Genomic DNA, 71,901 nt, shown 5'->3' with positions numbered 1-71,901 from the left:
CATGAGACTAAATGAGATGAGATGAGAGAAAATGAAACATAATGACACAGCAAACAGGTGACTCTTGACCATCAAGGTGCAGCTCTGGTCTTCCAGAAGTCCTCTGATGTTTCATGAATGAGAAGATTCTTAAAAAAAAAAAAGATTCAAGTCGACTGAAAATGAGACGAGATGAGAGGAGACAACTCAAGATAAATCACAATGAGATGAAATGAGGAATATGCAGTCTCTCTAACTAAATGAGACAAGACCAATTAATGGGACAAAATGAGACATGACAAAAATGACACAAGAAGAGCTGAGGTGAGATTAAAAAAAAAAAGATGACACAGTCTCACTGTGTTGAGACAGCGTCTTTTCAGTTACTTAATAACAGAACTGAGCCACCAAGAAGCCGGCAGATCCTTATCCACAAACTATGTCCTGTCCCCCTAATCACTGCAGATGTGATAACTGAATTATCCGTCTCCTCTGATCTTTCCGACTGATAGAAAAACTACACTTCCTCCTCTCCAGGGCACAATTCAACTCAAGTGAACTGCCACCATTTCCCAGCCTCGCATCTGCACCCCAGCTCTGATCATATCTCTACATATCTCTACAGTTCAGCAGCAGGAACAGGAGAGATCACACAGAGTCAATTGCCTGTCATGATACATTGGTTAAGAGCCAGCCGTGAAGAGCAATGGTTGTAATGTATGTCATGGCTCATAAGCAGCACGCCTTTGAATCTGAGCAAAACAGTGGTAGATGGTCAGTGGAGATCTAAGCTGTGAGCAAACATAAACATAGATAGCATAATGATAGCGTAAATAAAACAAACAGGTATTTAAAGTATTTTAATAAAGACCAATATAAATCCGGTCTTAGCTGTAAAGCTACAGAATCTAAATATATCTGTACTTCATATAGAGGACATTTTCTTTTGTGATGATTAATCTGTACTGAAGACAGTGCATGAAATGAAATGAAATGAATGAAATGATCCTCATAACACCTTGACTTTAGAGTTGATTCTGATTGTTAGTTATCCAACAGTCATGCTGGCTGTGGCTGCAGGTACAATAGGCAGATTTTTTGTTATCCCTGACAGGTCAGTGAAACAATGCTTTTTTTATAGCATGATGTTGAAAAGGAAGTGTGCTGATTTTACACATCAAAGTCTACTTACAGATCTTGGGTAGCACTGGTGCATGAGTGAAAAAAGTTGTATATAGCCTTGTTTGAGTCCAGAGCTGTGCAAAGTCTCATAAATTCACTCAGGTGAAGTAACATCAATTGAGTCTGAAGACAAGTTTGAAATTGAAAAAAATCTATGTACAATACCAGATCTGGTCTTTACTTGATTGATGGTTACTTTTAAGTTTTCAAGAAATGCAATAAGTTACTCTTTGCAAACAAGACAAAAATATATCCTGTGAAATAACTGTCCTGTCCTGGCACCACACTAAAGCATTTTGTGGATATAGACCTGGAAATGTGAGACGTGGATGTGGTTAGCATTTTAATTGGTTCCTCTCAGCACCATAAACATTTCACAGAAAATCACCTGGGCAAAGAACAACAGAGAACCTCTAAAATGTTTCTTTACAGCACTATAAAGAGTTGTGAACTATTTTCTATCATTGTTTTGTGATGAAGAGGTTACATCTGTGCCTGACAGGCACCCTTTTAAAGTACTGGGACCCACTTTGAGATCCAAAAGTTTGCTTTATCGAATCATATTCTGCTCAGCTTGATAAATGCCACCGTCGTGTTACAGGAAAAATTGATTATTGCCACATAGCCCTCCACCTTTCTCATCCCCTTCCCAAGAGAGATGCAAAATGATAAAAGATAGCCAGTTAATGAAGCATGAATGATTAAAGAGTCCCGCAGGGAGAGGTTGTCAAACACTGCAGACAATAAACCTTTTTTTATTTGTGTCATCCTCTGTTCAAGCACTTTCAGCTGGGGGCAGGATATACACAAAGACAGAAAAGAGAGGGAGGGGATGCTGTGCCACAGGGTGAACTTGAAAGAGATCAGACAAATTAGCAAAAAATAAGATAAACAAAGAGAATGAGAGACAGGATGAAGGACAGGTTTATCTCACCATGAAAGAGTTCCAAAGTACCAGATTTGGAGCAGCACTGGGACCTTTTTAACTGCACAGCCATATTAAAAAGTGACCTGCTCTAATATGAATTGCATGAAAAACCGACACATTATAATCTTCTTAGCCTAATGCAAGCTATTAGACCCCCACATTAAACACCATTAACCCTGCAGCACACCTTAAACACACACACCTACAGTGACTCAGCTTTGCAACTCTATAGTTTCCTCTTTATTTTCACATCTCCTGCCTTCAACTCTCCATCTCTCCCTCCTTCCTTTGATCAGGAACCCTCAGTAAACAGAGGCAGGATTTACATCAATGGAGGCAAGCTGCTCTCATCACTTTGCTGTGCCAGAGCTTTTTCTATCAGCAGAGCATTTTGAGGCACCCAACATGGAGGAGAATTACATCAGCTCTGAGGGTGCAGCTTTTCTGTCAGCCAGACTATGACTGTGTCTCAGAGCCTGTAAATAATCCTTAAGTGCTCCTTATTTGACCTCAGATTGATTCGCTGGAAGTAAATCTCATTGCAGTGTGCATGAAAAGTGAAATGCATTAATGAAAGTGTGAAAACAGTCTGTAGCAGCTTCAGCTGAGTAATTTAGTTTATGTCAACAAATCAAATATTCAGAAAACAATACATTACTCAAAACCTGCTTTGTAAATGGTGTTTATAGAAATGAATCGTGATTTTCAAATAACAGTGGCATTTCTCTCATGCAGTAGATCAAACTGTAGTTCTCTTTATACAGCATGATATGTGGTTGTAATTGAAAGCCTCTTTAATTTTCTCATCAGGATTTTATTCACTTTGAAAATTCATCACATATCCAGATTTCAGATATTCCTCACAAGCCAAACTTGTGGTCTAGCTTTGTAAACAAGAGAGTTTCTCTTCAGTTTCTATACTTTTTCTTTTTGCTGTAAGTGTTTCATCTTTTTGGTTTAGTCAGTTTTATCTTTTATAATTGATCATTAACATCCATTGAAGCTCTAATATTCCACAAATTCTCTCTCTCTCTCTCCTCTTTATTCTGTCAAAACACAAACAAATGCAGAGTTTGTGTTTGAACTAACATGTACACCACAAATGCGTCGTTGTTTCTTTTTTGGTATGGTTAAAGGTGATATGTGTAATATTTTTTTAATTTGCACATCATTAATACATACATCTATATGCTGTAGTATTGAAAAACACACAAACCTGCATATGTGTGGATGTATGCTCACCATACTCGACAAATGCGGACTAGCTCTTTAAGGTGCACCTGGCCTGGGGCCTCATTTATGAAACGGTGTGCCATACAGGTGTGCAAATTCTCTTGTAAAGTTTGTTTGTGCTTATGCAACGGTTATAAATGAGGCCCCTGGTCCTTTCATTAGCAGGTGCTTCTTTAGAGGTTTTTGAGATCATCAATTCTGCTGCCTTTGCTATATATTAATCATTGCACTTACCTCTCATTGCTGGAAAGGGTGGCAATTTGCAGATACTGCAGTTTAAGATTTCAGCTTAAAAATATTTTTTACATTGTGCGTGTGAAAGTGACACCGTTGACTGTGCACTAACAGGACTTTTTAGGACTTTTAAATCCACTTAATTAGAAAAGCTTCATGACAGCAGAGGGATGAAGAAAATAAGCAAATAAAAAAAGATGTGAAAAATAATATGAAAAAAAATCCACAACTGGTAAGCAGCATCACATCAACCATCACCTTTATCCCAATTGTATGGATTATATCCTTTAAAGAGGACTTTTGGCTATTCATCTGTATTGCTGATCCAAGCGCCTTTATGTGCCCCATTACTGTACAGTGTTTAAACAGACGCTCACCTAATGGGAACCTCCATTATAAATAGCTACTGTACGTGAACTACTGCTATATAAAGAAAGATCAGCATGTCTCTTTTGCGAGCAGATGGTTGCAATTCTGCCAGCGCTACTGTAACTAGCACCGAGCGATTATGTGTGATGATAAGTTGCTTTTTCAGTTGAAAGCCTATCATTAGGGCTTTAATTAAAGCAGTAGCAAGGCGGGTGACACTGTCTGCCATAGATTCCTTGTACCCACGGGGGGAGGGGAGTGTCTCTCACTCGTTCTCTTTCTGTCAGAGCCACGTGGTCCACATGTGTGCCACATGAATCTCTTTTTCCTTTCGTGTAAGTGGATTGGTATACACAGACTCAGCGGCACACACACACACAGTTATAGACACACACAGATGGCAGTATCTACTGGGGGCAACCAGTGTCGCCTTGTGTGGTCGAATGTCTAGACTAAGTGGATGCCCAATGGCATTTACAAAGGGGATAGCTTGGGAGAGGGCAAGGAAGAATCTTATGAATTAAAGCAGTCTTTCACTGTTGTTTGGACACAAGGGCCTGTCAGACTCATACAAAACTCCTTTGCTCATTACTGTGTCCAAAACTGCTAGTGCATACAGTGTGACTCGATAGAATGTGTATTCGCTCTGCAGACACATTGTGTATCTGTAGCCCATTCTTTGCTGCTCTTTGTCCCCCAGATAGACAGTGCTCATTACAAAATGAGTATTGTTCTGTTCACCCAAGTATAAAAAAAGAAAAACAGTAATACCATCTGTACGAAGGACAAGTGGATAGCCGGGGCTCTGTGTGACTGGCCTAGTTTTTGGGGATGCAGATGGATTAATAAAACATGGTCGGGAATAAATGTAGCGCCCCAGACCTGATTGGAGAGCCAAAGGAGGACAAAGTCGACTTTAGACACTTTTGGTGTTTTGGCTCAAGACTTTTAAGTACCCCCATTCCAAGTGTTAGAGCAGCCTGGATGGAGAGGCAAAGTCATTATCATCATTTAAATTACTTCTTCAAATGAGTCCTTTTGAGAGATATATGGTATCTTTAATTATGTTTACTATAATGAATATACTGTAATTAAACCTCTGTTTTCAATTGTGATGTAATAATCTTTGTCATTGTTTTGACTCTACTCAACTACATTAGATTTAAAATGAAACTATGCAAAGTTTAAGGCAGTTTGAGGTGCTCTTGTCCATATTGGGTAACCAGTGTAGGGGTGCTCCTGACAGGCCAAATCCATCACATGACCTCAATCTCACTGCATTTTTAATTTACCTGCTGAAGACCACCTGAAGGCAAAAAGTCGCAGAAACAAACAAAAAGATACCTTGTGTCTGCTGATATTTGTAGATTTCTGACTTCATTGACTGCAACGGTACAACTAAACTTTAACTATGAATTTTGTATTCATTTAAATATGAGTAAATATGATGTTTATTTAAGTTTATGCTCTGTTGTCCAATAATCATTTTGATCTGATGAGGGTGAGAGCACCTTTAAAGCTAACAGTCAGCACTTTAAAGTCAGTGCTTCATTACAAATCTAATGCACTAGAGCCAAATAATACAAATGCGTCACCGTTCTAACACTGTGGTTTCCTGGCTTATAATGGAAAAAAGCCAGTACCTTAAAATAATTGCTTTTGAGAAAGCACATCACTTAATTCTGACCTTTCCTGTTCCTCTCTTCCTTTCTGTGTGTCTCACTGTCTCTTAAACAGCACTTTGAAAGCACCAGGCATCTGGCAGTAGCCTTATTAAAAGAATATACAGTTAAATTGAATGCCATCAATACCACTAAACTGCAGGCGCTGTATAAAATGTCAATCAGCGTCCTTGAGAGGCTGGTCATTGAGTGCTGCTGGAATGAGCTGATTTGAACGATGCTTCACTTTGTTAGTGTCTCTAGATTTATAGAGGCGGGAAGGACAGTCGACTTTATATCAGACAAATTGAAAGAAAAAACACAGAGTTTCTCTGTTCTGCCAACAAGGATTCATTTACTGTAAGGGAGAATGGGTATGTCGAGCCAGTGGGTAAAATGAGCTACCCCTTGTATCTAGATAACCATAAACAAAAGTAATCATCTGACCACAAATTAAGGAAGTATAGTTCTAATTACTCAATCTTGGTAGAATGGTAAGTAAAACAGAGCAAAAAAAAAAGATAGTTTGTCATGCCAAGTGAATTCATCATGTTACTAAAGTTATCAGTCTTGTATCTTAGTTAAAATAGATATGTTTTGGACATTATTGGTTGTTAATTTAAGTCAATGTAAGCTATAAACCAAGGTCATAAATTTCGCATAATTGTGGATCTGAGCCACTGTATTAAACAGTTTTGTCAAAATGGATGTTGTGGGGTAAAACGTGCCAGTGATGTTAGGGCAAGTTGAGTCAATGGCGCAATTTACCACCCAAAGTTTAAATAGGCTACATATGTACAGAGTAACCTGTGTATTTAAGTATTATTTTCTGATATTCTAGACAAATTAAAGGACAAACCAACATAAAGTGTCTTAGTAAGGTGTTGGGCCACCACATGCCACCAGAACAGCTTAAATACACCTTGGCATTGATTCTACAGTCTCTGAACTCTACTGGAGGGATGAACACTGTTCTTCAAAAAGATATTCCCTCGTTTGGTGTTTTGATGATGGTGGTGGAGAGCGCTGTCTAACACATCAGTCCAAAATCTCCCATAGGTGTTGAGATCTGGTGACTACGAAGGACATAGCATATAATTCATATTTTTCATACTCATCAAACCATTTTGTGACCCCTCGTGCCCTATGAATTGGGGCATTGTCATCCTGTTAGAGACCATTCCCATCAGGATAGAAATCTTTCATCATAGGATAAAGGTGATCACTCAGAATAACTTTGTATTGATTTGCAGTGACCCTTCCCTCTAAGGGGATAAGTGGACTCAAACCATGCCAGCAAAACGCCCCCCACAGCATTACAGAGCCACCAGATCCCCTCAGTGTAGGGGTCAAGCATTCAGACCTGTACTGGTTTTACACAAAAGCACACTCACACATGCATTCTTTCTGTAGATCACAGTTTAATCTTTACTGAAAATGTTTAGGTAACATGTTGAACAACAGGGCACAAACATGGTTTTACTTAAAAGTATGAGTTTTTGCCTTTGTTAAATTAATGGCATTAATTCAGTTCAAAATTATCTCAAAATTGTTTGATTTTGAGTCATTTTTATATTAGTATTTAACAGTGGCACTGTTTACCCCTAGAGTGCTCAATTTACCCCATCCCCAAGCTCATTTTACCCCTACTTTGGGGCAAGTTGTGCCATAGATAAGCTGTTTTAATTTCCATTGGTACACAACAGCCTGAGGTATATATAGTAACTATTATTTGAAACAAATACACTTAAATTTTGTAGTAAAATCATCAAATGTAAACAGTGGCTCATGTTACCCTGTTATCCTCTATAGTGTCATTTCAGAACCTCCAGTGCAGGTCAGAGACTCTTTTGCATAATAACTGTCATCAAAACATAATGAAAATGATTGATTTGTCCATCGTGTTAGTTAGTTTCATGAGTGCGTGCTTTCAGAGTGCTTTACAATTCAATGCAAATGTTACTGACAAAAGAACCAAGTCCTAAATACCATACTAGCAAAATAGATGCTGGGAAATGCATTTCTAGACAGAATAATAAAAATGTAGAACTAAATTTACTTTTTTTGCAGTATTCTATATACCTGAAATGGCTTTTGGAAAGAATATGGAGGCCCTTGGAGTTTTCTGTGGTTTCCCCAGATTCCTGAAGCCATTCCTGAAAAGCCTGTCTCCACCTTCTACATAGCTGAATAATGTGACCCCTGGACGTCCAATTACAGTAAGTGATAACATGAAGTTAACCTGATCCCTTAATGAAACAAAGTTTGACTGATGGATGTCATTTCAGACAACTTGGGTGTGTTTAGTTCGATGGAGTGAGCTATCCAAACACCTCGAGCTGTTTGAATTAATGCTGTACAGCACAGTAACCACCGGGAGAAAATGAAGATGGATGACCCGGCTATGAAAAACATTCCTCGGTCAAAGGTCACACATCACCGTTGCAGCCCTCTCTCAACCCAGACTAGACTGAATGCAAACACAATCCCATGAGTGAATGCTGGAAAGTGTTTAAGCTGAGAAGAGTATTAACTAGTAATACAGCACTGCATAGGACCATAAGTCAGCGTCAAACATGACTGCACATATTCAGTGTGCAATTCAAGCTTTGTGTTTGCCCCTGAAGCAAGAGGAAAGCTTTATTTATGGACATCTCATGGGAAGTAAACAAAATATCTCAAATGTTTTAAATCCAATTGTATGTAATGCAGTCATAATCATCATCCCTGCCATTACCGCTGCTGTTCCTGAAATGAAATCTTAGAGTCATCTTGTCCCCTATTACATTACAGCCTAGGGAAGGTCAAGGCAACATGTGTAGACTTGTTCTGCTTTCCTCCTTGACACGCAGAATTAATTCATGGCAATAGCTGCAAAGTTGCAATTTCCTGTAATTTGCCAGGAAGGGACATGCTACAGGGGAGAATTCAGCTGTCAGTTGTTCTTTCTCCGCCTCTGCTCTTTTTTTTTCGTCTCTTTTTTCCCCTGTCGCTTTCTCTATGACCCTCACTAAATACAGTACAGACAATTACCATCTCAAACCTAATGACATGAAGCCCAGAGATGTTACACTGGGTATGAGTCTGTTTTCCAAATGGCCATGATATTGTTGTGATTTTTTTAGCTTTTGGTAAAGTGCCTCATATTTACAGTGCACTTTCTGGTGGAGATATATAAGCATTGTTTTTTTATATCTTGCTTTACAATACAATACAGTAAACACAGTCAGAGCATTGTTTTTTTATAGCTTGCTTTACAATACAGCAAGTGTAGACAGAGCATAGTTCAAAGGCGTATTTGTCCCTGTTTTGAAGGGTATTGGCCACGTGCTTCTATACTTGTTCTTCTATACAGGCTTTTCTTAAAGCTTTTTCATGGATATTATCTTCAAGAAGAGACTTACCAGTATTCTTTATAGCCAAAGCCTCACATTTTCTCTTGTATCTCCACACACAAAGACTCAACTAAATAATTCATACGCTACACACTTGTATTGAAGGTATTTTATCCTATAAAACAGTCTGTTGTTCTCCAAAGCACCTAAAATTGTGTTGTCAGCACAGCCAGGTTGGACCATAACTGCTTATGTGTGCTTCTACGGCTCCACCCAACTAAGATTCCCTCTATTGCACAAAACAAACGCTCCCCCATGCGTGTGTGTTCATCATCACAAATACCTCTCCATCACAGGAATGGGAAGTACATCATAGGCTGCTTGAGTTATGACCTACCATGTGAATACAGAGAAGAAAATTTGTGTCCTGCAATGTGATACTCAGTGGAAAGAAATAATAATAAAATAAAAACAATTTTGCTGACACGTCTGCATTGGGTTACCATGCTGCCAGCTGGCAGCTATGACGATGATGACATATTGACAGAGGCTCCACAGGGACACCCCCAGCTCCATCGCTTTGCTGGGCCTTGGGAGAGAGATTTCTGCCTTGGGGTTTCATTGGGGGAAATCTAGATGTGGTTGATGACGCCTGCAGGCCTCTTGGATGAGGATGGATGAGGACATTTGGCTGTCAGCAGTGAGGATGCCTATCTGGCTCTGTCAGAAGTCCACAAGGGAGAGAGAAGACACTAGGGGCCTAGTCTCAAAAGGCAAATGTATCCTTCCTCCCTTGCATTCCTCATCATCCTCATCTGTCACAGGCTGGAATTTAAGGTATTTTTGTCTCTGCAGTTGCTTTATCTGCCAGGATGCCTTTATTTCTGACAGAAATTAATCTTTATTCAGTCATAGATTGCTGCTTTAGTGCAGAAGGTGCTTGTTATTCCTCCTTGAACTTTAGTGTCTTTAACAAATCATGCTATTTTTTTCAGTGGCGCTAGGTGCAAGTAGAGGTGCCAAGGGAGCCACTTTAGATGATTGGGAAGAACCAATAAGAGCCTGTGTGAGACAGTCATTGATTTCACTGTCTTCACTGTCTTTCTCACTGTCTGTTTTCAGGGCCTTCAGGGCAGCAGTCTGGTATCCCACAACAAACACACAATAGGGGGTGAGCAATCCACAGCCCAATCCACAGGGTGCTTATCAAACAATATGACCTTCTGCTAGAGCACTGATTCTTCCCTTCATCTTTGCCTTCACCCTCCAGCATCTCCATCCCTACAGCCGTAGGCACTTGAGCAATGGAGCAGTGGGAGCAAATGCATCCCATTTATTCAATTAGGAGGAGTAAAGTTATGGTTTTGCTACCCCATTTTTTGTATTTTTAAAAGTAAACTTATCATCATACAGTCTCCGCAATCAGGTGATTATATTTAAGCAGCCTATATCAGTGATCATTTTACTATTTTCAGCCACTGACAAAAACAAGTAATAAATATATCACACATTTTTGGACTACCCTTCGAGTTTGTTCACTGATCGCTGATCACTGATCGTTTACCACAGCATACTTTGGTTGTCAATCACAGTCTATCAATCCACACAGCAGTCTGACTGCTTACAAAGGTGAGAAAGATGCCATTTAGCTTAACTGGGAACACTGACTTAAAATAGAACATAGGAAAAGATAGGCTAGTGAATGCTGAATGAACCTGCTTGGCCCCCTGATTCCAGCCAAACTTTAAATTAGCTAAAAGTAGTGTTGTACTGTTGCCAAACCAATTTGCAAGTCAACATAAGGTAACTTTGCCAGCCCGCCCACCTAACATTAGCTCGCTGATCAGACAGGATTGTGGAGATGGGACAGTTGCGAAGGAGCTGAATCAGAGTCGGCTCTTTTAAGTGTAATATGACTATTAACAGGATTGCCTCTCACACATTGTCCGTGAGACTCAAGCAATTTATTTCTTTTACACACTCTCATGCTACACGTCCATTTTCTCATGCAGTGAAAAACAAATTCACAACTGATAACGTTGCAGTGCAAAAAGAGGACATTGACAGCGCATGGACAGATAAGACAGAGCAGCACAGCGCAACAGCAGCAAGTTATTCAGACCATCGGGGGGAAAACCAGAAATTTGCACAAATCTATTATATTGTCATTTATTCCCATGCATGCTGCATTCTTGGTGTTCATGGCACCCTCAATCTAACTAATCTAGACTAGTGCAGGTGGCTGTTTCTTGACTTAATCCAAGAGGTTAGGTGGTGTAGAAATGCAGAAATGCCTACAGCCTATACTGCCCACTGGGTTAAGAAGGCTTTTAGCACCCATAGAACTGAGGCAATTTGTGCTCTTTATGTTGGTGTCCTTTAAAAAGGTAGCAGTGGGTACATAATGATGTGAGGTACCCTGACATGTCTGCAGGATTTAGCACAGCCAGGAGTGCAGTATATTTGCAACCCACTGGCATGGCATTGAGTTGTAGAGTCACTCCTTGATGAACCATTAAAATCAATCCAAGAAAATCTCAGGAAGGGGGTGAAACAAGAAATGGATTTAATAAACCTATACAGCTGTCTTGGGAATTCGAGTCCGGAATGTTTTCATTTTCTGCGACTGAGGACCGCTTCGCTAATTGGGTTACGTGGGCTCAGCGAGGAAGTTGTCAAGCTTCAGGGGTTTTTATTTGTGCCTGGCCGTCAAATCACAGCCCAGGGCAGTGACCCTTGGGGTGATGCCCCCATGAGGCCCTTTAAGGTACAGCTGTCTGATGAATCAGTCCAGAAGCCCCGGTTTCCCAGAAAATCCCAGATTCTGAGGTGATAGAGTGACAGAAGGCAAGAGGCCACACAGGTTGGTATTATTGGAGGATTTTAGGGCTCCCTAGGTAGGCTTAGAAAGTGAGTGTAAGTGGCTGCTGGGGAGGAGTAGCAACCACAAACTAAAAGCTAATGATAGCACTGTGGATGATAATTAGACTCTGTGGACATTCATTTCATTATAAACACACACACACCTGCAAGCAGTCACACATTTTGAAACAGTATGCAACTGTAATGTGTTATCCTGGATCAAGTGCTTGTGATCCTATTTTTTAAAAAATAAATTGAATGCTTCATTTATTACATTTGATCTCTCATCAGTATTACCACTGAGCTGCTGGGCTTTAGCTGATAATGCTGCATTTGCTCAGAGGAAAGTGTTATGTGTGTATGAACTTGGAAATGTATTGAGTCAAAGGTAATAATATGGTTTGACATTGATTTTTCCTAGCAATTTTGAACAAAGTCTTCAGCACTGCTATAATTATGAGGCCACCCTGCCTGCCCAGATGTTGGAATTTCACCAGATGTGGTCCACCTGCTGGGATGAGGACACTGACTTATGACTAGCGGGTCATAACAGCTTTCTTCTTGTCCTCTGTCTCATGGGGAGAGACCAGCCAAGGCAGAAAGCAGACACAGCTCACCGCTGCTAATGACATACAAATGGTCAGCCACTGAGGATACAGAGATACTGAGGAAACATACCCAGCATGTGTGCATCTGTAGATACAGATGCAGAAGACTACATGAAACTAAGCATACATACTGTATGTACATAATGACTCACAGACATAGTGCAAAATGCTTCAACAAATTTTGAAGTTTGGTAAATATCAGTCTTGCCTTATAGTGTACAGCTAGTGATATAAATCAATAATTTACCAATAATCTAGCTTTAGAAATTGAAAAATACATATCCCATTAAAAAAATGTCGAGGTTATGATATGGAGTATATATTTAGAGCTCAAACCCCCAAATGTACTTATACTATTGTTATTTTGAGCCATAACTGCAGCACTATGTGGATGTTCCAAATAAGTGGAACATGCTGAGACAAAGAAATCAATTTTAAAATGTTGAATATTTCAAACCATACAAAAAATGTAAGGTTGTGTCCGTACAAATATGCATTTATTCCTGTCTATGCATGTATGTGCTGAGTACCTGGTTGTTTATAAGTGTGTGTGTGTGTGTGTGTGTGTGTCTAAAGGCAGCTACGGTGGTGGTAGCTTCCTGGGGAATTGAAATTAATGATTGTAATCAGAAGCAAACAGCGAGCCAGGCAAGGGCAATTAATACAAGCAAGGCGAGCTGAGCTGCTGGTTTGCTCGACCAGGCATGGCTAGAGCTGAAGAGAAGGAGGATTAAGATGCAACTGCAGACAAACTCCACAGCTTTTCCACACACAGCAGATGTCCACGGAGGAAAGGCGCTGGGAGCCTGGCATGGACGAGCATCCGCCAACCGGCCACTCGGTCAGCCCGGCCCAATACGAGCTGACAACCTCCTGGCAGCATTCAGATAACACCATCTCCTCTGTTTAGCTCTATAGCCAAGGGAAGGCCCTCACCGGGGCCTCATACGAATGGGACTCAGTGCAAAGCTGCACAGTGGAGCTACTATGTGTGTGAGAGAGAGACAGAGGAACATAAAAGGATAAAGAGAGAGAACGGGGGGAGGGCATTGTGTGCAAGCTCAACTCAAGTACATCTCAATGTGAGGGACATTTTGTTACTCCTGTGTTCCCTCCATGTTATTTTGTGATTGAAACATCCTTAGATGCATACATTCCTTCAAGCATACATATTTGCTTCAGTATAAATAAACAAATTGGGCCCAGCTGCCTTCAGAAACAGCTCTGCTTGTTGTTTTCTTTAATTGACGCTAAACGAGAGTGTCACCGCCCAGGATCTTTTCACTCAGCCCTCGCTGGTTGCCTTGAATGGCGTTAGTTCCCCCGGCGGTCTCGCATTTCCACTGTTTACGTGAGATAATGATGCATGTGTAAGGATACACCGCCAGGCCAAGAGAGGGGCTGATATGAACTGTGACGGCTGCCTCGTCGGTCCAAACCAATTTGTGTCGAAACGGAACAATGATGTCAGCTCAGACATCAGGGAATGTAATGAAGAGAGATGCTGTGGGGGTAATCTATGATGCGCACAGAAAAATAAAGCCCACTCCCAACAAGGACTTAAAGGTCATATAAGGTCAAACAAACATGAGGTCAAACCTGATTCTACAGATGCCGCAATGTTGTTGAACTCATTCCCTTCTTTGTGTAATGTCCTTAAAATGTAAATGTTATTATGTGTCTTTTCTTGCATCTTGAGTCTAAGTGGACTGTTCCAGGAAATTACCATTACTTTGTGACAAGAAGTGACTGTAGAAGTGAAGTGATGTAATGTCTTTCTCTTTTGGCTATTTACAAAATGAATAAGAGGACACTCAAACCATCAATATTGTTAAAATAACCTTAAAAAAGGAATAATTAATTTAGTGCAGGTGTAGAACAATTCAAATCTTAATGAATGATCTTGCAAAAGGACACAGCATGTCTGTCAGCTCCATGACCCAAACAGAAAGTAATATAAGTCCCTCCTCAGCCAAAGGTAAAGTATAAGGTTAGAAGACTGTGGTTTTAACACCAATGCCAAAAACTGTTGACCGCATTCCCTCTTCTGCAAGTTATGTGGTTGTTTCTGCAGTTTTAGTGCGTACTGTTTTATGAAACACTGCTAGGTTGGAGGGCAAGTCCAACAAAATAACAAAACAACTCCGTCAAACTTTGATTGAATTCTCCACCAACCTGTTTTGTCACCAGGAGAAATATCATTGTCTATTGATTGATTCTCTTCCCATTCATAAATCCTGCTCTTTATTGTCCAGAGAGCGCAGACTACAGAGAGTATTGTGTTAAAGCTGTCTCTGACACCTTCACGGCTAACAATAAATTACTGACTCTTCAATAACTTCTGAAATATGTGCTCTTGCGTCTATGAAAGGCAACGGTTTAACGTGTCTCTCTTTTAGAAGCCCATTACTTTAATGGAGGACAATTCAAACTTGAAAAATTTACAGTTTCCCTCACGGCTGTGGCCAACTAGAAATTGCCTGGTAACATCAGCTCACTCAGATTGCTCTTATGAATTGATGAGTTTCCTCACATAATAGCGTTAAAAGGATTTTTTTTTTACCCCCTCTCTTCTCTTGGCTAGAGATCAAAGTTTTTCTCCTCTCTGATGTAGCTTGTCTGCCCTCTTCTGGCCTCATGTTGTCATGAAGTCATGTCATAATGACTTATCACTGAACAAAAAAGAAAAAAAATGTTTATTATTATAGTATTTTATTTGGGCAAAAATATAATTCCATAACAGAGTGTAAAATAGTATGAAAAGATGTCACCAACCTCAAATAAACACACGTATTATAGATCATATAGATCAGTTAGTTCTCATGTTTTAATGCAGACCTCAGGCACTCATACACTTCAAACCCTCTTTTTTAATTATAGGGACCCAGATGAGACAATTGATGAATTTAATTACTGAGTGAATGTCTGCTCTATAAGATGAAAGTTAACAGTGAAAGTTGTGAGACTAACATGTCTTCGTCTATCCATCCTTACAGTCGAGTTGAGATCATTTCTATTGATTAAAAAAAAATATTAAGATGAGACTATTCCTCATTTTGCAAAAATGCCTGGAACCACTTCAAGGACCCATTGAACTCTCTGAGAAAACCCCTTGCTGTCTTTAGGACCCGTTTTAAGAAATACTGCTGTAGACGTTTAAAAACAAATAGACTTCGTCATCAATGGATCTGTAAAGCCATCAGATTGTCAGAGAGTGAAAAATGGCTTTAGCATGAAGCGGTTAATAAAGTAATCTTTGATAACTAATGAGGCTGTTTCTATGAGCAAAAACTAACATCCAATCAGTCTAAATCAAAGTAAGAGATGGAAAAAATGGATTGACAATTAAAGCAGCAGCCTCCACGGTTCACCACCCATAAGCTATTTCAAAGACCCTGTGGATCTAAGTTTTAGCATGTTTCTTTATGAGAAACACACTTCACTATTAGAAAAGAGGAAAGAGAAAAGAAAAAAAAAAAATCTCTCCAGAGTCAAAACCATCACCAGACGCCACTGCAGCGGTATTTTTGAACCCGTGCGTCAGAGCGGCGGCCGTGGCCAAACCGCTTATTAAAACGCAGAAAAGCCAAGTGCCATAAAGACAGAAGGCGAGCAGCTTGTTATTATTCTTTCTGAGAGGTGAACAGGCTGAGATCAATGGCTGCTGTGGTTTTCCCTCACCACAACTATGACCCAGTAAAGCACAAAGGGCCACGCGGCTCCGACCCATACGGTCACAGATATTAACTATTCCAGGGACCTTTGTAAAGGGATGCCAAGAATAATTTCCCACATGTAACATTTCCCACCAAACCCACAGAGTCATACTCGCATATTCTGTGCCCCACCAGGCCCGATGTGCCCTGACTAGGATGACAGAGTAGAATCGATGGGAAAACTAGATCAACCTCATTAATGGAGTCAATTTTCCATTTTTTTTTTCCAATTTTGCCAAATTAATGGAACATATTAGTGAAAATGCAGTATTGTACAACCAAAAAGGTATTTAAAAATACCAATTAAAGACAAATGAAAAGCTGGTATGGGGATAAATCCTGTATTTCCAAAGCTGAAGGAGTCATTGGATTTACAGCTATTTATTGTAAGCCGATGTCCTGTGTTAACGCTGAGGAGGCTGGATCCTCCCCTGCCTCTGGACTCTTCCTGATATTTGTGCAGGAGTATAAGGCTGGACCAATACCTCTGGTTGTCAATATGCCATTTTGGCCAATAAAAAAAACAAAATATTAGAGTGTCATGTCTGATATGATGGAAGTTTCCTTCCTGACCACAGCTATAGTGAATGTTTATTTTTGTATCAGATGTCTGACCACCCAAAGAAACTCTTCCAGCTTGGTGTGGGAGACTGTCAGTCCAGGGATTAAACATGCATAAAAGGCATGGAAATTGTCAAATTTATGGATACTGATTATCAGTTATGGCTTTGAAAAGCCCATACCAGAGATAATCTATTCATACATGCTCCAGAGCCACTGACAGAGCTGCCAGGCTACAGTTAGATCAACAAACTCAGCCGGCTGATGGAGACGTTCTCTCTCAGCGTACACACGCTTTCCCTCCGCTAGCGTATGAGGAATGGAAGTCACAAAAATTAAACAAGAAACACAGATGTCATAAAAATTCTTGTGAAATGAAAAAAAATATTCATTTTGATTATGAAAATCCCTTTGCAGTGAAAGAACATCAGTCTGCGGAAAGGCTTGAGCTCATTTTGATGTGGAAATTGGCGAGAGAGAAAGAAAATGAACTACTTGACAATACTGTGGTGAATGATGTGATTATATAGATTATTTTTCAAGGGCCTTCAACTACAGCATCAGTTGATGTTGAACATCTCTGACCCTTGGGACTGCACAGCATCTGCACTCTGTATGAAGGAGTAATTCAAAGTAATCCTCATTCTGTTTTGGTTTAGGCTGAATTAGTCTGAGATCCGTCATGCAAATTTTGTGCCAAATCACACTGTGCCCCTGGATAAATAGGACACACAGAAAACAAACAAGGAATACTCTTAACAACTACAGTATGTTGTCATTTTCCCCACAGCAGCAATATTCTATCAAATTGTAAAAAGTTATTAAAATGATACTGAGAGGTATTCTACACAACTAAACAAGATAACTCACAATATTTTGCTTATGTGTCGCTATACAAGTGTGTAAGCAATATGCGATAGTCTTCAATGAAACATCACAATATTATCTGTGTAACTAAAGACACAAATACAATTGCAAATTTAAGAAGCACAAATTAATCCGATTATTTATGAGCTGTCATTTTCAAACAGCCAAATATACACAAGTCCCAGGATTGAAATGCATAATAACCGTAAACTGACATAAAGCTGCAATTCCAGAGATTTCAAATGTCTATATTGTATAAAGGAAAAAGCAGTATCAGTACTACAATACATGCTGCATTAGAATTACAACAGAGCCTATCCGGTGGGTGTTAGTTACATTGTAGTGAAGGCTTAAAATATTGAATATATAAATATCACCTTTTAGATATTTAACCATCTCCAAATGGTTGCAAATCTTTAGAGATTTACACACACAGATGCCTGCATGATAACACTCGCTTTCTCAGCTTGTTGAACATAATACAAATCAGATAAATCTGTAAACATGCTGGGCTGACCTTTACTCATCCAACAAAAACACAGTGGTATTAACTTGTGTTCAAAATCAATTTTAATTGACTTTTCATTGTCATACGAACACACACGACATTTCTTCTGTATCCCAGAAGTGACCCAATTGTCATTATACTGCACACGTGTGCACGAGTGTTATATATAATCTTTCATATGTTACATATTTACAGAAGCATATGTATGTCTGCATTTATATTTGTTTTTACATAAGGCACAGGCTACCAAAACACAACAGGCTTTGCATCAAGGTACAGACAGTATATTTGAAGAAAAAAGTTTCCAGAACAGGAAGCAGCAGAAATCTGAAAAACCCTTATCCTTTTACATTACATCAATGATGTCCCAATACATTCAGATGCAGGAGTGTCCACCTACCTGTAGTAAATAAGAAGGGTTTCTGCCAGTAAAGTTGCAAGTTCCGATCTCTGAAGACAAATGTGTTTGGGCAGGTTAAATGAGTAATGAGTAAACACAGAGCATACCCAGTCAAGCCTTTCCTGGGTGAATAATGTTTTTTAAAAAAAAAGTATCTTGAATGTCATCAACTGCAGAGAAGCTGCAGTTCACTAGAGTTGTAACTCAAGGCGGGTGCTTCCATCTGTGACCCGCCCAGAGCATCCTGCCCTCTGATCTTCAGGTTGACAAACTTGATTTTCCAGCTGTTTTTCTCCAGTGGGGAGCGGATGAGGCCAAATATTTGCTCAAAGATACCCAGACAAGCTGTATCTCTGTGGATGGTCCCAGCCACGGCCACCAGCACCAGGCCGTGGGGGGAGGCCAGCGCCTTGAGGCCCCGAGGCTCCAGGTTGGGGCTGAGAAGGAGGCGCTCTTCCTTGGTCAAGGCCAGGAGACGAAGGCTAACCAGTTCAGCACCCAGGAACTCCTCTGACTGTTCGCTGCCGGCTCTGAGGAAAAAATGTACAGCTCTGTCATGAGAGTTTGGTTTGGGGTTGTAGTTGTAACTAGTGAAAAACACAGGTCAAGTTCAAGCAGCCAAGTGTAGAAGTTTATGAGATGATTGCATCTTTTGTATTATTCTGATGGCTTATGTTTTTATTTGCCACAGTGTTTTACTTCAGAAACTGAAAATCTAAAATAGAAATGCTTAAATTTAAAACTTAGAATTTAAAGTTGCAGTTAATGTGAAACAGAGCTGCTAGACTAGCTCTGCACTGACTGTTCATATCACACAAACATTGACAAACTGCATCCCAAAATTATCCTGGCTGCCTGTCAAAACCAGACTTCATCTAAATATCCTGTTGTTTATTAGGAAATTCATCTTCTCAGGCTTTGTTCCAGCTTAAATACACTAGTCAAAAACATGAGCACTCTACTAAGAGTCAGTTGTATCTTCCAAGACCTACAATAAATTCCTCAGATTGAAACCTTGTACAAAACTACATCAAATAAACGTCTAATACAAAAAGTATCAAACTGCGAGTGAAATATATATCAGTTAAAAGGATGAAAAACTGTGAACATGTACAGTGCATCTTGTCCTGTGTATACTTGTTTGTACTAACGGATCCCAGGAGGATGAGCGACTGTGTCAGTGGAAACTAATGGGCATCCTCCTGGCAATAACAATAATAAACCTCAACACACTTTAATGAATTCAGGAGAGACCAACACATATCAAACATGTTGCTCCCTTCCATGCAGTCTTTCTTCAAACCAATTTGCAATAAATAAAAACCTGCCCAAAATACATAACTGCTGTGACCACCAAGAGGTAAACAAACCACACATTACCAGCAGCAGTTCCATGTTGATAACAAAATTATATATTTAAAATGTTTCCATCTAATTGTTAATGATGTTATTACCTTGAGAGGAGGTGCAACTTCACATCTGGCCAGAAGTGCTTTGGTCCCCAGTCCTGAGGTTGCTGGCCCAGTGAGGGATTCTGACTATTCAAGAGCTGGAAGAACCACTGGCAGAACTGTTGTCCAAGGACCAGCGGGTCAAAGCTAGCCTCAGTCTTCATGTCTGTGGAGACAGATGCTGTTTCTGTGGACTTTCTCTTTCTGTTGTCATCTGTCTCTCCTGGAAGGCTTTTATCAACCACCACCTTAAAGGAATGAGAAGTTACTGGTATATTCAAATAGACTGCCAAGTTGTACCTGAAGTACTATTTAGTCGACATGTTTCAATAACACATCTTCAAATGCTAATACTTGATGTTTTCTCTTGTAGGGAGACAACCTCTGAAACACTATTGTGGAGAGAGCAGTATGTTGCAACAATTACTCTAGGGGGAAAAAAGAAAAAGCATACTTTCTGACTGCAACAAGAACATTTTAGTGAACAGATGTTTCCATCCAACAAGGATTTTTTTGTGGGTGCACAAGCCAAAAAGTTCTTCCTTATATAAAAGGTTTCTTCATTGGTAAAACAGCAATAGCTGGTGCCTCAATTAAAAAATACAGATAAATCTCCTCTCATATTACTGATTAATGTTTTTAAATAACGATTTAAGTTCTAGAAAAATATCAAGATGAAAATATCTCCATCAATGTGTTAAGGAGGAGAGGAGTCATATTATCCATATCTTCTAATTAATAAACTTTATTACACTAGCATGTATGTACTAGTAAATTCCAAATACATAAAGCTGTCCACAAAGCTGCTTCAATGGAGTCTCAAATTAGTATAAGTATTAGTATATATTAGTATTTGTATTAGTATCCTAAAGAATTACACGTGTGTTATAGCATATGTTTTACCACTGTCAAACATGCTTTCTGAATTTCTGTTCAAGGTGAGTCAACTACATTATTATGTCAATTTTTTTTCCAAAATTGTGATGAGGCAACTGAGCCAACAGATTCTTTTTTTTTGAATGATTTCAACACTAAAAATATCTGGGAACTGACTTTATTTCCTATGAAGACCTGTCATTAGTCATAAGCAGTACAATTAGCCATTTCCAGCTGTTCTGCAGATTAGGACCACAACGATTATTTTCATTATCAATTAATCTGCCAATTACTTTCTCGATTAATCATTTTGTCTATAAAATATCAGAAAATAGAGAAAAATGCATGTAATAAACCCACGTTTCGTTATGTCTCATCAACAGTCCAGAACCCATGCGTATTCAGTTTACTGTCATGTATGACACATAAAAGCTTTAAATTTGAGAAGCTGCAATAAGTTTGGACTATCAAAATAGTTGCCAATTCATTTTATGTTGATCTACTAATCAATTCATTGACTGATCATTGCAGCTCTACTACAGATAAGTTTAAAAGGTTTTGGAGGATAACACCTAACTGTATGACAACTGATTTAAAGTCCCCCTTCACTCAAAAATACATATTTTGCTTATTGTCACCTAAGTTGGATGTTGGATGTATGTGCAGAATTTGACATTCTTCAAAAAGATATTCCCTAATTTGGTGTTTTGATGATGGTGGTGGAGATGTTCATAGGTGTTCAGTTAGCTTGAGATCTGATTCTGATATGATTCACATCATTTTCATACTCATCAAACCATTCAGTGACCCCTCGTGCCCTGTGAATTGGGGCATTGTCATCCTGTTAGAGACCACTCCCATCAGGTTAGTAATGTTTCATTGTAGGATAAAAGTGATCACTCAGAAGAACTTTGTATTGATTTGCAGTGACCCTTCCCTCTAAGGGGAGAAGTGGACCCGAACCATGCCAGCAAAATGGCCCCCAAAGCAGCCACTGGATCCTCTCACTGTAGGGGCCAAGCTTTCAGGCCTGTACCGGTTTTTCCTATATATTGTTATAAATCCATATATTCAACCATGTCAATATATTGGGGCTGCCTGACTCTGCCTCCTGTCCCTACCTTCCCAGAGGACCACAGCTCCAGCGTCCTCTTCACCAGCTGGTGTTTCTCGCTGCTCGGGGGCATTACCACCCCTTCTTTGGCCAGGTACTTGAATATGAGGTCACGATAAACTTTCTTTCTTCTCAGGAGCTCCTCAGCATTTTTAGTGAAGGACAAAATTGTCTCTGTCGCCTCTATATAACAGATTAACATACGGTGAAGGACAATTTGATAACTTCATTACCTGAACTTACTTTACTTTAGGCCGAGGTGACATGACATCAGAAAAAAAACGGTTTATATAGCTAAGCTAAACAGCCTATTTAACATTTTATCAACCAATAATTTTACGTCCTGAACATACGTGTTTGTCGTTATGTTGGAGGTTACGTCTTTAAACATTATAACATGAAACTAACGTTAGCTCAGTGGTATCCTGACTTGCTCTATGCTATCTGACACAGATCGAAAACATACCTGTAATATTCTCCACGACTATCATCTTATTCGTAACCGTGTCACTAAGTGAAAGCAGGTCTTCATTTGACATTAAGTTCAGTATCTTTTTACATCCAGCACGCTCTTTTTTTGACAGTCCTGACATCTTTGATACAGTAGCTCAATTTTTAAGCGCCTCTCTTCAGCCATTCATGTCCTACTGGACGATGTCCGTACAGGAACAAGTCAGATGGAAAAGGTTCCGCGCAAAACCATGGTTGCCACGGTACTGCCGCGTTCAAGTCACATTAGAATTATCGGAATTAAGAGAACCCGACTTGTAAATGGATGTTGACTGTTGTCAACTGTTTTAATCCCAGTTTTTCAGTGTTAATTATGTTTGATTTTCACCTGTTTTTTTAATCATTCTAAATAAATACATTGAAATCATTAAGTCTGCAATGCCCCAACAATTTGCCTACACATAAAAAACTGGCTTTTCATTACACACTGGTGGTAGAGGTCCAGAACTGACAGGGCACTGGGGCAGAGGGCTCAGGGCAGGACCAGTTCTGGGAGAAAAGCCACAAACAGCATAAATACAATATGTCATATTCTCTGATGCGTCTTCTTGTATAACTTCTTTCTACTGGTATGACTTAACTCTTCTTTGGTCAGATATTTGTTATAGTCTACAACTGTCTATGGTTTTTATTTGCCTTACAAAAAAGAGAAACGTTCATCCAAGACAACTGGCAGATTATAGTTTCAAGAGGAATCAGTCTGTTGTGGTTTGTAATGGTAATTGTGATTATGTGTATTATTATTTATAGTCTTCTTCTTCATTGATTTTTAGAGCCGGTTTGCATGCAAAATGTTGCATTATCGCCTTCTACTGGATTGAAAATAAGCCTAAATTCTCTAAAGACTAAATAAAAGTATAAAAATAAAATTTTTCTCCACCCTTCATCCCATTCTCTAATTTAACTTCTAGGCTCTGAGAGGGCATGAAAGCCTCTTTCAACAGCCCCTGCATTTCCTCTCTAGTAATTTCCATGATATCCAAAACCTTTCTCGCTGCGTCAACAATTGTCTCGATTCTCTTGAATTTCCCTTCTGCCTCAGTGGCACAGTTAATCACCACGGCCAGAAATGATATGAACTTAATCTTGTCCTTAGTAAAACAACATTCATCATGCTCCCTACCTAATTTGTTTTCCCTTACATCTTGAATCTTTCCATTCCTAGCTGCTTCCGCATGGCTTAGCCTTCTCTTAGGCCTGATCTTCTTTCTTCTACCTCTTTCTTTCTCTTTGTACAGTCTGCTTGCTATACCTCATGAATCCCCCCACACTGATTACACTTGGGTTCATTTTCACATTTTATGCCGCTGCACTTCTCATCTCCACATCCACCACATATCCACGTTATTCATAGTCAGCAGCGCTAGAGTTTTAAATTTACGGGGAGCTCCTGAAGGCATCAAAAGACAAGCTCGCTAACCACAGCAGCAGCTAGTGTAGGTTAGCCTGCGCAGTGACGATGTACAGTCAGCACAAGCAGCTGGGTAATTTACCTGCAAGATAAGAGACGTTTCAGCTGGCGTTAGGCTTAACACATTCATTAACTAATGTGTGCTAAGTAACGACTAATAGGATCAGCTGTGCGATCTAATTTTGTCAAGTAAGGAGTCAAACGCTGAAAGGTAACGTACTGTTATCATTTGCTAATATATCTACATTATATGCTGCTATTCCTTAAATTAGCTTAGCTAGGACGTTGTTAACGCTGTATATCCAGCGCTAATTAGTGTAACTCACATGTCACTAAGAGTTGTGTGGTTAATCGATCATTATGTTTAGTCGGTTGTAGCTGTTCAGTTATTGAAACTAATATCCTGAACTCCATAAGAAAATTTGGGGATTTAATAAAGACTTGCGTGTCGGTAACAGTTCAAACCCCTTTAATTATAATTAAATACTTTTTACAGACACAAAAGGTGTCGTTCTACAATTCAGGGCTCTCAACTTATTGATTTCTTAATTTTAAAAATCTTATGACTGGATGGTTGAGAGAAAACATTAGTTACTATCAAAGTGTAACCAACTTTCAAGTGAATGTGCTTAACTAATTCTGTAATAATATTTTTAAGTAACAGCTATGCAAATTTCTAAGGCTTATTTACATGTTCCACATGACATTAAGCTTTGGGTGCCATTCCTCAATTTTATGCAAAACTCTTTGTTTTATGTGTTGTTCACATTTCTGTTTGTTTGTTTGTTTTGTTTCTGCATGTCCATCTAGGTTTTGAATTTGTGTGCTTCTGTTTGCTAGTTTATTGTTGAATATGTTGGAATATGTTTAGGTTGTTTTGTAACAGAGTATAAGCAAACCAAACCAAGACATGAAGGAAAAACCTTGGACCTTGATCAATTATCTACAAACTAAAATCAACAAGGTGGTTTGATTTGATAAACCTTGAGTAATATTTATTGACTGCTGGCCTAAAACTCTGTCACAACAAATGAGGAACTGTCTTATCAGTCACTAACATTTCACACACATCACACTGGCCTGCTCTCAACACAAGTAAATACACAGAACTGAGCTGTGAGGATGAGCCAAGCATTTCTCACATCATCAACATGTTAAACCACAAACTAAACCACAAGTAAATGTTTAAAATTGTATGCATATAAAGCAGAATGTTGCTGGAAAAGAACATGGAGTTCAGCCAAATTTTTCTTGATAACTAAAGCCTAAAAGAGTCTGTGCTTTCTTGTCTGTCCGTTATTACTGCAGATGGGGGAGTTTGAAAGCAACGCTTCGGGCCGGGTAATAGTGTACTCCATCCAAGGCTGCCCACACTGCATGCAGGCGAAGGCCACCCTGGGGCATTTGGGAGTACCAGTATGTGATGTGGACATTGGGAGGCATCCAGAGCTAAGGGCCCGGGTGAAGGAGCTGACAGGACGGAGCACAGTCCCTCAGATCTTCTTCAACAGCGTTCATGTTGGGGGCAACGATGACCTGCAGAAATTGGTGAGGAGAAGAGAAACCTAAAAAACCACTTCCTTCTTTTAGGATGTATTCATGTCTCTTGTGAAAGAGGGTAGATAAAAGCTTCCTACTAAGATATATTGTTATTTTACCTCAGCTTTTATGAGGCAAATGTTACTAATGTTACTGTCAAAAACATTGTAATTGTATCTACTATGATTCAAAAACAAAGAAAGCATGAAAAAGTCCCAAAGTAGGTAATTGTTTAAGGCACTGCACATCCATATATATGTATTTATTGATCGGTTTCACCCCCCCCCCCCCCCCAGGCTCCTGAGGAGCTCGAGAGGTTGGTGAACCTGGTCAAGGATGAGCCTCTTCCAACAGATGCTCCACCGCTGCCAGAGGGGAACCAGTTAGAGGACACAGCTGGGGAGCCTGATGGAGGTGAGGACTTTAGTGCTCCCACATTAAGTGAAAAGCTTTTGCTTTTTTTCAGATCACTTTGTCGCCTGTTACAAGGAGAAACAACTTTTTATACCACTAGTGAGAAATTTGGTGCAGAAGTAGGCTTTTCCTCTGCTTGTCCTTGGTGCACATTTCACTGTATGTTTCAGCAATTATTGTACAAGGATTAGTTTCAGAAAAAGAAATGTGTCAGATGGTTTTGGAATGAGTGTGTGTTGTGTTGTCAGATGGTGAAATGAACCACACTGACGGGGGAAGCGTCACTAACAGAGTGTAAGAACGAAGGGAGGTTTGCCTTGGAGGGAATTATCCCACTTATATCATGGCCACTTACCAACAAATTATCATATGTAATCAAATAAAAAATAGAATTTTTAATTTACTTTAACTAATTTTGATCATGAAATGATTTCTAGCTGTTTGCTGGTTGCGTTGCTAGGCAACATCTAGCTTAACAGGAAGAGGTTCATAAGGACCAAGAGTTTTGAAATCCTGACAAGTTTTGAAATCAGAGGAGAGAGAATTTTACAAATTGCTCTCAGATCTTGACTCACTGAGCCTGTAAGAATAGAGAACAGCGCTGGATTCTGCTACATAACATTATTACAACTTATTGCATAGTGCTCTCTCTCTCTCTTAAATCCGATGTCCTCTTTTTCCTCCTCTCTCGTTAGATTTAGACGTCCAGATAAATGCAAATATAAACACATTTGAAATTTTGTTTGTGTTTCTCAAGAAAGAAGCTATTTTTTATTTGTTGTTGTTGTTGTTATTCTTTTTTTTGTTGCTGGTGGTAGTTACAAGTGCTCAAAGCTCTCATTGGTGCGGTCTTACCCAGAGTTCACTAACACACTGATTTAGAAATGCAAACAAACTCTGCAGCAGGTGTGGTTATACTGTCCACTTACTAAAAGTTCATTCACACCAGGATGGAGATTTTTCAGTGGTCATGGTATAATGTAAAGTGTAACTATGATTTACGGCCATGGTTAAAAACAATTTCCTTCCAGCATTCAAATTCTGAGTGAACCAGAGCCAGTGGGTCTGGTTTTGCGTCATCTTTTTCAGAAGTTGAGCCAAGTGGTTATGAAATGGTGCTGGCATATGTGGAAAGCTTGAGTAACGGCAACGTGTGAGCGTGTGTTCATCTCCTGTCACTAATGCAAAGATGGACAAGGAAACCTGATACTTTGGCTGATACCAGCAGCACCAGCCTGCCTCACAGTACCTCATTGTTTGTGATTATCAGGTGGTCCAAAGGGGCAGCTGCACAGCTCTTTGTAGAGAAATAGTTCAATTTATTGTTAGCTTTGATGTAGTAGTAGCAACATCATCATAACATCCATTTGTCCTTGTCCCCTCAACAGTCTTGTTTGTACCTTTCTGATGCTTTCGGCAATACTATCAGTTCCGTGCACACATGCACATCCGACATCATAACATTATAAATATGGCACAAAAAAGCATGATTGTCCCCTTTAATTTGAGACCACACATTGGTAATTTCAGCACACAAATCATTTAATTGAGTGTCACGAATTGGATCAGAGTCAGCGACAAAAAAGGGAATCGCACATGAATAAAGTTTCTAAAATGACATTTATTGTCAACCTAAGATAAAATATAATAATAATAATGTTAGTCAGCTAGGTCAGTGGTGAATGCATGTGTGTGGATTAGTGAAGTGTGTGTGTGATGCGTGCAAACAAACACAAAACCCTAATGCATCCGGCTAGTTTAACAAGGAAGCCACTCAAATAGGCTGAGGCCTAAACTACCCAGGTGCAGGTAGTTTCCTGATATCCTCTCCAACCCCTCCCGCTGGCTCCTGAGCCAGGAAACCAAACCAACCAGACAAACAGAAGGCAGAGAGAGGCACGTCACATGAGGGCTCAAATTAGTTTTCTCTGTGATACCTGCCAGACTGTGTGTGAAGGCATTATATGCTGGTCCATCTATAAAAAGCCTACTAGATGCATGTAGAAAATAAAGGGCGATATTTAATAGACTAACAAAATAAAAATAAATGTTTTATTTACATCTCTGCATAAAAAACAACTGCACTTACATGTAATCAGTTTGTTGCCTTGATCCCTCTTTCTGTATTGGAGTATATCGAGCTATGACCTAACTTTGGTGATTCAGATTATGTTTTTGTGCACATGCTTGACTTCACGCATCCACATCTTCCTTTTTTTACATGTTAGTGTGAACATGTGTCTCTCTGTCTGTTTGTGTATGTGTGACTCTGCTCTCACAGAGTTTCAGTGTGAGAGAGATGAGTTTGCGGACCTGGTAGAGGACCTCAAACATGGCAGTGTGATTGGCAATCATAGAAGGGGACTGACTTTATACAAAAAGAGCTTCTCAGGTGATCAACTGGTTGACTGGCTGCAGAAAGAGAAGGGAATGGGTGAGTAAAGGCTGTAGACCCGCAGTAAAACAGACATCCTGTGTTGTGATTCTGTAGCAGTTATTACAACAATCTGACAACTCCAGAATCCAGATCCAGATCTGTCAACCCTTCACTGTGGCCTTGTGTGTGCTAGGCAGGGCTCAGGCCTTTAATACTGGCCAGGCATTCTTGCAGAAGAAGTACATGGTCAGTGTGCGTGGCGGTGGGCAGCAGGATGGCAGTTTTGGAGAAGGGAAGGACAGCGGGGAGACACTTTACAGGCTGCTGGAGGATGACCCTCATTCAGCCCTCAACGCAGGACAGACGGCAGCCTGCAGTCCCATCCAGGGTAGGTCAGGACTGGACCAGACCTGGGGGCATACACACATCAGATTGAAAGTTCAAGCTGACTGGTGTCCTTAAACATTTTTCTAACCTCTGTCCTGTGTCGTTTGCTGCTGGCTTGGTATTTGGTCCCTTTGGGTTTGTGTAGTGTGTCAGTGAGCATTGTGGTGGTAGAAGCAGGGTTCATGGATGTATCTGATAACGGCTTTTCATAAAAAATGGTGACTTAGAACTGCTGCATGACCTTTCTTTTTTTTTTTTTTTTTTTTTTTTTAGAGCTTTCAGCCACATGTCGCCGCCTTCATCAGCGGATGCAGTTTGCTCACTTGTCACAGTGCCACCTGTAACAGCTGTGCAAACTCAATCTGCTGAAAGAGCAGAATTTGGGTAAACTCAGTCCTATAATTCTGTCATAAAACTTTATCAGCACCATGAGAATCCTTGAATTGATTCTTATGCAATGTTTTGATTGGATTTCACACACATTTGCATGAATATATTTTGTTATTGACAATGCTGTCAAAGTTGTGCAATGAACAAATTGTGCAAATCTTTTTTGTTTTTCTAGCGCCAAATTAAAAGTAACTTTTTGGCACAAAAACGGCGGCTAGTGGCAGCTTCACTCAGGTTTCAACTCACTCTCCAAAGATGTTTGTCCTTTGGTCATGAGACATATTGCTTGGCTCTGTATCGTTGTATTTCTAACTGAATGTTGCACCCCTCCAGAGGCTAATTTACAAGCTAATCTGTGCTATGCTACACTGAGGTGATTACCGTCACTGCTTTTGTAAGTGTTGGTGTAATTATGCTTGGCTGTTTTCCTCTTGAATTTATTTAATTGCTCTTTTTTCTCACAGTTAGTGTTTTTTAATAATGATCTCATTTGTACCACATCAAAGTTAGCCTGATCTGTATGCAATTTGTGTTTTTCTCCCCATGAGCTTAGTCAATATCTACTTTAAAGTTATACTTTATGACTATGCTATGATTCCCAGTAACACCACAAAAATTTTGGCAAAGCTAATTGTTAATGTTTTCTTTCAACTACAACAAAACAACGAACTGTAGCTTTTAAGGAGATTCAATAATTGTCAAAGTCCTTTCCAATTTCCAAAAATACATCAGTGGATTCATTGTGATTAGTGGCGGCGAGCATCCATCACAATCATGATGGTCATTAATCAAAGCTTCAACAGCAAAATAAGTTAAAAATCCATCAGTGATGGTGTAAAAATGAGCCAAAAAAATCCTTTTTCTTGCTATCATAACATGTTTAACTCATTTTCTATGTCTCTGTTTATCTCTCTCTCTTTCTCTCAGCTGCTGAGCTCTCTTTGCTTTTACGAGAGATGATTCTGAAATTGTTCTCTGAGCATCTCTCTGCTGATGGCAAGGTAATATGAAACACTGCCAAAAATAAGTCACTGTACTTTACTCCTGTATATTTGGAGAAAATGAACGCCTGTGTTCTCCTTGCTGCCGCAGTCTGTGGACTATAAAGGCATGTCAACGAACCCTGCGTTTGAACGTTACTGTGAGCTGGCCATTCAGCTTCAGAGGGTGGAGTTGCTTTCGCTGAGCCGAGAGGAGAAGCTGGCCTTCTTCATCAACATCTACAATACCTTGGTCATCCATGGGAATCTACGTCTGGGGGCCCCAACCAACATGTGGCAAAGATACAGAGTAGGATTACAAACCTGCACTCAAAGTTGTTACGTTAAGTGTTAAGTGTTGTTAAGTGTTGTTAAGTGTTTCCCGAAACCCTGAAATCTTTACCACATTCCACAGAGTCCATATAGGGTTTACTTACAGGTGTTTCTGGATCCCTTAAGCTCTTAACCGCACTTCCTGGTATCATTGTTTTATATTCAGACAAACAAAATTATGTAAAGGCACAGGTTATGTGTTAATTAAATGATTATGGTACTGCCTTGAATGAATGGATGAATGGTCATGTCCATTTAACTTTCTTCTTTTTAACAAGGTCACCATTTCAAGACAACTTTATTATGCTAATCCACTGAAGCAGGAATGGATAACATTATTTTAAAATATTTTGTTTCTGTCCCATTTTTTTAGTTCTTCAACTATGTGAGCTACCTGATTGGAGGAGAAGTGTTTACGTTACAGGACATTGAGAACGGTGTTCTGAGAGGGAACAGAAAAGGTGTCGCACAGCTTCGGAGACCCTTCTCCAAATCAGACCCACGGCTACAAGTATTCAGACATTCTGTTATATCAGAGTTGAACATTTTATCAATACTGGTAGCAGTATCGTGTAGAAACACTAATATAATCTTTTATTACGCTTCCACTCATGTTGTCCACTAGGTGGCTCTTCCAGATGCTGAACCCCTTATCCACTTTGCCTTGAACTGTGGTGCGAAGGGCTGCCCACCAATTAAAACGTACACGCCACAGGTAAGTTGATTTCAAAAATACTTATCTGATTGGTTTAATGTTTTTTAAGGCAAGAGCAATTCAAGTGGAAACAATTCTAACTCTAAATGCTTCAGCCTCTTTTGGTAAAGAAGTTTGGAAAATAGAACAGGCCTAAGTAGCGTCCGTGATTTTTTAAAAATTGACAAAGTACACGTTATATTCATATTAACCAGTGCTGCTGTTTTCTTTTTATTGTGTAGTTGTCTTAAGTAATGGAAATAAAGTCGACATTCTTGTATAACACATCTGGTAATATTAAAAAGCTTGTATGGTCAATAATCAAGTTTGATCTACTCAACTCTATCAGGACATCGACAGCCAGCTCCGCGTAGCGGCTGAGGCCTTCCTGGAGAATGATGACGGCTGTGTGGTTGATTCTGGGAAAAGAGAAGTGCGACTCAGTCAGATATTCAAATGGTACAAGGCGGACTTTGGAGGCACTGATGAGAAGGTAGCTTTGAATCTAAATTTGAAGTTACTATCTTTTTGTACCGAACTGCTAATGAAGGTTGCGGACTGAAATGTGATCATTAGTAAAGTTGGTAACTAATTGATTTATGAAGTGTTTACCCTTAACTTACCTTTTCCAATCATATATTCAGAGCAAATATAACAAGCCTTTTATCTAAGGTTGCTGTTTTAGTCACATACACAGAAGTCAGTTACAAATTTCTTTAAGTAAAAGCAATATGCCAGCAGTGGAGACAATGCAACAGTTGGCATGAGTACATGTATTGACGCCATGGTAAAACATGGAACAGGTAAAATGAGATGCTGATATAAAAATGCTGAGATCACCCCACTAACCGTCAACGTCACTGTGTTTTCTCTTCCACTTTGTCTCTCTCAAAGCTGCTGAGTTGGGTGCTTGAGCACATGGGTGACTCCCCAAAGAAGACCAGCTTGCAAGGCATCCTTTCTGCCGGGAAGACCAAAGTGAGCTTCCTCCCTTACGACTGGAGCACCAACAGCAGCCACTGAGACACGCAAAACACATACACGTCGAGCTATATGCAACGTCTTTCTGCGTCTGTTCACTTTCTGCTGCGCTGCATCCACTTTAAAAGCAGATGGTTGGTGATGGCTTGCTTGCCAGACGCAGTCCACCGGTCCTCAACCATGCAGATGTTTTTATGCAAAACAAAGCTAGTGGTGAGAGGGTCTAGTTTGCACTGTATCATCAAATCATTCTTCTCTGTCATAAGCTCCCATGCCCCATGTTTGGAAGTTTATATACTTTGTTGAGTTGTACATTTTAATGGTTTGAAGGGAGTCTATTTTAGAAATCAAGTTGTACGCATATACTTTATGCTGCAGCAGCCTAATTAATAGGATAAAATGCATATTAAGTTTGTTATTAACATCCTTTTATTAACGTTTCCTACTGTGTGTAAAATGTCAAACCCTGAAAATTGACAGACATATCACAATTTATTTTAGAGCAGGTCTACTGCTGACTGTGTAATAATAACTTTAATCATCAATACAGCTCCCATGCTCTCCAGTTCTAGCCCTTAAATGGTGTCAGCAACTCAGGAGTCATAGATGATCCCTATCTTCTCAGTCCAGCTCAACGCTTGTTAGACTATTCACATGAAGCTCAAAAACGTTTGATCACAGCATTTAATCAGAGCAGATGGAGACAATAACTCGGTTCATTCTCCAAACTCTCTGCCTTGACAAGCCATATTAAAACCCTGCGAACTTACAACGGTACTTCTACAAAGCTGATCTGTCATTGTCAGATGACAATGCAAAGCTGCACCATCTGTAGAATTTGTAAGGGCCATTTTTAACCTGCAGATGTAAAACAGTTGATTTTTCATGCTACAGGTTAAGAAAATAATAGCTGCTGCAGTTTTAACACTTAATGTAAAGGGAACTCATATTACACCCAGCGGATGTTAAATATAAATATAACTCCACTTGTGGCTGTAAAACACCAGATGCTTTTTGAAGATTTTATAAAGAAGTGTGTGAATTCTTCTCCTTTATAAACCACTATGACTCAGGTTTAGCACTGAGTTTTAGTGTTACCTAGAGAAATACTTATTAACTTTTATTCAGCGCTTTTTCAAGGGACAAACAAAATGCGGTTACATGCTGCTGTGATGGCACATGTCGTGTGCCACAGTGGCTACGAGGGCGCTGTATCCTTTGAAGTCCCCATCTTTGTGGATGGGGTTATTTGTAGGATCCAGCTCCTGAATTAAAAACCAAAACACAAAAAAAGCGACTGTGTGCTTGTTTAAGAAGCTCAGACTTTGTCTTGTGTCTTGTTCAGCTTTTACTCCTGACCCCCAGTGGTATTTTGTTTCTTCCTAATGTGAACCTATAAGGTTGTTCACCCCTCTTTTTTAATCCAGGTCTTCCAGTTTAAATTGAAAAAAGTGCTACTGTTGTGTTTTAGCACACTTATTTAGTAAAGGACATAGTAATATTGTGAATAAATGAAATATTTATCCAGAGTCTACCCATTTTGGATGCACTTTGACACTTTGCATGTTTTTGCTGGGTTTGAATACTACTGAGACATATTTGTACATTTTTTTTTCACTATGACAATGTTCACTGTTTGTCTACATGAGAACAATGTGCTGTGTTTATCAAGCTATTTATTCCAGAGTGTCTGCAGAATATTCAAAATATTTCTTCAAAATATTTCCCATCACCCACATCAGTAGTCATGAATGCAATTAAATGTAGCAGTGTAAGTCTTATTGATTTTTAATGTTTGGTGAGTTGTGTTTCCACCTAAACTTTTTCAGTTTTTTTTCCATTTATTGGTTTATCCATTTTACTTGGCCTTAAAAGTTAAGACTTCTTCATTTTTAAAATTGTACATTTTCCAGTGTGATGCCCACACATGTAATTAACATAATTCTATGGTAATAAGGACTGAAACTAGACAGAAACTATAAATAAGGGGCTTTCTCTGTTTCCATAATTCACTGACTTTCTTATCTCAGGTCCAAGGATAATATGAGTGTCTATAGTCATAACAATTTCAGCTCATTCTGTACAGTCCATATTCCTTTCTAAAGAGGTATGTTATAATTCTGCTGTTATTTTTGTTCTTCAAGCTACAAACAGCTCCAAAGCAAATGGTTAAATTAGCATGGTTAAAACTGAATGATGCATGCACTGAATGCATGATACTGGAAAACCCTCCAGTCTTGAATGTTGGCCTGTAGCTGAACCTTTGTTCTTGGCCTGTAAGCTCAGCCGTAATAGTTTGACCTTTACTCTCGCCCCCAATATGACAAATACAGGGTCATTTAGACCCTCGCAAGGGAATTCAACAGTGCAAACCCAGGTTTTGTGAAGCCAGCCATAATTAAACTCAAAAAGTGTGAGATTTATCATTCAACCTTCACAAATTTTCCTGTAATATACAAGCCCTCACTGATTGAAACAAAAAATAAGGAAGAATAGATAATTGGTGGACTTATGTTAACTGAGGAAAATTGTTTTATCTATGTATATTCCTGTACTTTTTAAAAATTACCTCACATGTATCAGGAAAATGTGATGCAAAAACTTTTTTAAATAAGCAATTCTATTTTCTTCTGTCCTGGTGTTAACAATGAAGCAATATGTTTATGAATAGTAAATATGCAACGCTGAACTAAAATAAAGTATATATTGAGTCTGTCGGCTGCCTCTTTCTCTGTGATCTCTTTGAAGAGAACATGTATGCTTTGAAGTCAGTGACAGCGAAGGAAATAAAAACACAACTGTCTTGTGTATGAATGGTGTGCAACAAAAAAACATTCAAAACCAATAACGTTAAGATATATCATTTGTTTATTCAAACAAATTCAATCACTTTTTCTTTAAGAAAAATAGATGGGGAATCATTACCTTTACAAATCCAATCTATTCACATTTTTACATATAAATAAGTATGTTTAAGGGAACAGTCCCATAAAAACATTACATTAAAAAGTTATTAAACAGATCAACCACCTCAAATGTTTATACATAAATGACCATTTTGAAATACCTAATGAAATACATGGTCATTGAGTAAACATAATAAAAATGCTGAACTTTGAAATTCAAAGCAAACTTGTACTGTATTACTGATCTTAATGTTAATCTTTACCTACAGTCTAACACTGTGATTTAAAGTCTTGGCACTAATAAAATTGTGAATAATCCATATGCTGTACAGAGTAAAAGTGTAACAGTATGAAGGCAGATTTACATGGTTTCAGACATTTTGGTCAAGGCTTTAATGAGTGATTCATGTTGACTTACCATGCCCAGAAGACTAATTAACAAAAGGCAAACCCAAACCCTGACAAACCTGCCCAAATACAGAAACAGCAGCCCACACAAATTATGTTGAAAACACCTCCTCTTAGTTTGAGAACTTACTGTATATGCCACCTTTGAATGAATTAAATTAAAATAAGCTTTATCAGTATAAAGATGTGACACCACCACATATCCGCTATTACTATACTGTCAAGTAAATGAGCCTTTTTTTATACATCCTCTCTACAAAGACAAAAGCTGGTGCACGATTCATTTGGAAGACTACAATAATTAAATAAAACATGCGCTAAGCAGAGGGCGCTACACTTACAGTTGTTAATACTGCCTATGACGTATTCATGAAACATTCACTCTCCCACAAAATTCAGATAGGATAGAACACAACGGATCTGAATATGACGGGACAGCTTCTGTTACCGAGAGGTTTAACCAGCAAGACATGAGAAAACGGAATCAAAACCAGATCCTCTGTAAGGACTCAGTTTTTACAAAACACATAATTAGATTGTAAAATAAAGTATTATTGTCCATGGAAGAATCAGTTGGGTAGCCAAAGTATTGTTATTTCCAAAACTAATCCCAAAAGGATATGTGAAGCAAGGAAAAAAAAAACCTGGGTGAGTTCAAATAAAATCTAAAAGTGTTTTTCTTACACAAGTGATTAAAAAAATTATCATTCTGGCTCATTTTACCTGTTAAAAACTGAATTTATCCATACATCCAACTTTGCCTGCTTCTACCTACAGTATGTATTCAGGATGAATGAATGAAAGACTGAATTAAAATGTATTAGTTGCTGTGGATTAAGCTTGGAAATCAGGCCAGGTTAAAATTCATTACATTTCCTTCCCAAGTTCACAACCCTTTTCCTTTAAGTTCCATATACCATGTAATACTATAACTTGATCACAGTATGATTGAGTGTTTGTACACAGGCAGCAATTATTTTGGTTTGTTTTTGATTACAGGGAGGTTGTTTTGGGCCATAGACTCTGTTCCAAAGTGTTGCTCGAGCCTTTGTTTCACCAACTTACTGGACAATGCGCGCACACACTGATGATGTTTTGAGGAGCAATATGTTCAAAACTAGTTTATGCTGTCAAAATTATTGCTTCAAATGTTCACCAATTCATTTAAATAATTAAATAACAATAAAATCCTCCAGCTAACCATTTAGCCGCATACTTTGCTTTTGTTTAGAAACCGGTATCCAATAAATAAATAAGTGCTGTATCTGAATCGTAAGAAAGGGTTCCAGTGTTCATTTATCTTGAAGGCCTGCCCTGAGCCAGGTCGCAGGGTACAATGGTCACTCCAGTTGCAGCTCCTCTTCACTCACAACTAACCTACAAAATTTAAAACAAAAATGATTATTCAGTGGTTCGAGTGGGTTTGAAATATTCATATGTCAATCGATTGATACATTTTATAAATCGGTGAATCAAGCGTACTTACTTTCATCGTCTGAATCAAAGCCAAAGAGTGCAGAGCAGGTGTTAAGGGCTTGGTGTTTCTGTAATTCTTCTACGCTGCTGAAGGAGGAAAGACATTTGCCACACCGGTGTCTGGTCTTCTGCTCGGGGGCCACATCGTTCACCTGCTGCTCCTTCTCTGGGACAGGATCCTTCTTTTTCTTATTGTTCCAGTAAACATATTTCTTTTGAGAACTCTCTTCGGTGGACCTCCTCTTGCGCATTGAGAGCAGAGATTCATCAAGGTAGGTGGAGGGCGGCGGCCGGATGAAGGGGGCTTTGACGAAGGTCGCGTAGGAGGGATCTTCGGGTTTGAAGGTTTTGTGCTCAGTGATGTGTGGCTCTCCCAGTTTCTGCTGGACTCCCTCAGCCAAAGTAGACATGTCCTCAAGGTCTTTGACGTTCAAGGGGTCCAACTCGACGGACGATCTTTTCTGACACCTCTTTCTAGGAGTGGCTGCAGCGGCGTCGGTATGGGAAGTGGAAACCTTTCCTTCTGACACTTGGTCTCTTGTCACATCCTCATGTCCATTGATGGGGGGTTTGCTGTCCTCCATGGGCTCATAACAGACCTTTATGTCAGGCAGGTCTTGACTACTGTCTGGGAAATATTCATCACAAGCCGGTTCTTTCTTTATTTCCTTGATCTCGCCCCCAAGATTAGAGGTTTCTACATGATTAGGACTGAGACTCTCCCTCTGCCCCTTTTTACTCTGCAGCCATATCTCCTCAACCTTCACCCTCTGCTTCCAGGGAGCTTCAGAATTTTGTTTCTTCTGTCTGCTGGGTCCCAACTCTAACTCCTCTTTTTGAGGTGCTGGGATGTAGTGTCTCCACTCGTGGTCATAGAGACCTTGGAGGCTTGAGAATAGCTTCTCACAGTTCGTGAAAGGGCACTGGGGTCTGAAGGGCTGGTGGATAATCACATGGTCTTTTAATTCCTGCTGCGTCATGAAGCGCTGGTTACACTCCAGATGGTAACAGAAGTGTCGAAGAGGCGTGTCATGGAGCTTCATGTGGTCCTTATAATGCTGGAGAAACTGTATCTGCCTGTTGGATGAAAGCACAGTCGGCACAATAAGCTCTCTCCAAAAACATAGTTTGCAGTAAAAAATCTTAAGCAACAGATTGAATAGTTTTTGCACATTTGGCACTTTTGACACACGAAACAAGGATTTTCATAAATGTGTGTTTTAAACCGTGAACATTCTACTGCATATGAACCAATGTCTTTATTGTTACACCCCTAGGTGGCAGGTAAAACAAGAAATTGCATCCCCCCCCCCAAACACGCAGACACATTATTTGTGAACCCATATTTGCATTATGTGACTTTGCCTAAAACTGTAGAATCCAAAGAAGCACCAATACTTGCATCTAACATAAGAAAGTACTGCTTTAATCTCTTCTGGTGTGTCGTCATCCTTTTTTAAAGTATGTTGTATGTCCCACATGCATTTGCTCATTAGGAAAGGTAGGTGGTGTTTTACTCACTTGCAATCATTGTGGCAATATTAAATTTCCAAAGAAAAATTAAATCAGTTTCAACCAATCCTGATTTAGGCCCTAGATACTGAATTGGGAATCTTTATTAATATGGCTGACTATACTTGACATTTATATACCTGATGCTGTAACGTACACGCCATCCGATTTTCCACCTTTCACAAAGTTAAAGATTTTTCTAAATAATACAGCAGATAGATGTGTTTACAACTGAAAAAATACAGATACAGTTTATGTAATGGTGGTGCCGATACACTGATTTATAATCAGTTATGAGAAAATAGTCAAGCTACTTTCTGTGATGCCCAATGTACTGTGTATCTTACCTGAGGCAGAAGGTGCACTTGTGTTTGGCCCAAACAAACGTCTTCTCCAGCACCTTCTCTTCGTTAATATGGCATCTGATCGCATGCTTTGTCAGTGTGGTGCTGATCCTCAAGAATACTCTATCACAGGACACCGAGGGGCACAAGTGATACGTGATGTCCACGCCGTAGCCATTTTCCTCCGCTGGCTTCTCGTTCCCTTCTCCCTCTCCCTCTCCCTCCGTTTTCATCACAGTTGGATCTTTTACAATCACCAGGCCATCTTTAATGACAACCTGCTCGTCCTTGAAGTCTACCAGTTTGAATATATTAGAGTTAGGGTTCTTGCACTTTTTGTGAAGCACAGATGTCTTTTTGATGAGGGTGCGGAGGTTTCTGATGATTCGCTCTTCCCTCCTGAGGCTGGACACTTTAGTTTTTCCTCCAGGTTTCTGCTCAGGAGTTTCCCCATCAGAAATGGAGGTCTGATTTTCTTCCTGAGGCTGGCTCTGATTTTCCACATTATCTACAGTTCCATTAGTAGCAGGCGTGTCCTCAGTGCATGGTTCCTTATCATTGGGTTTATGCTTGCACATTTCCTCAATGTGGTCCAGAACATGCTTTTTGGCAAAAGGAAGCTGTTTAAAGCGTTTTCCACAGAGGATACATCTTAGTTTCCTACTTTTAAGGTGCGAGAGAGCATGCCTCATAACATTCAAGCCTTTATAGTCTTTGCGGCAGAAGTTACAGTGATACATCAAGTGGGCATATTGTTGAGTGCGGAGTACTCTGTCCTTCCACGTTCTCTTGATTTTCACCTAAAAAATAGACCACAAACAACTGAAATCAGTGCAATGAGTTAAACAGAAAAAGTAAGCAGAATATAGAATAAAATTCCAAACAAAAAAGCACTTGAACCATCTCATGTCTTTCCCTTTTCTTTTGATAGGTCAGTGTCTTGCTGAATTACTGTATTCACAAGAGTGTATATAAACACAACGATTCCAATGCTGCTATAGTACATGTTCTCAGTGCAAAAACACAAAGTATTTGTCTTCTTAGGGCACATTCAGACAGACAACAGCACCAGGTGAAAAAAAATGCAACCTCCTCCTCATTCATTTGAACGGGACCACTCCGCTGATGCAGAGGGCTCTTGCAAAAGATGCAGGGTCGTCCACATGCAATGCAAAATTAATCTGTAAGGCCCCGAGGTACCCAATCAAATTCATGCAAACGCACAACTTTAACATGATTGTTTGTGGAAAAAAATAAAGTGACTGCCACCATGATAACTTTCCAAAGCTGTAAAATCTTTCCTAATAATATTATTAACTACTGTGAGGTGTTTTGGTGTCTAATAAGCCTTCAAACTTGTGGATCTATTACTTAGACTTTCTGGAATGTATTTCATCATCTCAATGGTACCTGAAACAACATGTCCCTGCCAAAGCAGCCCCTTGCATCTTTTTTTTTTTTTTTTTAAACACAGGGCTGTTTTTGGTCTGAACACCAACTTACACAAAAAAACAACTGTTACATCTAAAAAGGAAGTGAATATTATAAAGCTAATCAAGACAAACTGACCTCAGTGTTCGAGTCTTCTGTTTTCACCGTAGGTTGTGGCTTCTGTTCTGTGTCACCATTAAGTTTATCTGATGCTGAAGGTTCTGGAGGGGGCAGTTTCTCAGTGTCAGGCTTTTTGGATTTAAGAGAGTAACTGTGTAACAGTTCTATCGGACAATCCAATAACTCTAAGGGGGGGCCATCGAGCTCAGGATCAGCTTCAACGGCAGGGACAGCAGCTTGAGGCTCACAAAGCTTGGACTCTGACTCTGTTTGAGATTCCTCTTGCGTGTGTTCACTGAGACTGCTATCACAGACCATGTCAGTTTGGTTCTCAAGTCCGTTTTCCTTCTCGAGTTCATGCATCTGCTCTGATTGATTCTCTTTCTGTTCCCTCTCTTGTTCAAGTTCATTCTCTAGGTGAGGCATATCCTGGTCTCTGTCTTCTGTGTCAGTTTCCTCTTCAAAACCGGACTCCTCCTCGGTGAGGGATATTTCATTATCAGGGAAAGAGAGTTCCAGTTTCTGTAAAGGTTTCCTTCCCCGGTGTTTTCCTTTAACTTTGACCTTCTTCTCTTTAACCGTCTGTGCTTGCTCCAGCATTGGAAGACCCTGCAACCATCGTTTCTTCCGGCCTTTCCTTTTCAAAATTTGGCTCTTCACACATCTAGACAAGTATTCTCTACTGCGTTTTAGAGGAAGCTTTATAGGAGCAGAATTTTCTATGTTAGTGTGATTGCGTCTTAGTGAATACATAGGCTTACTACCTGAAGAGGAGGATTTGAGATTGTACTTGATCTCTGGATCATCACCAAGGTCAACCTCATCGTCGGACACAGATTGTTTTCTCCTTCGCAGGCCTCTTCTCCATTTCCTCCTCTTCAGGAGAGCATTATTTGATGGGGCCAAACACTTTCCTGACCCCCTATCTAAAGTCTTCCCTTCTGGAGGGCGTTTGTTCACAAATGCAGCTTCAGTGCACTCGCAGGAATTTGAGTCATTCACACAATTATTTGTTAACAGCTCTTCACGGTATTCCTTCTCCTCTTCCTCCCTCATCTCATTGAGAACAGCAGCCTTCATGACCTTGTCACTCATCAACTCCAAGCAATGAGTCCTGATGGTCAGGAGGTTCCAAAACTCAGGGTCAAAACACAGGCGTTCCTTGAGCATCTGGAAAACAAAGAAGTAAATGGTAGGCACAAATTATAATGCCATTATATCCAATATATAATCATATCATATATCATATTATATAATGCTAAATATATCCCCCTCTTCATCCTGTCAAACCTGCAGAATATGGAAGCGAACATTGGTTCGGACAGGGCTGTTGTTAGGATGCGGTTCCTGGTCAGGATGCATATAAAGCAGGCAGACAGTGCGGTAAGCCTCCAGGCTTCGTTCCTGGCAGAAGGCCAGCAGGGCGCATGCTCGACAGATCTCCAGGTCATGGGGAAGCAGGAAGGCGATGGTCTTGCAGACCAGTGACCGGGTTACACTATCAGCCTGCTTGTCACACAGCTGCAAGGCCCTGGCACAAAGCTCCACGCAGACCTGGACTCCTTCACCACCAAGCTGTCCAAAACAAAACAAAAAAAAAAAAGAAAAAAGTTTAATGACTTGAGCAAAGCAGAAAGGCAAACATTCATTTTGACTGCACAAGTCTACACTGTTTACATGTTATTTTCTTCAAAGAAAGAAAAAGAAACTTAAATGAAACATTGCCATCTACACACAATAACTGGCAGATTTGCTTTACACCATTGCTTTCCAATGGAGAGATTGATGATGCTAAACTGAAGCCATGTGCTTTGAACAGTGTAAAGCATGTTTTAAACCGACTAATAGAAACAGTTTCCCCTATATACACACTTTGTATGTTGTTGTCCACTTGCTGTTGTATATGTATGTATCTATTTTTTCACTCATTCGCTTGTACATAATAGTGATATGTTTATGTTTAATTATCTTTGTTTGGCTTGTTGTCCTTATGTATCTTTCTGAAGATTGTTGTATGTTAGTACATTGAGAGCCACTGGTAACCGGAGTCAAATTTCTTGTATGCTCAAACATACTTGGCCAATAAAGCTGATTGTGAAACTTCAGATAATGTGCAGAATATTTTTATATAATTTCTCCTGTGGAACACAGTATGGAAAAAAATGATGCTGGGATCTCAGTCATACCTCTGTGGTGACCAGTTTGATGAAGGGAAAGATGGCTCTGACGTTAGTAGCAGAGGAAGCCAGCTGCAAGCACTCAGCCAGGAAGCCTTGTCTTGAGGGATGAGCCCTAAGATGCAGCCTGCTCCAGATGAACACAAGGTCCCTGACGGAAGGCAAATAAGTCTGTTATGCAACAACTTTGATCATTTCTAAGCCAGTAAAAAGAGAAGTACTGAACCAAATTGACAAAATCCATGTTACTCTCTTTACAACAAGATTCATGGATATAACAAACATACGTTACAGAAACTGAAAGTAACATTCCCACTATAAAAACATAGGAGGATAATCCAGAGTAATATTAGTGAGATGTACATGCCTGAAGATGTAGCTCATTCTTACCAGATGTAATACATGTCTCCATTGTGTAACTGCTGGGTAAGGAAAGCTTTACACATCGACAACAGGAGCTCGTCCTTTTCAACACTTTCTGTGTTACAGATGATCTCCACCGCATCACGGCCATCTATCTCTGCCATCTGAGGACGGAGATATATTGAAGCACACACAATCATGCAAATACATCAAAATACAAAGTAAATGTATTAGAATCAGTACCTTGAATACAAAAACTTTAAATAATATGTTCATTTTTATTTTATTATAGATTTCAAAATGTCTTTTCATAATGACTTTTAATCATTTATTAAATTATTAGTGACTTACACATTTGACTATTTATTCATTCCATAGTCAATTTAGACAGAATACAGAACGCAATTTTTCTGTTTCTTCTTTTTTTTATGTTTTTTCATCCATCCTTCTCTCTGCCATCTGAAGGGGAAAACTTATTAATCTACACAGCCCCACAATTTCTTACATCCCTAATCCTTTCCACTCTGCTTTTGCCACCCTTCGTCTCTTACCTCCTTATGAAGGTGTTCATGCAGAGAGGCCTTGTAGAGGCAGGTCAGGTAAGCCTGATGGAAGTACAGATGTTTTCCGGCCTTGTGGTTTTCCAGGCAGCCTTTAGCCAGGGCCTTTGCCTCCTGCATTCTTTCACAGGCTTGCAGATAACGAACCCGGAGCTCCAAGAATATTGGCAACTCTGAGCTCAGGTACTCTTCCACTGCATGGGAAATAGAATCACATGTATAAATGGGGATATACACAAACATATGTAATATGGACAATGTCAAGTAGAGTAACAATAATGCTGTTGCCTTTAACATTCTTTACCAGTCAATGAGTTTTGTTGATCTCTAATATGATGGATACACTTTGTATTTTGTATTAAACGTAGTCATGAGCCTACCCTCGTTTGGAGACAAATCTGTCTCCTTCAGGATTCCTTGCAGCACTGGATTCTCCCATGGGCCTCCTGCTTTGATGATCTGCTTCAAATGATGAAGGTAGATGTTCCTGTGTCTTAGGAGCTTGGAGTGGCACTCCTACAAAGAGTAGTAAAAAAAAACAAAACAGATTAATTCAAATTTCCTCTTAGAAGACACTATTTTTTCAAAGATGACCAATTGCAATAACGTGTTTTAATATACAGTACATAGGTCTGTAATTGCCTACTAAAACAATCAAAATTACAATGGACAGACTAGTAGCAGGAAACACTGAAGTAGTTGTTATTGATGTGAATCCAAACTGGCTGTTGTTGTAGTTTCTGATCAGTGCTGGTAACTTTAACTTAACACTAAGCACATTTTACTAATGGCAGATAGTTGGCTTGGGTGGTATCAAGGTATTTTGGTATACCAGAGTATTTAGAAATACTGAACATATAATTTTCAATACCGTCAAAAGTACAGATGCAGAGATGCTGTATTGAGGTGAAATATTGAAGTGCACAGCACAAGCCACCAGAGGTCAGTCTGGTTGAACTACTGGTTGAACAGACAGCTGACCTGAGAAAGATGGCGACTGCAAGTGGAATCATGAAAATATTCCCGCATATAACTTTATCTTGAGATGACCTCTTCCAACTAGAAAAACAGTTTATTAGCCACGTGATTTTATTCAACTTCCAGGCTGCCACAACCACCTGCACATCATCTCTGTTCAGCCCACTGATGTGTTGGTATCTGCTGCAGCAACAAGTGTCAGCAGGTATTCTATGGGCCAAAAGTATTTAAATCCAGCAAGACTTGTCTAAGTAAGCTAATTGCATATTAGACACACAGCATTGTGGGCTAGAAAATGTCTTGACAATGACTTCTATCACCAGCAGCTCAGCTTTTACATTTTTTTTGTTTGTTTTTTTACACAAATACCATCATATACGGTATACCTCGGTGAAATGTTAGAAAGATATGAAGAAATGAAAAAATAGATACCGCCCAAGCCTAGCATATACGGCAGTTAGGTCTTATGAAAGTGTTTTGTATGACATGTCTCTTTTTAAACCAGCACAAAATTTGTTCAAGGCAGTTGTGTGAATTCAGTCTGATTCCTTCTTTCTTTTTTTCTCTCATTCTCATGAACTAAAGATTGCAACAATGGGTCAGTTTTTCTCACCTGAAAGGAATCAAGGATGTCTTTTAAAGGCTCTTCTCCAAATTCTTCTTTGCTGAAAAACAGCATCAGTTCAAAGAAGCTCCTAGAAGACAACGAGTGCAACATCAGTGCCAAAAAACATTTCATAGTAAGTGAGACAACAGTTCAATTAGTAAATTTAGTTCATCATGCCCTATGCAGTTCTTTTCATTACAAAGTACCACTGTTCTTAAAATAGACCTGTCAAAGAGTAGATAATGACCACATTGCTGCACCATATATATATATATATATATATATATATATATATATATATATATATATATATATGTGTGTGTGTGTGTGTGTGTGTGTGTGTGTGTGTGCCAGCAAATCATACTGTTCCTAGAAGATAGATAACAAGATGTATTACACACTTTAACTCTGTTGTCTGTGAACATGTTTTATGTCTTATTTTAAATGCCCTATTCCAAAGAGAGAAAAAAAAAAAGTCAATTCCCACACACACTTATCACTTCTGCACTGATTTATTAAAAAGTGTCAACATTTCGGTCACAGGGACCTTTCTCAATACATGATCATTTGTTGTCTTGATAAAGGTCCCTGTGACACTGTCACTTTTTAATAAATCAGTGCAGAGGTGATAAGTGTAAGTAACTTCAGTGAAGTAAAGTAATTTACTTTTTTTCTTTGGAATTGGATCTTCGGGGAAATTGATTCTCTGTATCACGGGAGAGACTACGTAAGTGGTGTTTGTGTTGATTTCTTCTTTTATTTTAAAGGCCCTTCTAGGGATGGGCATTAGAAATTAGCAGTAGCTATGAATGCTGTGATGTATTGCACTGGATATTTGCTGAGCAATTCTCTATGTATATTGTTTCTCTCCCTAACAAATAAACATTCAAATGAAAAGAAAATGAAATATTACATTACCAAGTAGCAAACTACTTACAGTGCCAGACTGCTGAGAACATAGTGGATGTGTTGACAGTCATCAGGGAAGGCAGCAGTGGCTTTAGTGAAACGGCAGAGTGCTGTCCGCAGCACCTTCAGCTGAGGGAGAGGAACTTGCCATTGACCAGTGTACTCCTCAACCAACTGTGCGTGAAGAACATAGAAAACAAGAACACCACAAAAATATTTAAATATTTGTTTTGTTTTTTTAAAAATCAATACAATAGTTACACTCACATAGTCTAAGAAACAAACACTACACATTCTTCAGAAAAAAGTGGGCTGCAGCTGATCAACACAATTAGTTTTTCAGTTTACCAAGTCAAGCATTTGATCAACAAAATTGAGCACATTCAGACATTGTTTACTTCAATGTGCTTGAGCATATTGATTGAGGATGTTATGTGTAAATACAGAGGGGAAGGAGTTTTCAATGGAGACAACCACATTTTGATAAATTCAAAATTTAAATCTTGAAATCTGGTACTTAACTATAGTGACGTCAAATACTGTTGATATATTATGGCTAACTAAATTTCCCACTAGAGACATAAATCCTTTTTTTTTTCTTTTTTCTTTTGTATTTGCCGACCTTAAAATTTCTCAACTAGCTTTCTAGCATTTGAGCTCATGTTGTGTTTTCTTAATATTCACAAGAAAAAGTTATTAGTAACCAGTTACTTTAGCCAAACACAGCTCGCTAAAGACCTAACGTTAGGCTAACGTTAACCTCATACCGTTAATTAGCTTAGCTTAACTGACTAGCTATCAAGCTAAATATAATAATAAAAATAATGTCACATTTAATTTGAACCGCACTTTTGATGCATAGTGAAACGCAAAGTGCTACAGTATTAATAACATAGAACACACAACATAAAAAATAGTAATGAGAGTTAAGATGAAAAAGATGATAATGACCAACTGTCTCTAAAAGAAGTATAAAACACAATTGCTACATGGTGTTACTTTGCAAGGAGAACAGAATATGTGTATCTACATTTTGTCAACATTTTGTTGTGTTTCTGGCGGGCTATGCCATATATAAATAGACTAAGCAACACAACTGCATAAATAGAGCTAGTCTGGAGGCTAATGTTAGCTAGCGAAGCTAGTAGCGTTAGCAATAAACAGACACCGACTCGGAGGAATATCAAACGAAATGGAGTCTAACATACCTCACAAAACTCAGAGCAATACTCTTTGCTCCTTAGAGAGGATTCATCGCTGCAGTGTCTGTTACACAATGTGTCTAGAGCTGATTCTAGCCCGTCTATTTCCAAATCACTCTCGCTGTCCGCCATACTAGCTGCTGTATCCAGCGCATAGTCAGAGTTGCCAGGTCTGATAGCCTGCATCCTCCTATACGCCACGACAAAACATTATCAACCTGGCAACCCGGTAATTACAAACGTAATAAAGTCTTCAAAGTTATTAGCAAACAGTGGTGGAAGAAGTATTGCAATCTTTTACTTAAAGTCCCCCTCCACTTAAAAATATGTTTTTTTTTCTTCTTGTTCCTACAGTTGAATGTTTGGGCTTCATTGTGCAGAATGATGTATGTGCAGAGTTTGACACTTGAAAGCGGTTTTCACATTCTTCTGCTGAAGATGGAAAGTTTGTCTGTGCTCACTGAAAATCCACAAGTGTGATGTGGAAACTTAAAGCCTCCAGTGCACATACACTGAGAATTGACTTTTTAGTCAAGTAGGAGACATCTTGTGTCCAGAAAGAAAACTTTTGAAACGAAATATATTTGCATATTTTTAAATTCTAGCATTTTATTGAGGGAGAAGGAGGTGATGTAATTTTAAGGATTTTAACAAGATAATTGAAATTTTTGGTGGAAAACTCATAGCAGACACAAATTAAGCTAATATTTGGAGTATATTATATACATCTTTTATATATTATATATTATATACATATTATATAAAACATGTCTGGAGAGGATCTTTAAGTAAAAGTAGCAATGCCACAACATAAAAATAGGCTACTTCATTACAAGTCCTGTGTTAAAAATATTACTTAAACACACAAAGGTAGGCTATTAGTTTCAAAATGTACTTAAAGACTCCCTTCAGACATGTATTAAGACACACAAAAATACTCTGCTTGGAACAATAGTATGTGTCTGATATAGTTTTCCACAAAAAAAAATAAAAATAAATAACATGTTAAAATTCTTGAAATAGTACCTCCTCCTTCTCCCTCATTAACATTTCCAGAATCTATGTATAAATATATTTCATCTCAGAAGCTTAACTATTGGACACAAGATGTCTCCTTGTTTGCTGTAAAGTCATTTGCACTGGAGGCTTCAGATTTCCACATCACACTTGTGTAAGTTGCATACTGGACCAGGATTGGCTTCACAACTAGTTGTGATGTCAAATCATGCTCATAGGCCCACCCCTTCAAAAAAAAAAAAAAAAAGATTTTCAATGTGCACAAAGAAACTTTCACTTTCAGCAGATGGATGTGAAAGCAGCCTTCTAGTGTTGTCTTAAAACATGGAATCAAAGGATTTAATGTGGATTTTTTGACTCTAATTTACAGAAAAAGACACGTCAAGGTGAAAAAAGATCTCTAAAAAGTGATCTCAATTCATTACACATATAAAATAAATAATCAGTTTTGCATGTAAAATATTGACCTGAAATGTAACAAGTACCTATAGCTGTGAAATAAATGTAGGGTGATGGAGTAAAAAGTACAATATTTTTCTCTGAAATGTAGTGGAGTAGAAGTATAAAGTAGCATCAAATGGAAATACTCAGGTAGTAAAAGTACCTTAAAACTGTATTTTACAGTACAGTACTTGAATAAATGTACTTAGTTACATTCCACCAATGTTAAACTATAGTTCCCACCATTTTATATACCTCTTAAACCTTAAAACACAAAGGCTGCTTGATAAAATTAAGCAATTTGACTAATAGATTGGTTATAGACTGAATCACATTGAGAAAATTGCAGCTAGTTGGTCCCTGTGTTTTTTGTAGGTGAACATCAAAAGTGGTCATCCATTTAAAGTGGAGATATAATCCTGAAGGAAAACTTTGAATGTCTTGACTATCAATAGTCAAGAAAAAAAAATAATTTCCTACCTGGCAGACAGCATTTGAAGTCAATTCTCTGTGAAAATCTGCTTGCTAGAACTGAAACTTGCTTGAGGTGGTTATTCCATCACAGTGAGCACACAGTGAACTTTTACCCACTTTTTTCAACAATTATTATTGCAATACAGAAAAACTCTCAAAAAGTATTGATTTGTTTGTGTAATTTTGATTGTTATAGCACAATAAACAGGAAAAAATGTGCAAGCCTATATGCCATGATGGATGAGACATTAGCAAAAGTTTGGTTTGTTTTCATTCATGGCAATTTTCAAAATGAGTCAACATTATCTGTAGTCATCTATCAAATCCTTTGTCTATTCATTTCCAATAGATCAGATAAGTATTGCCTGAAATATGAAGCATGTTTACAGTAGAATTTACAATCTACAAAGCATTTTTCTTTGTTATTTTTGCTTGTTATGGACTCATTACAAAGTGCAATCATTTTGCATTTTGCAAACACACTAAACTAAAGATAAGATGAATGTTTCAGTTAGTATTAAATGATATGACGTAGCCAGAAGTGAATGTGTATCTCCTTATCTGGGTCTGACATTTGATGAAACTAAGAAACATTAAAAAAAAAAAAAAAAAAAAAAAAAAAAAAAAAGATCCTTTGAATGGTTTCACCTTCAGAATGATCTTCATTTTCTGTGTATGTCACCTGGGAACAGATTGTTGACTGACTTTGTGCCCTGTCAACTAAACAGGAGGACTCACCCCAAAAAAAGGGTCACATGCACAATCAGGAACAAAGAACATGACAGAGAAAGCCTTTCATTATGCAGATAAAACTTATAATCCCTTTGCAGATGATAAAAAAATCATGTGGCTATGTCAGCTAATATGTCCAAATAATTAGTGACTACTTATATATACAGTAAAACATTTATATATAGTGATCATTTATATCTAATTAATACAATTGATCTAGTTTATTTAATCCCTAGAGAAACTGAAATGTAAAAGAAGGCCAGATGTAGTTTTATGTAGAGCAACATACTGGAACTATTTCACCTAACTAACCTAACCTAGCAATTAAGTGAATAAATGTATTTCCCAAAATATTAAAATATTCCTTTAAATGAAGGGATAACACAAACTTCCACTTCCCTCTCAGCACCTAAGCGACAGGTAAAAGAAGTGTCTGACATCACCATGTGTATTGGAGGAGGCACATGGCTATCTACACCTAATCCAGGACAAAATTGTGTGTAAAACTGTTGGGATTTCCGTAGCGAGAAATGTGTGAATAAAGGTGACATTTTTCTTTTCTCATTTTCAAATCAACATTGGAACAAAATCTTCATCACACTGTAGGTTCAAAGAGGCAAAGAGGACTTAAATGATAAGATTCAGTTTTACAAAAAGAGTGAATTTAGGCAGTTTTTGGCTTGATGAATATTTTTGGAATATTAGCAACTACAGTATCCTCTTTTCCATGCAACAGAAGACAGAGAGATGTACACTTGCACAGTAATAGTTTTTATTTTATTACTTTGATTTATTTTATTGATGAAGCCAAATGAATAATACCATATTTCTTCATTAATCTTTTTGTTGCAGCAGTGAGGGAGAAATATGTTAGTTTATCACAACCAAGTGCAGTCTTTCTGCTAGCCACAGGGAGGCGCCACAATATCAGAACATGGAAAATATCCTGTCTGTTCCATCAAAAAGGTTGAAATATGGGGTTGCAGTTCATCATCTCAACATTCATTTACACACAAAGCTTATCAGTGAGTTATAATTTTATGTAATCCCTGCTACTAATCTCTCCATACACATACAGACTAAACTGCACTTATCTTACTCACTTACCAAATCTTCACTCAGATAATTATTATTAACTCAGAGAAGAACAGATGAACATCAAGTGGACTGTTTATTATTGAACATTCAGACAGTGAAAGTAAAAAAAAAAAAAATCATGGTCATACTGTCAGAGAAGTATATGACACACCTTGTGTTATCTTTCTGGTATACAGTACACCCTCACACATCCACAATATTTCCGTCAACATACCATGTGCCCTCTTAGAGGCAATACAGAAATAGTAGTTCTATTCCAAGTACTTGAGTGGGAGTAATGTAATGAGGACTTCTCCATCAGCGGTTTTCACATTCATTAACATAATGCTGGCTGTGGTGTGGGAGTGAGATGGGGTGGGGTGTTTAATGGCTCCAGGTAATATGAATAAATAAATAAACAAACTGATGAACAAATAGCTTAAGAAATAACTGAAAGAAACAGGAAATGTTTTGAAAAATATTACTTAAAGTGCCAATATCTCATAGAACCTGTATAGTAATAATAATATAATTTATTTTTGTTATTATTATCATTATTCATTATAAATGGAATGGTCCCAGATCATAAAACATGTTTTACACATTCTCTTGCAATAGTTACCAAGACTATCAGCAGCTTTAACAATCTTCAAATGTATATTTTGTTGGAATATTTTTGCAGTGCTGAATACATATCATATATTCCACAACAATTTCTATAAAAGTCACCCTCCGAAACATCACAGCCACAGAAAGTCACAACTTGATATGCTGTGATATTTTACACATGTTCTGTGTTTCAGCTTGGACTACATAGAAGGAAGGTCATTATATGGAAGAGACATAATGGTCAACTTTAAGTAGGGGTTATCAGAACCCAGATCTCAAAAAGGTCAACGATGACCCATTTTCTAAAAACCAACATGTCAGTTTCCCACCACACACTCCAATTAACATCAAGGAGATCTCAGGCTGTTCTATTAATAGCAGGATGTAGATTTCAATGTGGAACTTTGCTGCAAAGCTCATTGCTGAGCTGGTGCCATTTAGGCTGCTGGAGTGCCTGGTGAAGTGTCTGGAAATGGGTGTCAATCCTCTCCTCTGTGAGATTATTCCCTCTCAGGCATAATAAGTCAGTATTTAATGGGTATTCTCTGACCTACAACCATTAATTTGCCGCCTTCTGGTTACATATGTGTGATGGTGTGTGGGTAAGATCGTGCATAATTGTAACCATCAGAGGTAATGACTGCACCTAACAAGTCTTTGGAAAGCTTTTTTGAAGTCTTCATTAAATATGGTGTAGATAAGAGGGTTGATCAGCGAGTTGAGGTACCCCAACCATGTAAGAAAGTCAGCCATCTCCATTGAAGTACTGCAAGAACCGCAGGTGTTGACGATCACCTCCTTGACGAAAAATGGCAACCAACAGATGACAAATGCTCCGATTATCAACCCCAACGTGGATGCTGCTTTGCGCTCCCTTGAGCCTGAGATCCGTGGTCCTTGGTAAAACTGGCTCCGACGTGACTCACTGCGTGACTCGTGCCGGCGAGACTTGCACTGGAAAGCCTTTACCGAGACACGCACCCGTTCACGTGGAGGTTCCTCAGTTGAGGCTTCAGAGAAAGACTTTTCCGGTGGGCTTACGGGCTCTGGACTTTGAGGTCCCCGGTCATCATCGTCATCTCCAGCAGGGTAGGTTGATGGAATCATGCTCCCATTGGTCATGCACGAGTGACGGCTAGCCCGGCTGGCCTCCCTGCGCATATAGAGGGTCTGAGCGGCCCGGTAGATTTTATAGTAGAGGATGAGGATGAGCAGCAGAGGGATGTAAAATGCTCCAAGCGTGGAATACAGAGTGAAGGCCATGTGATGGTGGATGATGATGCACTGGTCTTCCTGCTGTGAATCCCCGCTGTAGTGCCGCCACAGCAGAGGAGGGAGTGAGATGAGGATAGACAAGAGCCACACCACTGCCACCATGGCCCCTGCTCTGGCCCCTGTACGTTTCCGTGAGTACTCCACCGCATCAGTAATGGCCCTGTACCGGTCGATGGCAATCGCAGCAAGGTGGAGGATGGAGCATGTGCAACAAGTGATATCCACACTTAACCAGATGGTACACACCACCTGGCCCATGACCCAGCTCTCTTTCTGGATGTACATGATACTGAAGGGCATGACCAGCACAGCCACCAGCAGGTCGGTCACTGCTAATGAGCAGATGAGGTAGTTGGCTGGGTGATGCAACTTGCGGGTGACTGCGATAGCTGTGATCACCAGGCAGTTGAAGAATGTAGTCAGGATAGCCACTACAGAGAGGGTCAGCGTAAGCAGGATCTTACTGGGAGGGAGTTTAGTGGTCTCCACTGAGTCATAACCTCCGCTGCTTGTGGCATACACTCCTTCAGTACAATTGGGAAAATCCATTCTGCAGGCAGAATAGAAAGAGAGTTGAGCATTAGACATAAAGGGAGCTTAGAAAAAATGTTTCAGGAATGTTTCAGGAACATTCATTCAGAGTCAATATTTATATTGTGACTGCAGTATATATTATTTGTTGTTGCTCAGTCTGGTCATAATTTGACATAGAATTCAGTCAGTCAGTATCTTAAAGTGCAGTAAAATTTACTTGAAGCAGTTTTATTCTCCCCCTCTTCTTTCCAAAAATTGATAGCCACTGATTTTGTTTTCTGCACTTCATATGGAAAGAAACAAACAAAGTGGATGAAAGGAAAGTTTTCAAAATGTGCTTTTAGGGATAATCGACTTTAATGACTGTGTTTCAGGTTTTGAAATATTAAAATACTATCAAAGCTTTGAAAAAAAACATTTCAACCTGCCAACAAAAGTTTGCCAAAACTCTTGAAGTGAAAATATAGCAGTCCAGTCCTACCTGTTCAGGCTGTGAGGTGTCCAGTTGGTTTAATGTGCGACAGACAGCCTGCTTTGATCTGTCCTGCCAGCGAGCTCTGCCATCACATCATCTTTGTCATTCATCAACACCTGGGAGAGATAGAGAGAGAAAGAGTGAATAAGAGAGAGAAATTGCAAGAGAGTGAGAGAAATAGAAAGATTGGAGAGAGAGAAAAGACACAGTTAAAAGCAACAAAGTAAAGATACAGCCAAGGATGAGTACGCTTACACAACAGCATAAGCCACTGCAGATGCAGGAAAGGGTTTTTTTTTCAAAAGCTAATATACTGGCAGGTTTTCATTTGAATTCACTGATATGTGGATCTTTTTTAACTTGGTCATTTGAATATTCACCAATGTGACCTCTACACCTCTAATTAGGGTCTGAATAGTAATTGATTAACCTGAGTTTATAGTCATATCCAAATAGTATAAATGCTGTTCAGAGGCTTTTCTGACTTGATACTGTAAGATTAAATTGCTGTGTGTAGTGGAGAGCACAGAAAAAATAACATATTTGGAATTATTAGTATGAAAATACTTAAAAATTAAACAGAATAATTAAAGAATGTCAGCCAAAAATATTCTCCATCAGCAGCTTCAATCCAAAAATATTACAGTTTGCAGCTGTATGTGTATCGGTCGACCATTTAATTAGCAACAGCCACTGTGATTAAATCAAAATGCTCAGGTATAACTGTCATCGCCACTCTCCCTCATTTTCCGCATTGCTCAGTATCCTGAAGATATGAGTGGGAACTGTTGCTATAGAAACACAAGAAGTACAGTACTTTTATTTAATGTGGTGATGGAGCAGAGGCAGCCAAACACTGACTGTCAGGTCTCTACGGAGACCATGCGACTCCCAGGCAGTAGGTTAGGTGCGGGGGTAGAAGGGTGGGTGAGTGGCGTGGCTAGACTACATGACAAGTGAATGAGATAAGAGATCCCAGTTCACTTAACCCAAAACATGGCAAAGTGGTCGCTAATATAATTCAAACTTCCAAACCCATTTTTGACAAAAAGGGTTCTATATAGAGCCAAAAAAAGATGCTTTTACTGTCGTACCAGAGCTGACCTTCCTTGATGTAATACCCAATTATGAAAGGCTCCAGCATTACATGCAAAATCTAGGAGAATCATTTTTCATCACCATTGTTGAGCACCTCGTATAAAATGTAGGTGAAATCCACCAAGAGCAATGCAGAGGCATATGATGAGTGTTGTTTCACCAACTCATTCAAGGTGTGGGCACTGGCCATCCTTCAGCCAAACTGAGTCACCTGGGTGCTCTTTGCTTAATATCATGGTTTTACTTTGTGAAAAATCATATTTTCTACTTTTAATCAAACATAATTTCACAAAGAACCATAACAGTGTGTTTACATCTATATTTTGCTTGGCATATGATCAGTAGGAGATTAAACAACAATCTCTTTCTTGTGTTTCCCAACTCACATTTGCCAGAGCTAGTGTTTCAAACAGCAGTTCGCACCTGTTAGCAAAAGTTTTAAAGTCTGTGTAAAGCAGTAATAAATATGTATTCTGAGTTTTTCACACCACATAAAAATGAATTATTAACCACCAAGCCAAATTTAAATGCTAAGTGTATAAAATTGGGTTTCAAAATCATGGAAAAACAAGCAGTATTCTGAGCTCTAAAACACTGGGGGCATGTCCGCTGAAGGCGCTGAAAGCACTGAAACTGAGCCCCAACTGAACAGCCTCTGAGCCTCTGAACTTGACAATGCTCATAATGAACTCCCTTAAAAAATATACAATTTAAAATAGGCCTTGTTTGTAGGTGTAACACAAGAAACATGGATGATAATTCAAAAATAAAGTAGCCTAACGCTAGAAGCCACTGTACAATTCAGCACCCATTTGGTAGGTAAATGTGGACTTATTTCAGTAAAAATGTAACTTAAATGAGTAGTTAAGCTAATCATAATTATTTATTGTTTAACTGTTGTTTTTTCAATGAAGTTTGGAGTCAACATTACTCACTTCTTGCTGAAAAGCGCGGGTGAGGGGCTAGATGTAGTAGCCACAGGAGTATGTCTGTAGTAACGGTGAAAACACCGGAGTAGGGTCCGCAATGCAGCCGAGGCAGCGAGGGTGAGACTGGACAGACTGCAAACAATCAGGGGAAGAGAGGAGAACTAAGGGCTAAGCTAACTAAGGGCTAACTCCTCATCGGCTATCTCTACCCAGCATCTTCCTCGCCAATGTACGGTCTCTGGTGAACAACATCGATGAACTGCAACTGCAGATCACCGCTCATAAAAAGATTATGGACTGCAACTTCATGATTTCTATGAAAACATGGCTAAACAGCGGCGTCCCCGATAGTGTCATTGAGTAACCTGGGTGGATACAACAGGTAATGACTCCAGTAAGACCAGAGGGGTGTGGGGGACTGTGCATTTATGTTAACAAAGCTTGGTGCATGGACAATGCCATTATCGAGAGGCACATCTATTGTTGTGACTGCAGCATACATCAGGATGCTAATGCTAAGCTTGCAGTGAAAGTATTGCATGCTAGTCATCCCTCTACGTCATGGATCCATCATTTCAGGCCCGCCCAAAAAATCCTGAACACAGAAGTGGTGAAAAGCAGTTTAACAGTCTAACTCCGCAATTCAGTACTACACAGTTCACAGTCTTTTCACATAATTTCAGCAATTATTTTCTAACATGTGTAATGTGTTTCAAAAGAAAATTCTCTGATTTTCCTTTACACAGACTTTAAAATGTATTTTCAGGCTTGTTTCAGGCAAATTGCTTCCTAAAGTGAAGTCTCACATGTCAATAACTGTCTCTTTGCTGAGAAGAGTTGGGTACAGTTTATTATGCGTCATTGGATGTGCAGTACATTTTAAATACTAAGTAACTAACTATAATAACAAATTGCTTTGCTGCTGTGAAGTAAACCAATGAAGAGTATTTGTTTCTTTACACCTGTGATTTGAATCTTTAAAGAAAATGAAATTGCCTTCCTCTGTGTTCATGCAATTATACACTCCATCCTTTTTACCCTTGGATGAATTTGGAAGAAAACCTAACCACACTTAATATGCAAATTATTTTATGCAGATAGATACTTGATAATTACTGCTGCAGTTTTTTTTCTGTGTTTGCGCACACATGTATAAATAGTTATACACTATGAACATACTGGGGCGTGTTTCTATGAGTGCGTGTCTGTGCATGCATGTATGTATTTTGCAGTGACTGACAGTGTTTACAGTGACAGCCTGTCATTATGTGCAACAAAGAAATCATCTGCTTTTGTCTTAAAATGTTCTAAAACACAGGCTTTCTGTTCAAGGCCATCTGAAGATAACTTCCAGTGAGCCAGCAAAAACCCAGTGCCCTTGCAGGAATTGAGCAAACAGAGAAAACAGCTCCATTCACTGACTGATAGCCACATTGTTTTAAAATTATACAGCAACTGTCAAGTTGTTGTCTTTTTTACGGTGTTGCCACATTATTTCATTGAGTCATTGAGTCATTATCTATTCATTGCGGTGATACAATAAACTAATTGAGCCAGCTGATACCATTCTGCAACTTTTACTGGGCTCTATGATCAGCAATATTAGCAATTATAGATACTCAGCACTAAAATAACTGTATACATTTTCAAGATACAAAAATTTGAATTGCAAGTTTATTATGTGACTACAGCAAAAACGTGTGAGGTTGCTTCTGCCGTCTATAAGTGACGGATTCAGGATGAGCAGATAATGAGGAAGCTGACAAAGCAGAAACATCTCCTCAACTTTCAGACATAAAGATACAGAGATTAATTTAATCTATCCTCAAACTGTGTCCCATTCACCGCTCAAGCACATACACAAATGTGACAGCACCCTCCGACCAGCACACATACTATACGCTGTACATAGACACACACATACAAAACACCAACTTCACTCTATGTTCCAAAAGGTTTGCAGTCACCGAAAAGCTACCCTGTGACATTCAATCCCTCTGTCTCTCTTTTTTTTCTCTCTTTGTCCTTTTACATGCACAGGGAAGCTAAATGTTTCACGTGGAACGAAATCTCAGAAACACAAACGCTTTGGCCCAAGCAGAACATAAAGCTGCCAAGTGTTGTTGTGAAGGAGGAGAGTTGTGAAAAAAATGATTCTTTGAGTGACAGATCTGGAAAGAAGCAAAATAAATGACTAACTATACAACCATAACAGGGCACAGCAACACTCATTCATTTGCCGGTCCAAGTATCTGTCTATCTATTTCTATCTGCTGTATTTATTTCATTTTTGTGGTGGAAAAAAATGACAAAATACTAAAAAAAGAATACTAAAGAGGTCACCCTCTAACGTGATGAAATACTGTTAGTGAAAACTAATCTCATACATGAGTAGAGATTAATTTACCCTACGTTAAAGCAAAACAATAAAGTAACATAGTAAATTGTATTCTGAGGGAGCAGTAATTGCATAAAATGATAAATAAGGGTTCACCATACGGCTGTCAACTTGTACAAAACATTCCCTAATAATCCAGTGTTCTTTTTTTTTTGGTAATGAAAGTATTTTATAAAGACTAAAGTTCACTTGATAACTCCTAGATTAATTTTGTAGCAAGAAAATAATAATAAAAAAAACCTTGCAGCAGGAACCCAAAAGCAACTGACAAAATTATTTACAAAATATGGAAATCAAATTAGAATGTGCATTTAATTATAATATAATCAGAACATTAGAACAAATAAAGAAATTGATTAGTACATGTTTAAATTAATTAGAACTAGTGTCAGTCTGTTATATAAAAAGATGAGTGATTATGTAGAACAACAGTGAAAAGTGACTATATTTGCTAATTATTAATGTGTGTCTAATTTTTAGTGACTCATACTCACTGTCATGTATTTCATAAAAGGGTGATATCATTCCCACCTGAGTGGGCTGAGCCACAGTCATGTGGATTTTGTAGCAGTCACTGTTTTCACTCATTGACCTGTGTCCTCGTTTCAAGCTTGACTGGAGCACCCTACTGTATGCATGTCACAGCAGGGGTTTCACTGCACAAGCGGATGCACACAGTCGCTGTCTGCTCTCTCTATCTGCTTCATGTAGATAGAAGTATTAGCTGGTGAGGTGCCCCCTGAGGACTGAAATTGATGGGATTAGTCTAAGTGGTGCATCATAATGGTCAGGAAAAAAATTTAAAAAAAGCTTTGTTTTGTTTTTACACCCTTGTAGGTATGTCACGTTGTGTATATCGGTGATAATGTAACATAAAGTTGATAGATCGACACTTACTCATCTAAGTAAACATTGAGTTTGTGCATAAAAATGGACAATGCTTTACTAAGTGGAAATACTCATTATCTAGAATTTAGACTAACACCATAAAATGTAAATTGTGTCAAGGTCAGAGTCACCGGTCCACAGCTGCAAACACGAAAAAGGCATCTGTCACAGCATTTGCATGCAGATGTGAAACTGGTGGCAGATGAAGGGAATGCCTCAATCACTGCTTAACAACCTGAGATTAGTTCTCGAGTGCTGTGCAGCAGCAACGCTGAAAGAACTGAAAAGACTTATGTCAGGCTGTGTAGAGGAGGTAATGTTCCCCGTGTCTGCAGTATAATCACTGCATTGATGTCAAACAACTCTAAACAAGAATCAGTTTCCTCACTGACTAGCGAGTGCAGTTAGTATTACTAAATTTCAGAGAGCAATTATTAACAGATTACCTTTACAAACTAACTTCTCCAGTGCAGTTTATGTTTTATTATGGTGATCCAGCCGGCGAGCATAGATGGCATGTGTTACAGAAATTACATAATGTGAAAAACCTTGATTAGACATTCTCCATAATTACAGGAAAATGCATCCACTCAAGCTTTTATCTGGTGAACAGTGAATTCCTTTTGCTAGATACTCTCCAACCAGTGCATGTCTTTTTATCCAAATCAACAATACAGGTTTGATGTAACTATAAATGCTAAATGCAGTGATTTAAAATGAATGGGTAATTGCTACCTGTAACTGTCATCAACAGATGCTTTAAGATTGCATGTAGACATTCGTTCTCAATTGATTGAAACCGTCTGAAAGCAGCATGACTGATAGTATATCTGCAGTCAATTTGAAATGGCTGCATCAATGCACATTGACATTCAACACACTGAGCCACTGTTTAGCTTGATTGAAGCTCCTATAGGATTTGAACATTTTTGACTTTGTGACAGACAGCATTAAATACAGGATCTATAATCAATGTACTGCAAAACAATGTGCGTCTCCATGCATAAAACTAGTCAGTTAAAATGTATTCTCCCTGTTTCTACATTGTAAATCAATGTTTGGGAGATGGGCTCATTGTGGGGTGACACTGGACACACACAGATGCATGAAAAACTACTTTCCTGTCTACATCACTGAACATCGAGAGAATACAACTGCCCAGTCCCACCCAAATATATATATATACGTATATATAAATCACAAGGATTTAGTTCGTAACCATTTTTGCTTGTGTTTTGTTTTTATTTTTTTCTAATTTGTGAGTTCAGTTGAACAGGAGCTCTGTTAAGTCTTTTCAATGGTTTTATTCATTTATTATGTGGCTGCACAATAGCAGACATTTTTCCGTCCTTCCTCTTCGCCAGTGTAGGATGTGTCTTTAAACAAACAACACACAGTTTACAGCACAGCATTATTGCAAAAGAAGTCACTGAATTAAGATGTTAAATGTGTTAAAACAGATGGGCCTGACAGGAGATAAGAGATATTTCTGGGGATCGTGTAATTTGTTATCTTCTTACCAACAGCCTCCAACATGAAAATCATTTGCGGCTGAAAATGTTGTCGGGAGGCTAAACTGGAGTACGACACATGATCTGTGCCAGTTACTTCAAAGAAATCTGTTTGCTTACAGTTTCTGCCATGCAAGTTGTTATTGCTCACCATATCAGGGTTGAAGAGTCACATAATATTTTGAGCTAATGAGAGTATTTATTTAAATATTTAATATAGCAGGAGCATAGTCTGATATAATTAATGGCCTGACACTAATCTTGCTATCAAAGTGGAAAGGTATGGCCTTAATGAGGTGAAACTGTAACTCTCCTGGCGAAGAATCAAGATAAGGGAACTCCTGATAGAGAATATCAGCAGTCAAACATTAAATGAGCAAATTGCTTTCCTCTGTAAAATGCATGCCCCCTTCACACTGAAAAACATCAACACAAGCTGCCACACATCACCAGCTTATACAGTTGTCCCACCTAATGTGTATAACCACATACACCAGACTGAAATATCTGTGGAGTCATGTTTCTGGCCACATGATGACTGATGTGCGATAATCACTTAAATTATCTGAGTCTTTGGCTGCTAAATGCTCCACTAACTTTTTTCTGTCTGCAGTGCAGTGCTGGGCAGGTAGCGTTCAATGGGTTTAGTTTGTTTCTGGAAACAGCTGCAACAGCAAATAAGTTTCAGAGGAAACGAAACATCTCCGAGATTGTTTTGACTGTTTTTTAAACAGCATAATGAGAAAGCTTTTGTATTGGAGGTGTCTGCAAAAAAAATGATTAGCGATGTATGGTAATTAATTTATTTTACTACAGTATCCACCTTAGGCAACGGAGGCATGCTGATTAGTTTTTGATGACTCAAAACACAAAAGTTTTGCAAAATATTGTGGTCTTAGTATAGAAAAGTCAAAGCCAATTTGAGGCACTACTTTTTTTATCGTAATATGTGTCTCAGTCAGGATATATTCCTTACTTTAAGTGTTTTAGTATCTGAAACCTAACCAAAGGTGGGGTACAGGATGCAAATCACAGCTCCCCCCCCCCTCCCACACACACACACCACCACCACACACACACACACACACATAGACACACACCACCAATGTCTTCCCTGTGAATTATGTGTCATCTAAATATCTCACAGTTCTGGGTTGGAGAAAAAAAAGTTCATAGTGAACATGCCCCAGGCAGCCATTCCTAACCTTTACCTTAAACCAAGTGTTCATCCTAAAATTTAATGGCTTACATTGTGAGAACTTGCTTTTTGTCCCTAAAAACAACATGAGTAACAGAAATAATTACTCTAAATACTGTCATGATCAGCCACATGATTTCTATTAGAGTGTACCTCATGCGTAGTTCCTCAAACCAACATGGATCTAATTATTCTCTACCTCTGTTCAATTATTTCCACAAGGGTTACCATATGATGAGGGCAATGAGTGTAAATGGACTGGGTAGAGACAATGAAGCAAATGGATAAATTGACGGGAGGTTAGGAAACAAAAAACCTTGTTTACACGGAAATCCAATTTTCAGTGTTCCTTTACTGCATGTCCCCTTTTATCCCTATCATGTAATATTGTTTAGTTTTAAGTAACATTAAGCAAACATCTATTATTTAAGAAAATGATAATGTGAACGTGGGTGTTTCTTGACTGAGGTTTTGAGGTTGCTGTTTAATAGTGAACTCTGATGTCTCGGAAGTCAGGCTGTCCTTGCACAAACAGAAAGAGTTCACATACAGCGGCTTCTTACAACAGATTCACTTTGTCACAAAAATGTCGGTGCTGTGTTGTTGTTCATTATAATGCATCAGAGTTTGCTTGGAAAAGCCCTGTCTTCTCAGTCAGTGTCCTTGCAGTTGTTTGATGTTGATCAAAGTTAGACTAGCAGCCTCATTGTTTACCTTTAGAGGTCAGTGTGATGCTGGAATATGTATTTCTGTGTATGTAATACGTAAACCTTCTGAAAAGGTGACAGACTACATTTTCTGTAATTAGAACTAAGGTAAAAGAAAAGGCTCAAACATGTAGCTTATGTACTGATATATTCTTGAGAACGTTTTTAACATAGCTGCAGGGGTTGAATGAATGAATAACAAATTACCAATTGAATTCTGTTATCAGGTGTTGAGATTTTTTGCTTTCAAAACAAATTTTCTAGCAGGTATTGAGTTCAGGATCAAAACCTCCCGTCCATTAGCCTTGGCTCAGCTCACCACTGGCTGTGCCAAACATGCCCACAGTGACAATGTTCCAAACATAGATTTGTCTTCTCTTTTTAAAGTTGGGATTAGCTACAAGTTACTAAACTCAATTTTAGTTTACAATACAAAGTTCTTTTTATGTCCTTACTGTAAGTTTAGTGTTGGGTAGTAATGCATTAGTTTGTAACAAATTACAGTATTGTGATTACGTTTTTCAGTAATGAGTAGTGTAAGGGCTTACAGTTTGAAGTTCAGTAATTACATTACAGTTACTAATCCCAGTAATGCTCAGTTATACCTGTAGTTTGATGGGGGGTCTCTGTGCGTTCAATGGACAGACTGCTCTGGTATGTGATAGTTTGACGCAGGGACTGGAAGTTTGTCAATGTAATTGGGCAAAAGTTAAGTTGTATGAATGTAATTTCTAGGAGCTAGGGTAGAGGTGTGGGGATGAGGTTAGCCACCAGCCACGTCGTTAGTCATACACATTTTTTTTTTCTTTCAGTCCTTCATCTTGGAGCAGTGAATTTCTAGGTTGCTGTTTTATAATTAAAGGATTCTGAAGATTTCTGATCCTTGCAGCTTGGGTTAAAAATCATTGATAGTAAAGATTAAAGGCCTAAAGACATAAACAACATGACGCAGTAATATTTGCTTTTCCTTCTTCAAATTCAGCTCTACCACTTTCTAACACCACAAATGAATATATTTAATGCACTAAATCATTTTAATGATTTATAATGATGATTACATGATAAACGTCTAAGTTCTATTAGTACTGAATATTGGCAAGGAGTTATGGAATTAATTAAAAATGAATATGAAATGAAATATTAGAAGAGAAGAGAATAGATTCACATCTCTGCAGCAGAAACACAGGCCAAAGTAAGAATAAGAAAAACTGTGCAAAATGAAATATGCTTATGTGCAAAGTCATTCTATCCAGTAGTGCAATTCTGTAAAGTAACAAGTTCAAGTAGCAGTGACCTGTGGCAGGATTTCTATTTTGCAACAGCTTGTAATAGTATAGTATTAGCACTATAGTAAAGTGTAATAGTGAAAAGCTGAAAATGTCAGATTACTGTAATTTTACTGTATTATATCAGCCCATGTTGCTGGATCAAGGAGATTAAGGAAACATACAAGGCTTGTTATATTTTTATATCACTTTATTTTATTTTCCTCACCATATTGTTTATATAAAGTATCAAATTTGACTTTGAACTTATCAGGGCCTGTTACTAACTATTGCTTGTGGGCTTCCAAACTTGAAACCATGCTGAGATGTGAGAATTTGGAGTTGACAAAGTTTACAACAGGATTATCTCATAATACTACACCCTATGCTCATAATCTAAAACCAATTACAGATTCCCCTGAAAGAATTTTTGCACTGAGATTAGATTAGTTTCACTGTAATTAAGACAAAGAGGAAGACAGCTATGAGATGTTTCTTATAAACTCAAACTAACCCAAACCTTTGTGGTTATATCTCAAATCTTATATTGTTGAATGATATCAGACGGCATGCTCACAAACAGTTATAGATGTGGAAATGCACGCAAAGCTTTCTTTTACTTAATACAAGGCTAATTTTTTTATCCATTAACTTTACCACTGTTCAATGCCTGGTCGACATCTTGAATGCTTTAGGTTTTTGGTTTACAAAATTTGAATAGTAGTTTTATGTAAAAAAATCAGAAAATGTAAAGGAGAACAAAGTTTTGACAGAGATTTATTCAGTGCTGTGGATAATAAAATGCGTCTTGCCATTACAAACCTATTAGATCTACATCCAAAGGATATGAGTCAGCGTATGTCTTAGCCACTTCATCAACTCACACTGTCATGACATTTAGGGTGTACTCTATCAGTGTGTGTCTTTTTTGGTACGGATTAGGAGCGCAGTAACCCTGGGCTTTAGGAAATAAACTGATAAGAGATGGCAGAAAATAAGACAGACAACTTTTTACTAGATGGAGATACCCAATTATCTGCTCTTCATATTTACTGTACCTCTCTGTCTCACAAACATGCACACACACACACATCTCCCAAAGCACACAAACGTATTGTAACATACAAACGTATTGTGCTTTTTGCTCATACTTCTGCAGTCTGTCAGTTAGAGGCAAAATAAGAGAAAGATTTGGTGCACATTACAAGAAGTTCATAAAAGCTACAGTTACCACAAACACACAGTCACAAACAAATATGCACGCACACACTATCGTGCCTGCATTTACAGTACAACCCTCCCACACAAAGTTAACAGCTCTGAAAGAAGCTCGAGTCATTTACAGTACGTCGCTTCAAATTCTCACGGGATGAGTAATGTACAAGTGCTGCACAATCCAATTTTTTTTTTTCAAACACTCTTCCACATTTGAATCAGCTGAGGCACTAATATTGGGTGCATCACTTTTGCAACAGCAGATCAAGTACTGCTCATTTATCAAGCATTCAGATTTTATTCAACAGTTCTGCCCTCAGTAGTCTATGAGGAATTCCTGAATTGACACCGAGCTGAAATGGAGCTGAAATGAAACTACAAGAGGAGAGAATTAATAGACCTTTTAATTAAAAGTTGTTCCTAACCTGAAGAGAGCCACTGGGAAAAGCCTCTGTTGCATTTGTACTCAGACCTGTTGGCCTTCTAATAGGACACCAATGGACTCCCATTTGTAATCACTTACACTCTCTACAATTCAATGCTTTGTTTGATTTGCTATGTCATGCCCCCAAGTCCTGTGTGGTTTTCCAATTTGTTGGCAATAACCTAGCATATTAACTTTGATCTGTCTCCTTCCACATATTTAGAAGATAAGCGTACATTGTGTTGTGTTATAAAAGTATAATAGAAAAGTACTCAAAGTCACACAAAAAACAAAAAATCAGCCAAATCATCTTTCTGTCAAACATCAGGCTAATACTTTTGGGGGAAAAGTCAGTTTTGTGTTTAATAATAAAAGAATAGTGATCAGTTTTCATAGATTGGAAGTTTTTGATAAAAGCATAAGCTTTGAGATATGAGTCCAATGTGTTGATTTTACTAAAAGGGCAATTTTACATCAAAGGATATACTGTACATAAGCAGAGTGAATGATGTGGAAATAATAACATTTAAAGAATAATTGGACTAACTATGACAATATATCTAGGTGGGCAAAATACTGTATCAGAAACACCTTGTCATAATACAGTCCACAACTAAGTACAGTCTCAAAAACTACAATATAATTGAGTCAAGACACAGACAGCTACAATAGTATCAACAAAAACTGCAGTTTATTGCAGTTCCATTTGCATTGTATTAAATTGTACAGATATTTGTATGTTTCATATTTTGCACTGTCTACACTAATACTACTACAAGTCTCAATGTAAGTGTACATATTTTAATTTTACTGGCATTCTTCCTTCATTGAAACCTTCTGTAATAAAGTTAATTTCTGATGAAACCAGAGCAGAAAATGAAGGCAACTGAAGTTGTTCTGCCAACCAAAGCCAGACCAGCTTCTGTTTGTCTGCTGCCTACAGCTTAAGCTGTAAAAACTTCTAATGGACTCAGTGGAAGCTGTAGTCCTGAATCCACTCTGCTGCTTTGGTCCTCCTCTCTGTTGGCTGCAGAGTTACTGCTGCTAAATGCAGAACTATTTGAAGCACTTCAATGCTTCTATTTTTCAGAATTTTGATTTCTTTTCTCTGAGCTTTTCAGTCCTACCTTTACCTTTTTTATCTTTTGTTGTTTAGCTCCCATATAAAGTGAGTCAGCAACAGTCATTTGCTAGCTGCGTCAGTATTAAAACAATGTTCAAAGATACTTCCACAAAAACAGTAAAGGGGTCGGCAGCACTGCAGGACATAACTAAACTAAAGGTAGCTGGCTGGGAGAGGAAGACAACATGAGGGAGATGACAGCCACAAAGAACTATACTGTCCCGTGTAACAGCCCACTCAAATGGGGTGATCACCAAAGCACAGCCCTCTCTCTCTCTCTCTGTTTCTCTCTCTCTCTGATGTTTTCCGTCATTGAGCCATCAGCCCAGTTTGTGTGGCGGCCCACTGGGACACCGGTATTCCTGACGGCCACTCCACCAGTGAGTCAGTCTGTCTATCTTTCAAAAGCCGCTGAGAAATGCAGCCTTTCTATACCGACTTTTGGAGGACACAGTTATTGTATCCTTAGCAGCCCTCAGTATCCATAAGCCTCTTCGTGCATGTTGATTGGTTCTGCCACTTATCTATCATTATTAAATATAACAGAACTTGACAGATGGAAAAGCAACTGCAGGATGTAAATAATGGAAGACAGACTGTTTGATCTTGTTAGCAGTTTCCATATTGTGAATCAAATGGTGTTACACTGGACATCAGAGGACTTCAATGGCACTGAGACATGAGCTGTATCAGGCTGCTACACAGACAGTCAGTAGTCAGCAGGGTTTTGTTAATTTCATAGAATTTGATGATAATAATAATGAGATAAAATAGCCAAGGAGGGCCTAGAAATGTTTGACTTGACGAGTTGAAAAAATGCAACTATATTATACATCTTTGGTTTTAGTTCCTGTGGTCTCCACTGGTGGTTCCCAAACTGGTGATTGTGGAGGGGATGGTGCATGACCAGGAAGAAAAACATGGAGAAGAATGAGATGTAATAAATCTGATTCATTTGGAAACAAGCAACAAACTAGAATGAAATTTATTCTAAAAAGCAAAGGACATATTAAGTAAAGGACGGGCAATACAGGAAATGCTCATCAGTTAAAATCCAATCAATGACGTAAAATCCAAAATATGAGGAAGCCTATCTATCTTAACAAAGCAGCAACTACCACGGCTTGAGGCTGAAGCCAGTGTGGAAGTACCTTATAGTGCAATGCCACTGACAACCGCTAGATGCTGGCTCCAAAAAATCCCTGGCTCCAATTGACTCCCACTCAAAAAGTGTCAACTTCTCTCTTAAAATACTGAGCCAATATGTATGGTCTCAATTGCTAAATTCAAGCCCTGTAATAGGTACGCTGGTGGTCATTGCTCTGTCAGTAAGATTTAGCCACAATATACTTAAATTGTAAATCCAGTATGTTGTTCACTCAACCAACATTTGTGGAATGTAATGGTGTTTGCAGCCTCTAGACTCTGCTAGGGGAGCTTAAGGCTTTTCGTCTTCAGTCAATTTCCTGTAAAGGGCCATTGGAAGAGATCGTCTCCCAGACATGGGCCACTTTATTTGATGTGGCAAGTTAATGGATGGTCTCTTCAGGTCAACTTCAGCCCCTACATGTTATTTAAAGTTAAGTATTGACTTTTGCGAGGTCAATGGTAGCAAGACACCAGCAAGCAAATAGTTGCTCCCTCCATCTGCCTCTTATTCTGCTGCTGTGAAAACTTGTCTCACACACACACACACAAATACACAAGAACCCCTATGGTAGTGCCAGTATGTTTATTCTCTGCTGTCCTGGTTTTAAAGACTCCTCAAACGACTTCAAAGACCCATGAAAAAACAATGAGAGTCATCTAGCATTTGCATATTTTTGGAAGCTAATGTTGGCATACGAACCTCTAATTTCAGTTCTCATCTGTCATGGAATGGTGACAATTAATTAAACATTGATTCTTGAAGGGTTTTTTTTTTTTAAGTAGCAGAGAAGCATTTGTGTAGTTTTTGTCACAAGCGACAGTGCTAGCAGACACTTACATGATGTGTCTAGACAGATTTTGATTGAGACTCTGGCCTCTGTAACATGTCAGAGAAGAACTGTACATCAGATATCTGTCTGGGTCTTGATAAAGGCCAGGGGAACATAGAATGACACCAAGAGCAAACTTTGGTGAAAAGTTTTACTTAAAAACTACACAAGGCAGGAATTTTATTTTAAAAAAGTACTTTTCTCATCAATCTAATGGGCCATAAGAGAAGAGCATTTCAGCCTCACTAATTGCATTTCCCTAATAAAATTCTGGCATGAGATAAAGACAGTTCTGTCACAGGAAAGGACAAACTGAAATTTAATAAGTAAATACCAGCAAACAAACACAGTCAACAAAGGCAAAGAACATAAGGCCCTCCAGTTTGAGGGTGGTAATGTTATTAGAGGTTATTAGCAGCATGAATAGCAACAGGAAGAAAAATGATTATGCAGTAACATTTCTTAATATTGAACTGCGTGGGTTGTCCATGTACCGGTCATGTAAACTACTGACATTATAAACCTTATAAAACTTTGATCAAGTGTTTATAATGTTGGTTAAATGTCACTATAAGAATAAGGAAACATGGTTTCTACGTCTTAAAAATGGCTCATACAGTACTGTGTTTGCCAGTTGGCTTTCACAGGTTGTAATTTAATAGTGAAAGTTAATGGGATTTTCTCTGTCTCTGTCTGATCACTTTTGGCATACTTTTGTATAAATCATGCTGCGTTACGTTCAGGGAAATCCCCTCTCTGGATTTCTCAAATTTACATTTTTCATCTACCTCACACTTTTGGACTCAATTATGTGCAGATATTAATCATCTGGTCTACCGTGATGTACTCTGGTATCAGCCAGGGAGAATTAGTGGAGTGGTGAATGCCTGACATGTATTTGTTTTCACTGTTGCACCATTGCCATTTTATGTATTTCATTTGCTGCACTTATTCTACTCATGATGATGTTAATATATGCTTCTATTTGCTTTTTCTTTTATTTTTTTATTTCTTTCTCTGCATGTTTGTCCCTGTAAAGCTTCATTACCTTGCTCAGGAATATGTAAATAAAGATTATTATTAAAGCTGTAAAGGAAGTGCCTCACCAAGATTTAAGCTTGCAAATTGCCCGTATATCCCTCTCAAATTGTTTCTTTTCAACTGTCATCTTAGGAGATAGGAAGCTTTAATAATCCTTTAAGGGAAATAAGGTGCCTGCAAATGCGCAAAAAAGAAATTTGAATATAAATATGAATAAGGCAGATTGGGGGTTCATCTATGGTACAGCCAACAGTTACTGGTACAAATTCAGTATGTACTCCTGTCTCCAAATGTGTCTTGAATATAAATGATACACTAGATTGGTACTGGCACCAGTACAGATCAGATGTTTCCATGTACATAGTGCTACAGCCTCATGATAAAAAATAAACACATGATCCCAAACTGTTTTCCAGTCAGACAGATGTTAAGTTAAGCACTGGAGTTCAGACTCAGTATCAGTAGACTGACACTGGATCAGATACACAGTATCAGAGACTGGTGCATTTCTACAGTATTATAAAAGCCCAGGTGACCAAGAGCTACATTGACTGAACTATGGCCTCATATCATCACCAGCCACAATGTGTCCTTGGTTTGACTCTGCTACTCATCACTGGTGTCCATTATCTTTCTTTTCAAGATAACTCCACCTCCGTAATTAAATACCATAAGTAAATGTGTCTCCTTGGCCAAAAAGCATCCAATGTGGAAACCTTAATTCAATAGCTCATGACATTAAATGAGATCGCAATAATATCCTCCACTGCAAGGAAATTGTTGCATTAATACGATCAGCCCAGTATCTGAATTGCATCCATAATACATCCACTGACAATGCAGAAGATAGTGTGCCCTTTATGTAGAAAGGTGGAGGGTGAGAGTGTGGAGGTCTGGGTGTTGGATGTGCCAGTAGCACTTCTAACTTTCATAACCTTTTTATAAACTGTAACCTTAACTATGACATTTCCCTGATCTTAACCAAGTGTTTTAGTTGTTTAACCCTAACTATAGTTTATGTGCCATGACCACAGTTTTTCCACTAACATTAACCATGCTGTAGTCACTGTATCTGCACACGGCACTGAAGTAACTGAAATTTTTAAAAGTGTTGGCATCCAGTACAGTAATGCACGGTTTTGCAAAACCATCCAATATTGACGTTCTTGCAGTGCAATAGGGTTGCATGAACACACACATGCACACAGTGAGATGTGTGCACATGCACATTCATGGGAGTGTCCATGAAAAAGCTTGCAAGCCACTCAACTCTGTGATTCCCTCTCTGTCTCTAAATCACACCAATCCAGTCTGACAGTAAATGAATCCTGCACAGATGCTGCAACGAGTGCGCACTCCACTGACATGCATTTCTCTCCCTCTCTCATATTATCTCACACACGCACACACTCTCCTTGTCAGTCAGCAAAATACAGTCTCAGGTGAATTCCAGCAGGTCTGCGGAGAGAATGATGCTCACTTTTAACAAAGTCTACATTGGATGCGAAGTTCATTGTAGGCAGATACAGTATGTCTAACATGCAACCACTAGAGAGTCTTTGCCTCAGGTTAACCTCCTAGAAGAAGAAACACATCCTCATTAACATCTTTCCCTCTTGATGAGCCAGGTTTGGAAAAGACTCAGGCAATGGTCAGTCAATTCAAATCACTCTTTACCAGGAGCAGGTTAATTAGATTTTTTTTTCTTTTTTGTTTTTCTCTCCTTCATAATTAAAACCACCCTCTGATTATCATGTGCAGTAATCACTGTCTTACATCTGAGAGGGATGAACCGAGGCAAAAAAAAAAAAAAAAAGACAAAGAAGAAATCCAACTCCCCATTCAGATTCATAAATTTGTTTTTTTAGAAAGATACCGATTGATAATGCAATCTATGGGATCATCCAGCCCTTACTTTAGCGTATTATACAGGCTACATGACAATAGTTTTGCTCAGCACAAAGGTGGATTCAAAGTGGGCGCGTTTATAAATGTATAATGAGACAATTTTGATAAATGCAATATTTCCAACATCCAATTACGATGACAACAGCATCATCATCATCTTCATCATCATCATCACCCATGCTTATAACAACTAAACACATTAAGCGAATATCTAGAAAGTAGGTACTTCCCAATTTCGGTCCATGAATTCAGAAACTGCATGTCAGTCTGTCAATCAATACTTACCCGGCTTTCGTTGCAGTGATTAAATGACAGAAGGACTCTGGCACTGACAGAGGAATATTACATTTCCCATTAATGTCCATTCACAGCACAACGACGTTCACGGCGATACCCGTTTAGTGTTTCCACGGAACAGTGACGCGCACACGGGAGCGCGCTTCTCGGCCATAGACAGAGCTCAGAGAGGTGCGTCAGTGGGGAGGAGGTGTGAGGACAAGAGTAAGAGAAATAACAGCCCTCCAGTAACCAAGGCTAATGAGGAGACAAACGTTTCTCTGTAGCACGTCGACATGATATCTTCTATTAACGTCATAAACCATAAATGTCGCATATGTGCAGTGGTGGAAGAAGTATGCAAATGTAAAAATACTCCATTACAAGTGAAAGTCATGCATGAAAAATCCTACT

At 38.8% G+C, this 71,901-nt stretch overlaps 4 protein-coding genes across 5 annotated transcripts; 1 reads left to right on the top strand and 3 right to left on the bottom strand.

Moving 5' to 3' along the window:
* Positions 1-17,767: 17,767 nt before the first annotated feature.
* On the bottom strand, positions 17,768-22,556 carry c11h3orf38 (chromosome 11 C3orf38 homolog). The gene is made up of 4 exons (XM_044366843.1): positions 22,351-22,556; positions 21,892-22,067; positions 19,898-20,142; positions 17,768-18,973 (listed from the first exon to the last, which is right to left on the bottom strand). The coding sequence occupies exons 1-4, from the start codon at positions 22,475-22,477 to the stop codon at positions 18,610-18,612; spliced, it is 912 nt and encodes a 303-aa protein (XP_044222778.1). The 5' UTR covers positions 22,478-22,556; the 3' UTR covers positions 17,768-18,609.
* A 1,253-nt stretch (positions 22,557-23,809) lies between these two features.
* zgc:152951 (uncharacterized protein LOC569013 homolog) lies at positions 23,810-34,615 on the top strand. The gene is made up of 11 exons (XM_044365114.1): positions 23,810-24,016; positions 25,114-25,353; positions 25,641-25,758; positions 28,040-28,192; positions 28,329-28,523; positions 29,840-29,913; positions 30,005-30,202; positions 30,599-30,736; positions 30,851-30,940; positions 31,269-31,412; positions 31,814-34,615. The coding sequence occupies exons 2-11, from the start codon at positions 25,114-25,116 to the stop codon at positions 31,940-31,942; spliced, it is 1,479 nt and encodes a 492-aa protein (XP_044221049.1). The 5' UTR covers positions 23,810-24,016; the 3' UTR covers positions 31,943-34,615.
* On the bottom strand, positions 31,996-47,057 carry LOC122991786 (zinc finger protein 292-like). Of its 2 annotated transcripts, none has more exons than XM_044365113.1 (12): positions 46,900-47,057; positions 45,720-45,865; positions 44,789-44,870; positions 43,578-43,713; positions 43,189-43,391; positions 42,665-42,801; positions 42,284-42,425; positions 41,388-41,672; positions 40,116-41,267; positions 38,550-39,346; positions 37,571-37,767; positions 31,996-32,156 (listed from the first exon to the last, which is right to left on the bottom strand). In XM_044365113.1, the coding sequence occupies exons 1-12, from the start codon at positions 47,023-47,025 to the stop codon at positions 31,996-31,998; spliced, it is 3,564 nt and encodes a 1,187-aa protein (XP_044221048.1). In that variant the 5' UTR covers positions 47,026-47,057. The 2 variants fall into 2 exon arrangements, with proteins under 2 accessions (XP_044221048.1, XP_044221047.1); XM_044365112.1 differs by lacking the exon at positions 31,996-32,156 and adding an exon at positions 34,746-36,591 and having other exon boundaries at positions 36,701-37,767.
* Positions 47,058-50,404: 3,347 nt separating this feature from the next.
* htr1fa (5-hydroxytryptamine (serotonin) receptor 1Fa) lies at positions 50,405-71,615 on the bottom strand. Its single transcript, XM_044366089.1, has 3 exons — positions 71,497-71,615; positions 53,534-53,643; positions 50,405-53,068 (listed from the first exon to the last, which is right to left on the bottom strand). Exon 3 carries the CDS (start codon positions 53,065-53,067, stop codon positions 51,871-51,873), a length of 1,197 nt encoding a protein of 398 aa, XP_044222024.1. The 5' UTR covers position 53,068; positions 53,534-53,643; positions 71,497-71,615; the 3' UTR covers positions 50,405-51,870.
* Between the last annotated feature and the right edge of the window lie 286 nt (positions 71,616-71,901).

Source organism: Thunnus albacares, chromosome 11, assembly GCF_914725855.1.
Source record: "Thunnus albacares chromosome 11, fThuAlb1.1, whole genome shotgun sequence".
NCBI lineage: Eukaryota > Metazoa > Chordata > Actinopteri > Scombriformes > Scombridae > Thunnus > Thunnus albacares.
Note: the sequence above shows the minus strand (reverse complement) of the source record. Positions and strands in the feature narration are given on the sequence as shown.

What these genes read in the sequence shown, in the direction of transcription:
- c11h3orf38 (XM_044366843.1), bottom strand. Translation starts at nt 22,477, where the DNA reads ATGTCAGGACTGTCAAAAAAAGAGCGTGCTGGATGTAAAAAGATACTG. An exon ending in AGCTGTGGTCCTCTGGGAAG is followed by an intron (nt 20,143 to 21,891) that starts GTAGGGACAGGA and finishes CATTCCTTTAAG; the next exon opens with GTGGTGGTTGATAAAAGCCT. An exon ending in AAGTTGCACCTCCTCTCAAG is followed by an intron (nt 18,974 to 19,897) that starts GTAATAACATCA and finishes TTTTTTCCTCAG; the next exon opens with AGCCGGCAGCGAACAGTCAG.
- zgc:152951 (XM_044365114.1), top strand. Translation starts at nt 25,114, where the DNA reads ATGGGGGAGTTTGAAAGCAACGCTTCGGGCCGGGTAATAGTGTACTCC. An exon ending in ACATGTGGCAAAGATACAGA is followed by an intron (nt 30,203 to 30,598) that starts GTAGGATTACAA and finishes CCATTTTTTTAG; the next exon opens with TTCTTCAACTATGTGAGCTA. An exon ending in TTGGAGGCACTGATGAGAAG is followed by an intron (nt 31,413 to 31,813) that starts GTAGCTTTGAAT and finishes TCTCTCTCAAAG; the next exon opens with CTGCTGAGTTGGGTGCTTGA.
- LOC122991786 (XM_044365112.1), bottom strand. Translation starts at nt 47,025, where the DNA reads ATGGCGGACAGCGAGAGTGATTTGGAAATAGACGGGCTAGAATCAGCT. An exon ending in GTTCTCAGCAGTCTGGCACT is followed by an intron (nt 44,871 to 45,719) that starts GTAAGTAGTTTG and finishes GTTGTCTTCTAG; the next exon opens with GAGCTTCTTTGAACTGATGC. An exon ending in ACATCCTTGATTCCTTTCAG is followed by an intron (nt 43,714 to 44,788) that starts GTGAGAAAAACT and finishes TACTCTTTGTAG; the next exon opens with GAGTGCCACTCCAAGCTCCT.
- htr1fa (XM_044366089.1), bottom strand. Translation starts at nt 53,067, where the DNA reads ATGGATTTTCCCAATTGTACTGAAGGAGTGTATGCCACAAGCAGCGGA.